General features: G+C 40.1%; 2 protein-coding genes across 2 annotated transcripts; both read right to left on the bottom strand.

The window, feature by feature from the left end:
* Nucleotides 1-14556: 14556 nt before the first annotated feature.
* LOC121991269 (oleosin-like) lies at nt 14557-15105 on the bottom strand. Its single transcript, XM_042545278.1, has one exon. The coding sequence runs from the start codon at nt 15103-15105 to the stop codon at nt 14557-14559; it is 549 nt and encodes a 182-aa protein (XP_042401212.1).
* Nucleotides 15106-15999: 894 nt separating this feature from the next.
* On the bottom strand, nt 16000-28292 carry LOC121993272. Its single transcript, XM_042548000.1, has 7 exons — nt 28076-28292; nt 27779-27950; nt 22489-22612; nt 21775-22133; nt 17302-18568; nt 16937-17136; nt 16000-16837 (listed from the first exon to the last, which is right to left on the bottom strand). Exons 1-7 carry the CDS (start codon nt 28159-28161, stop codon nt 16763-16765), a joined length of 2283 nt encoding a protein of 760 aa, XP_042403934.1. The 5' UTR covers nt 28162-28292; the 3' UTR covers nt 16000-16762.
* Between the last annotated feature and the right edge of the window lie 33978 nt (nt 28293-62270).

A 62270-nucleotide genomic window follows, 5' to 3' on the forward strand; every position in this document is an offset into this window, starting at 1 on the left:
AAAAGCATTCCATTCCTTGTAGAACCGCACCTATCAATTTCAATCTTTCGGCATATAACAAAGTATGCTTTGGTCAAGCATTTATCTTTCTTGTAATAGCATCTAGAAGTGGCCCCATAATTAGCAATTCTCAATTTTTCCACCGCCAATGGAATGCCCAAATATCGAAAGGGAAAAGAACCTTCTTGAAAATCCAAAAGATCAAGAATTTGGGCTATCACTCTTGCTTCTACACCGACCATGAAAATCTGTGTTTTTTGTGGATTTGCCTTTAGTTTTGAAGTCTTTTCAAAGAAATCCAAGCAATCTGCTAAGTGTTGTGTAGAAGATGTATCCGCTCAGCAAAACAACATAAGATCATCCACATAAATAAGGTGGGTGATACCCACCTCCTTGCACATTGGATGGAAGTGAAATGATGACAATCTAGAGGTGGTTTTGAGTTTCCTTGATAACACCTCAATACATAATCCAAACAATAAGGGAGAAACTGGATCCCCTTGCCTTAGTCCTCTTTGCCCACTGAAGAAACCATAAACTCCACCATTAAGAGAGATTGAGAAAGAGATCGTTGTGGCACATTCCTTGATCCAATTGTAATATCGTCGGGGAAAATCAAAACCAACGAGTGCCAACATAAGGCCCAATCCACCATGCCAAAAGCTTTTTTTAAATTAATTACTTTAATCATGCATCTAGAAGAAACCATTTTCCTTGCATACTTCCAGAGTAGCTCTTGGGTTAAATATATATTGTTACCTATGAAACGCCCCTTTATAAACGCTACTTGAGCCGGATCCAATAAGAAATCCATAACTTTCGATAACCGACCAGCAAGTATCTTCGAAATAATTTTATAGAATACATTGCAGCATGAAATTCCGCTACCCCCACCTCATGGTCTCCTTTTGGCACAAGTGAGATCAAGGAGTGGTTCCATTGCTTTAGTAGTTTGCCACTTTGAAAAAACTCTTGCACAGCTGTAATAAAATTGTTACCAATAATATCCCAAGATGAGGTAAAGAATTTTGAACTGTAGCCATCCGAACCTGGGCTTTTCCACACCCAATATCATGCAAAGCGGCTTTTATTTCTTCTAGCATCACCGGTTTGCTTATATTCTCAGTTTGTCCCAAGGTGAGCTTCCTTTCGGTGATCTCATTGCTGTCCAAAAATGTACACGCCTCTTTTTTCCCAAGTAAGTCATGAAAGTAGTCAACAAATTCCTCTGCAACATCACCTATACTTGTGGTTTGGTCCCTATTCCGTTTCTTGAGTGTGATAATTGCATTCCTCTTATTGTTCCTCTTCACCACATCATAAAAAAACTTTGTGCATTTATCCGCACTCTTCAAGTATACATTCTTGGTCCTTTATTGGTAGAATTATCTTTCCGCTTCGGCTAATAGATTTGCTTTCTTCCTTATGTGAATGTGCTCTATAGAAGTTGGGCCACCATCTAGAATTCCTCTTTGGACCTCCTCTAATTCTTCTTTTGCTCTCTTTACCTTCTCCGAGATGTGCCCAAAGTTATTCTTGTTTAGCTCCCTCAAGTACCTTTTCAAATGGAACATCTTTGCCTTAAGAACATATTGAGCATTTCCTTGTATAGGGGCTGCCCATGAGTCCTTCACAATCTTCTCAAAGTCTTCATTCAAAAGCCCACATGTTTCTAAATTTGAAAGCTCTATTTGGAGGCTGATCTTTGGGCAATGTATGCACAAGAGTACATGAATGGTCTGAGAGACAACTTGGTGTCGTGAACTTCGCATATGCATCAAAATATGTCATCAACCAAAAATAATTAACCAAAGCTCTATCTAGCTTGCAAGAAACGTTACCATTAAACCATGTAAAGTGACATCCAATGGAACGGAGATCCACCAACCCATAAGCTTGTGTAAAAATCTGTATATTTCTCATCTCATGATTTGTGACCGGAGAACCACCTTTCTTTTCATCAATAGAAGAGAATGAGTTAAAATCACCCATAACCATCCAAGCATCATTAATATTATCTCCCAAATCTGCAAGTACCTCCCATAACGGTCTTCTTGTGATAATTGAATGAAGTCCATAGACAAAAATTAGAAAGAAGCTCTTACTAGAGATGCGACATTGAATATGGCAATGTATATATTGATTCGTAGTCATAACAATATCCATATCAACCTTATGTAAATCCAAAATAATAGTATGCGGTCATGATTAGAAAAATTGAAGTTGTGTGCATGCCGCATACCTGAGAACCTCTTTTGCAATATAGGACTTAGTTGTTGGAGCAATCCCAATGGTCCGCGGGACCATAAGTTTTGGTGTTTGGACAAAGGGTTTAAGTTAGGTTCACCCTTGTATTTGATATGTGTATTTGAGTTGTGCAGGTTTGCAGGATACACATGTGACTCAGGTTGATGGCTTCGGGTCCGGTGAAGGATGGAGCATCCGAGGAACCATGGACAAAGCAGTGAGGACAAGGGCCGAGGGAAGCGACTTCGAGGCATACGCAAAGAATGGCATTGGGGATGAGCCGCGGGCTTGAATGCATCCAAGGGACGAGAACCAAAGGAAGTAGGCTTGAAGGCAAGAGGTCAAAACTGCAAATAAAGCGTCAAATGAGTCATAAGGGTGAGGGTACTAGTGCATGAGAGATTGTACTCGGAGTAAAATCCTAGTTTTAGGGTTTTACTGTAGCGACACTGTAGTAGCACTGTAGCGCTACTGTAGCAGTACTGTAGCAATCGACTGCATGTTTTAGCAGTCAACTGGTGCAGTCGACTGGCAGCGAACAGAATGTCTCTGTTCGCTCGGTTAGTGTGAAATCGAGCCGTTGGGATGTAACGGTCGAATTTCCACAGAGGGCAGTCGACTGCATGTTTTAGCAGTCGACTGGTAGGCGGGATTTTCCAACCCGTGGCCTATATAACCAAGCCTTGGAAGCTTGGTTGAGGTTGCCGAAATAGAGGTGGTTAATCTCTATTAGTAGTCTACTTGTGCCCTAGCTTGTAAAGAGTCCTTGGTGAGAGTTGTGGTGAAGTTTCTCCACCCACAAGGAGCTACGTGAGCTAGCCGGAGGTCTTCCGGGGAGTAATCCACCGACGGATAGGGATCGTCCACCTTACGGACAGCCGTGGAGTAGGAGCTTTATCTCCGAACCACGTAAATCGGCGTGTGTTGGTTTGCTTGCTCTTTCTTGTTCTTTGTATTTGTATTTAGCTTTCGTATTTGTGTTTGTATTATTTGTATTCCGCTGCGCAACTAACAAATACGTAGAAAGCGATCGATTTGGGGGTGTCGTCTATCCAACCCCCCTTCAAGCCGGCCGTCCGATCACCTAACAAGTGGTATCAGAGCGAGGACGCTCTCTATTGGACTAACCGCCAAGGAGGCAAAAAGATGACCGGCTTGATTGAACCTCCAAAGTTTGAAGGAGGAAGCCTTGGGGACATCACATATTGGATGATGAAGATGGAGATCTTCTTCAATACGGATTGGGACACCATGATGGTGGTAAAGGAGCCATTCAAAGTCCCAAAGGACAAGAAAGGAAAGAAGCTCCAAACACAACATTGGACGGAGGAGCAAACCTCACGATCGGAGGCAAACTCAAAGGTAATAGCAATTTTAATTGATTTATTGCCTCATAATGCGATAAGTGGTGTAGGTAAATATGAGAACGCCCATGAATTGTGGAGCAAAGTGAAGAAATTACCATGGGAGGAATTTTTGCCTACACAAGAAGAAGAAGAAAAATCCGAAGAAAGTGATGAAGTGGTCCAAGAGGAGAAGAAGGACCAATCGGATGTGGAGCCCAAGGAGATGGGCTTAGTAGCTCAAGAAGAGGAGGTGGAGCAAACGGAAGTTGAGTCACCCTCAACATCCGAGGAGGAGAAGGAAGATGAGGCATCATCTACATCCTCAAGAATTGAAGAAGATTCCAAGACAAGTGAAGAAGAAAAAGTCTTGGAAGTCAACATAGCAAGTACCTCCACCGAAGTGAAGTCAAAGAACAACATAATTTGCTTCGATTGCAATGAAAAAGGACACTATAAGAGTAGGTATCCAATGGGTAAGAAAGAGGTAATTCCTAAACCCATTCAAATTAATTTGAACACTAATGTGGGTTGTAGGAATAATGGTGCCAATAGGAAGAAATGACACATAGTGTGCTTCACGTGTAGTGAGCGGGGTCATTACCATACCAAATGCCCAAAGAAGAAAGAAATCAAGAAGTTGGCACATTTGAAGAAGGAGAAGAAGAAGTGGAGGAAGAATAGAGCCTCGTGTCAAGGGGGAGCTCCAAAGGTAAAGGGTAAGGTAAACCCTAATTTAAATTTGAAGTCAAATTTAAATTCCTCCATGCATGTTAGGAAAACTAATGTTAATCATTATATGCCCATACAAAATTTTGGTTTCAAATATCATGATAGGAGTAGGGTAACTGTAGATCAAAAACCCTAGGAGACCCATTCATGAAAAATCTAGAAATGGTAGACCTAAGGAGACCCAAGGCATTAATCCCAAGAAAGGGAGACATATGCCTAGAAAGGGTAGGTCTAGGAATGTCCAATTTGGACAAATTAACTCTAGGGTTAGGAATCTAGAGAAGGAGAATCAAGCCTTAAGGGGAAAGCTTGATAAGTTAGAACAATTCCTTAAGAGATTCAATGTTGGATCTAAGGAATTAAATATGGTGTTGGGTAGCCAAAGACCCAACCATGATAGATCGGGCTTGGGATACCGATCTAGTCCCTCCAAGGCTAATGAGAGATCATGTGCTAGGGTGGCAAATGATCATGGCAAGGGAGAGTTCTCCAAAGCTAAGGGAAAGTCTTATGCTAGGGTTGCATATGAATATAGCAAGGAGAAGCCAATAAATGGAAAGGGAAAGCCATTTAATGGTAAGGAGAAATTAACCAAGGACAAAGTGTCCAAGGTTAAGAAAGTTAAATTTATAGGCCAAGTGTCACTGGAGGTGCACCGGAATGGCCTAGCCATTGTGGATGAGTCACCTAGGGAGGTGGCTAAGGCTAAGAGCTCTAGGGGGAGCTCAAAGAGTCAATTTGGGACCCATGGCCAATGGATCTCAAGTGGGTTTTAATTGGTAGTCTAGGTTAGGTCATGGAATGTGCCAAGTGGTTTGGAGACGGACTTGAGTCTCAAACCTAGGGAATTGGCACACATGGGTTGTGTTTCATGCTTGAAAATATGACATTGGGGTCATATAGCATGATAATTGGTTTTGGATGTATAGATGCTATATAAACCAATGCTAGGGATGCATTGTGGGTTAGTATGGGCAAATACATCAAGAGGAAGCCGAAACTAGGACTTTAGGTCAAGGTTCAATTGAACTTTTTAGCTAGTTTTGTGTCAATCTTGGGATTGGTGATAGATATATTTTTATATATATTTTTCCCAAGTAGATATTGATATAATAGACCTCTCCACAAAATTTGGGTATTTTTGGAGGTTTGTGAAATTTCTGACGCATTTATGAAGTTGGCCAGAAAAGGCTGATTTTTTCATGAATAGTGTACCAGTCGACTGGTAACACTGTTCACGAGCACAGAATGTCTCTGTAAGCTCGTTTTCATGGGGGAAGTCAACTGGTACTTCTTGCAGTCGACTGATACCAGTCTGAAAGTGTTTTCAACACTGGATTTTGACCGGGTCAGCTCGTATAGATGTATGAAATCTATGGGGGATTAATACATGAGTTTAGAGTCAATTTGGATGACAAGTTGTCAACAATTAGGATATTGTTGGAGAACTTTTTGGATGTTAGGCAAAGGGGGAGAAGTAAGGTTTAGTTGGGAAAACCTGAAAGTACCTTTGCGTGGGGGGGAGCCTTGGGATAGGTTCTTAAAAAGCCCGTTGTAAAAATCCTAGTTCATTAGGTAGCGTAGGTGTAGGGGGAGCCTTGGGATAGGTTCAAATGCATGATGCATTGTTACGGTGGTTGCCAAGTGTGTAACCTTGGCAACGTAAGTCCATTCGGCAGTGTAAGTCCAAGTGTGTAGCCTTGGCAACGCAAGTCCATTCAGCGGTGTAAGTCCAAGTGTGTAGCCTTGGCAACGTAAGTCCATTTGTTTTAGCATGTTTATTTGCTATATGTTTTCCCTAACTTAAACGTATTGCCAAACACCAAAAAGGGGGAGATTGTTGGAGCAATCTCAATGGTCCGCGAGACCATGTGTTTTGGTGTTTGGGCAAAGAGTTTAAGTTAGGTTCACCCTTGTATTTGATATGTGTATTTGAGTTGTGCAGGTTTGCAGGATACACATGTGACTCAGGTTGATGGCTTCGGGTCCGGTGAAGGATGGAGCATCCGAGGGGCCGTGGACAAAGCAGTGAGGACAAGGGCAGAGGGAAGCGACTTCGAGGCATACGCGAAGGATGACATTGGGGACGAGCCGCGGGCTTGAATGCATCCGAGGGACGAGAACCAAAGGAAGTAGGCTTGAAGGCAAGAGGTCAAAACTGCAAATGAAGCGTCAAATGAGTCATAAGGGTGAGGGTACGAGTGCATGAGAGATTGTACTAGGAGTAAAATCCTAGTTTTAGGAGTTTACTGTAGCAGTACTGTAGCGCTACTGTAGCAGTACTGTAGCAGTCGACTGCATGTTTTAGCAGTCGACTGGCAGCGAACAGAATGTCTCTGTTCGCTCGGTTAGTGTGAAATCGAGTCGTTGGGATGTAACGGTCGAATTTCCACAGAGGGCAGTCGACTGGTAGGCGGGGTTTTCCAACCCGTGGCCTATATAACCAAGCCTTGGAAGCTTGGTTGAGGTTGCCGAAATAGAGGTGGTTAATCTCTATTAGTAGTCTACTTGTGCCCTAGCTTGTAAAGAGTCCTTGGTGAGAGTTGTGGTGAGGTTTCTCCACCCACAAAGAGCTACGTGAGCTAGCCGGAGGTCTTCCGGGGAGTAATCCACCGACGGATAGGGATCGTCCACCTTACGGACAGCCGTGGAGTAGGAGCTTTATCTCCGAACCACGTAAATCGGCGTGTGTTGGTTTGCTTGCTCTTTCTTGTTCTTTGTATTTGTATTTAGCTTTCGTATTTGTGTTTGTATTATTTGTATTCCGCTGCGCAACTAACAAATACGTAGAAAGCGATCGATTTGGGGGCGCCGTCTATCCAACCGCCCTTCAAGCCGGCCGTCTGATCACCCAACAAGTGGTATCAGAGCGAGGACGCTCTCTATTGGACTAACCGCCAAGGAGGCAAAAAGATGACCGGCTTGATTGAACCTCCAAAGTTTGAAGGAGGAAGCCTTGGGGACATTACCTATTGGATGATGAAGATGGAGATCTTCTTCAACACTGATTGGGACACCATGATGGTGGTAAAGGAGCCATTCAAAGTCCCAAAGGACAAGAAAGGAAAGAAGCTCCGAACACGACATTGGACGGAGGAGCAAACCTCACGATCGGAGGCAAACTCAAAGGTAATAGCAATTTTAATTGATTTATTGCCTCCTAATGCGATAAGTGGTGTAGGTAAATATGAGAACGCCCATGAATTGTGGAGCAAAGTGAAGAAATTACCATGGGAGGAATTTTTGCCTACACAAATAGAAGAAGAAAAATCCGAAGAAAGTGATGAAGTGGTCCAAGAGGAGAAGAAGGACCAATCGGATGTGGAGCCCAAGGAGATGGGCTTAGTAGCTCAAGAAGAGGAGGTGGAGCAAACGGAAGTTGAGTCACCCTCAACATCCGAGGAGGAGAAGGAAGATGAGGCATCATCTACATCCTCAAGAATTGAAGAAGATTCCAAGACAAGTGAAGAAGAAAAAGTCTTGGAAGTCAACATAGCAAGCACCTCCACCGAAGTGAAGTCAAAGAACAACATAATTTGCTTCGGTTGCAATGAAAAAGGACACTATAAGAGTAGGTGTCCAATGGGTAAGAAAGAGGTAACTCCTAAACCCATTCAAATTAATTTGAACACTAATGTGGGTTGTAGGAATAATGGTGCCAATAGGAAGAAATGGCACATAGTGTGCTTCACGTGTAGTGAGCGGGGTCATTACCACACCAAATGCCCAAAGAAGAAAGAAATCAAGAAGTTGGCGCATTTGAAGAAGGAGAAGAAGAAGTGGAGGAAGAATAGAGCCTCGTGTCAAGGGGGAGCTCCAAAGGTAAAGGGTAAGGTAAACCCTAATTTAAATTTGAAGTCAAATTTAAATTCCTCCATGCATATTAGGAAAAATAATGTTAATCATTATATACCCATACAAAATTTTGGTTTTAAATATCATGATAGGAGTAGGGTAACTGTAGATCAAAATCCTAGGAGACCCATTCATGAAAAATCTAGAAATGGTAGACCTAAGGAGACCCAAGGCATTAATCCCAAGAAAGGGAGACATATGCCTAGAAAGGGTAGGTCTAGGAATGTCCAATTTGGACAAATTAACTCTAGGGTTAGGAATCTAGAGAAGGAGAATCAAGCCTTAAGGGGAAAGCTTGATAAGTTAGAACAATTCCTTAAGAGATTCGATGTTGGATCTAAGGAATTAAATATGGTGTTGGGTAGCCAAAGACCCAACCATGATAGATCGGGCTTGGGATACCGATCTAGTCCCTCCAAGGCTAATGAGAGATCATGTGCTAGGGTGGCAAATGATCATGGCAAGGGAGAGTTCTCCAAAGCTAAGGGAAAGTCTTATGCTAGGGTTGCATATGACTATAGCAAGGAGAAGGCAATAAATGGCAAGGGAAAATCATTTAATGGTAAGGAGAAATTAACCAAGGACAAAGTGTCCAAGGTTAAGAAAGTTAAATTTGTAGGCCAAGTGTCACCGGAGGTGCACCGGAGTGGCCTAGCCATTGTGGATGAGTCACCTAGGGAGGTGGCTAAGGCTAAGAGCTCTAGGGGGAGCTCAAAGAGTCAATTTGGGACCCATGGCCAATGGATCTCAAGTGGGTTTTACTTGGGAGTCTAAGTTAGGTCATGGAATGTGCCAAGTGGTTTGGAGACGGACTTGAGTCTCAAACCTAGGGAATTGGCACACATGGGTTGTGTTTCATGTTTGAAAATATGACATTGGGGTCATATAGCATGATAATTGGTTTTGGATGTATAGATGCCATATAAACCAATGCTAGAGATGCATTGTGAGTTAGTATGGGTAAATACATCAAGAGGAAGCCGAAACTAGGACTTTAGGTCAAGGTTCAATTGAACTTTTTAGCTAGTTTTGTGTTTTGTGTCAATCTTGTGATTGGTGATAGATATATTTTTATATATATTTTTCCCAAGTAGATATTGATATAATAGACCTCTCCACAAAATTTGGGGATTTTTGGAGGTCTGTGGAATTTCTGGCGCATTTCTGAAGTTGTCAAGAAAGGGCTGATTTTTTTCATGAATAGTGTACCAGTCGACTGGTACAGTTACCAGTCGACTGGTAACACTGTTCACGAGCACAGAATGTCTCTATATGCTCGTTTTCATGGGGGCAGTCGACTGGTACTTCTTGTAATCGACTGATACCAGTCTGAAAGTGTTTTCACCGGGTCAACTCGTATAGATGTATGAAATCCATGGGGGATTAATACATGAGTTTAGGGTCAATTTGGATGACAAGTTGTCAACAATTAGGATATTGTTGGAGAACTTTTTGGATGTTAGGCAAAAGGGGAGAAGTAAGGTTTAGTTGGGAAAACCTGAAAGTACCTTTGCGAAGGGGGAGCCTTGGGATAAGTTCTTTAAAAGCCCGTTGTAAAAATCTTAGTTCATTAGGGAGCGTAGGTGTAGGGGGAGCCTTGGGATAGGTTCAAATGCATGATGCATTGTTACGGCGGTTGCCAAGTGTGTAACCTTGGCAACGTAAGTCCATTCGACAGTGTAAGTCCAAGTGTGTAGCATTGGCAACGCAAGTCCATTCAGCGATGTAAGTCCAAGTGTGTAGCCTTGGCAACGTAAGTCCATTTATTTTAGCATGTTTATTTGCTATATGTTTTCCCTAACTTAAACGTATTGCCAAACACCAAAAAGGGGGAGATTGTTGGAGCAATCCCAATGGTCCGCGAGACCATGTGTCTTGGTGTTTGGGCAAAGGATTTAAGTTAGGTTCACCCTTGTATTTGATATGTGTATTTGAGTTATGCAGGTTTGCAGGATACACATGTGAATCAGGTTGATGGCTTCGGGTCCGGTGAAGGATGGAGCATCCGAGGGACCGTGGACAAATCAGTGAGGACAAGGGCCGAGGGAAACGACTTCGAGGCATACGCGAAGGATGGCATTGGGGACGAGCCACGGGCTTGAATGCATCCGAGGGACGAGAACCAAAGGAAGTATGCTTGAAGGCAAGAGGTCAAAACTGCAAATGAAGCGTCAAATGAGTCATAAGGGTGAGGGTACGAGTGCATGAGAGATTGTACTCGGAGTAAAATCCTAGTTTTAGGATTTTACTATAGCAGCACTGTAGCGCTACTGTAGCAGTCGACTGCATGTTTTAGCAGTCGACTGGCAGCGAACAGAATGTCTCTGTTCGCTCGATTAGTGTGAAATCGAGCCGTTGGGATGTAACGGTCGAATTTTCACAGAGGGCAGTCGACTGCATGTTTTAGCAGTCGACTGGTAGGTGGGGTTTTCCAACCCGTGGCCTATATAACCAAGCCTTGGAAGCTTGGTTGAGGTTGCCGAAATAGAGGTGGTTAATCTCTATTAGTAGTCTACTTGTGCCCTAGCTTGTAAAGAGTCCTTGGTGAGAGTTGTGGTGAGGTTTCTCCACCCACAAGGAGCTACGTGAGCTAGCCGGAGGTCTTCCGGGGAGTAATCCACCGACGGATAGGGATCGTCCACCTTACGGACAGCCGTGGAGTAGGAGCTTTATCTCCGAACCACGTAAATCGGCGTGTGTTGGTTTGCTTGCTCTTTCTTGTTCTTTGTATTTGTATTTAGCTTTCGTATTTGTGTTTGTATTATTTGTATTCCGCTGCGCAACTAACAAATACGTAGAAAGCGATCGATTTGGGGGCGCCGTCTATCCAACCGCCCTTCAAGCCGACCGTCCGATCACCCAACATTAGTGACTCTTCCTTGAGTTTTGTTTCCATTAACGCCATAACTTGAATGTCGTTTTGCTGAAGGAGATATTGCACCCCTCCATGCTTTAGGGCTTTTGAAAGTCTCTAATATTCCAAGAGACAACCTTTATTTATGACCATTGCAGGTTGCTAGCACCCGTTGTCTTGTACCAATTGTAGGGTCGGGTGTACTACTTGTCGTATCCCCACTCGCAGATGATGTAGCAGTGGGCAATGAGGAAGATGTTGATACCTTCGATACCGTATGAATAGTCTCACTTGCTGCCCCATCTTCTTGTGATGCCTTGGAGGAAGAAGTAGAGGAGGAGGATGAGCTCCCTTCACTTGAAATTGTTAGCTGTTGGACCACTTTCGGTGGCTGCACTTGCTCGGTTTCTCTATGCACCTCTTCATTTGTTTCCACATCTTGAGGGGGTTGTTGTTGTGGCATTCGTTCCTCTCCTTGGTAGGCTTCATTCTCACAATTGGGAAGAATTATATCTACCGATATAGTGTTGTTCACAACGACAATTGCAAGCTCTTGTTGATCAACCGTCACCTCAACATTTGGTCCTTGTTGCGTTGTCACCATTGTTGTTTTGTACAATTTCTATATATTGTTCTTATCCTCTCGCGACCTCTAGTTGATTGAGATCTTGGTCTCCCATATCCTTGCATATTTGGATCAGTTTGGGGGTTGTTTCGTTGTTACCCAACCTGTGTACCCTTTCCCCGGTAATTCTCCGATCGATGACACAATTTGTTGCATGTTTTACAAAAATTCGGGACCATTTCATATATGATTTTCAAATCCACTTGAACACCAGCAGGTAGGGTGATGGGGACTTTATGAACACGTTCACCAATAGCCGGAATCTCCACCATAAGCCTTGCATACTCCAAGCTTTCCCTTGTCCTAGTCAAATTATCAGTGTACAACGGTTTGCCAACTTCCAATCCAATCTTGCTTACCATAAATTGGCTCCAATAATTTGGTGGGAGGCCATGAATTTGTATCCATGCGAGCACAAACCTTCAATCTTCATCGAACAGAAAACATTTGGGCATTATCTTCAAGAACATCGAAACACCGAAGGCAAAGTAAGGTCGTTCTTGGCGGTCGATCTTCTTCTTTATCAAACTTATACACTACTCAACCACTCTTGTGTAGGAAGAATTTGTGAGGTGTCTTCTATTGGGAACCAATGTATTAGACTCCATATTTACCCGGATGACGACCCATGAAGCATCCAACTAAACAAAACCCCATTGCATCCTCCACATTGTCTATGTCTTCAAAACGGAAGGCTAATCTTTCTCCTTTTGCTTCGTACTGATCTAGGTTCATAACAAGCTTAGTTTTGCGATTATTCTTGAAAAGTCCAGCCCAATCTTGCTTCTTTGGTGGTAGATCGGTCCTCTCATCATTCACAACATTCTTCCTTTGGTCCGGCATGGTGTTGGCGCCGAACCTTGACGTTCTTCCCTCTCCGGCAAGGTTTCCACCTCCTCCACCGGTGGTGGTGGTGGTGGAGGACTTCCTTGGGCATTTGGTGGCTGAGGGGAAGCCCTTGCACGCTGTGAGGTGGCCACCTCATCAAGTTCCTTAGCCACATCATCATGGTGGTCCAAATCAGCCATGTTCGGTTTGTCCACTTGTACACTTGTGTTTGCCACATAGGATGCTTCCTTTGCCACCTCATCTTCACTTGCCACCTCCCTAGGCCCCTTTTGACCAGAGTGTCTCTTGCGCTTCCCTTTTCCTTTAGCCATGAAGAGAGGAAACAAGATGCACTTTGGAAATGTTTCACCTCTCTAGTTGGCTAATGAGAGCTCTTGGCATTTGTTGTCTTTGACCAAACCTTAGGTGAGTTGGCAGCCTCCAAACCTCCCCCAACCACTTGGCAGCACAAGAGTGGAGGGGAGGGCCGGCCTTGGCCTGAGAAGATGGCCAGAGCCCCAATAGTTCGCCAAAAGTTAGTCGAAAGTGCAAAAAACTATCGTTTGACACTAGAATGAGGGAAAATCAACTATATGGTCACCTACCTTGTTGTTTAAGTCTCAAAACACTACAAGAAAGCCCTCCACAGGTCGTGGAAGGCACCCATAGCGAGAACGAGCCCTCGTCCTACCGGTGAGGAGGAAGAAAACCTCCCTCGGTCATGATGGGGTTGTCCACGCAAAGAAACCACCGGAGCACCAAGAATCCTAGAGAGAAGTTGGAGCTTCTCTCACTAAAACCTTCCACTGTGAGCGAGAAGTTCTCTCTCACGCGTGGATGCAAGCGGGTGCAAATTCAGGGTCCAAATTTGTACTGATCCAAGTTAACTTGTGTGGAGCACGACCTACACGTGTCAAATGCTAGACCGGTCAAGGTAAGATTTGCCCAAGCGAATAAACCAATATTTTACCACGTTTTTTTTACTATTCATGTGAAACGGATGAATTAATTTTAATTAATTCAATTCAATTGAATTGTCGACATTAATGACAATAAATGTTCATTAATTCATTCAATTGGAGTTGTCGATAATTAATGGTAATAAATTATCATCCAATTGGAAATGTCGATAATTAATGACAATAAATGACCATTAATCGTCATTTATTATGCCCAAATGTTGACCCCCTATATAAGGAACTCAGATCTTGAGTTGAAAAGATAGAGCGAGAGAAAGAGCAAGAAGCGAACCTTTGTCCATCCGTGTTCTCTCACAAAAACTTTCTCAGCTGTGTATTCGTTCGACTGAACTACTCGTGATAGCACTCAGATACATATTCAGTTTGTCGTGATGGACCCGTGCTCGGTGGTGATCACGGTTTTGTTGTTGTATCCTAGGAAACAAACGACCCGAGAGAACCTCAAAGAACAGCTGAAGGTGAGGCGAATCTGTTTCAGAAAACTGCGTTGAGCGCAAGTCTTGACATCTTACTTGATAAATTCCCTTCCTGACTCAACGATCGACTCCCAATTTTACTACACATCGGATCAACTCTACGACTCGAAACACAGGAAGCTTGGCAAAATCAATCCTACTGGTAACTTAAGATTATCCACTTAGTTCATCATAACATATAAGTTAGAATTAATTTTATATAATTTCAATCCAATTAACTTTATAAAACAGATTGCCGGACATATTTTATTTTACTCGATATGTGAGATGATTAATTTGCATCAGCGAGGTGTTTGCTTGGAGATGGCAGTGGAATTTTAGGCTTCGAGCATTGCACAATACTGTGTACTTCAGTAAAATAATTCTTGGAGGAAAATTTTATTTTAATTATTATTACTACATTTTCTAACATGGTCTAGAGTAGCAACGTGCGTTTGATAAGGAATTAAACTGTATATAAAACCTAAATTCTTCTTGTCTTATTGTAGTAATTAAAAATCTGCCTGCCGCCGCCGCCCCAAAACGTACTCTGTTTTAGTCTTCCAAGTGTTGAACGAAGCTGAACCGGCAGCGTCTTCATGATCGGAACAACACACTGATTCCCCTCCCCGATCGATCACGCCCCCGGCGCCGCGTCTTTCGGGCGGCTCTTCGAGTGGCCGCCGAACTCGCGGCCTCTGCGCGCGTAGTCCACTCGGTCGAAGCCCGCCGCGCGCCACCCCTTCGCGTACCGGTAGACCCAGGCGGCGCCGGCCACCCCCGCGGCCGCGAAAGCGCACGCCGGCACCGCCACGGAGGTCACCAAGAACGCGATGGCTACTGGCGGCGCCCAGATGGGGCTCGTGAGGAGCGCGGCGGGGCCGAGGAAGACGAGGGTGAGCGCGCCGGTGAGGAAGAGGAGGATTCCTCCGGAGGTGAGGAGGGCGAGGAGGCCGATGAGCTTCTGGGCGGAGGTGGGCGCGCGGTGGCGGAGTCCGCCCGGACACGGCCTCACGGCGGAGCCGGTGGCTGACGGTCGCGCGGGGCTCGACGCTGGTCCGGTGCCGGCCGTTGGCTCTTCCATGGAGAGTGGCGCGTTGAGGAGGAAGAGAAGAGACAGTGAGGAGGAAGATATAAAGGGCGAATGGGTGAAGGGGCGTGGTGACACGTAGTGAAGGAGTTGCATGCAAAGCGAGCCGTTCGAGCTAGCTCCGTTTGCAAAAGCTTGGTTTCAGGCAAAGGACTCGTTCTGTCCATTCTGTTTTTTTTTTTTTTTTAACCGATTCATTTTGACCGATCCGGTCCGAAATTTATCAGCATTTGGGGTGAAAATCCTAAAAAGAACCACGATCCTAAAAATATAGTTCATCCCTATATTTTATAAAAAGAGATAAACTATAGGGTCAATTTATAACTCTCTAATATATTAGTATACAGTGGATAGGTTGGACAGCCAATTAAATTATTTAGATGAACGAACAAGACTACAACAGTTTGGATAAATTTAATGGGGCAAATTGTAAGGAAAAAAAATCAGATAAATGTCCCTCTCTGCAAAAGAACTTTTACTATTAAGTGTAATTAGGGAGGTCAAAAATACACGCGATTTGATAATCTTATCTAAATCGATCTAAAAAACAATTAATTTTAAATTAGAGATTTTCAGATTCAGGTGGAATTTATATTGAAATTTCGGATTAATTTGTTTCAAATCGGACTCGGATTAGGTTCGAGTTGATTTAGATTCACTTAAATTTAAGATTTAATTTTTTTAAGATTAAATTAAATTTTATTTTTAAAATAAAATATTGTAGGTACATTTAGAGTTTTTTTATGATTAAATTAAATTATATTTTATTTACATAAATAACTCAATTGGTATAACAATAATAATAAAATATTGATATATAAGTGAAAATATTATAAAAATAATAATAAATAAATAAATTGGATGGATTATTGGAGTTCGGATTTAAGAATTTCAAATTAAATTTAGATTTTGTTCGAATGAGTTTTTTTTTTAGTAACCAATCTGCAACCCAATTCAAATCCATCCAATCCAAGCCAATTGACACTAGTAAATGTAAACTACCAAAAATTGATTTCACAAGTGCTAAAAATTACATAACGTTTAGTAATGATTCTCCAACGATGAATGTAGAGAATTTAAAAGTTATCTATGCTTTTCCCGATGTCATATTTCCATGCTTTCTTCGTGTGCAGAGAATCAAAATAGATTTTATACGTTAAACTACAATCCAGGTTGAAAAACAGAACAAATAACAAACGGATGCCCTTTCTAAATGGACTCAAACCGAACTGAATTAGATTAAACTGGTTCCCGTTCAAATTAAAATTGGAATCGATTTGGGTTCGCTGCAATGAACATGGAACACTCAGGGCAGACTATTCACAAAGTTCATTTCTACAACTGATAATTCAGCTCCAAGATCTGTCGTGAGTTCTCATTCCTTAGCAACCAAGGTGACCATTGTTGACCGGGAACAAACATTATTGTGGTGCAAAAGAGCTTGACCATACTCTCGGTATTTGCTCGCGCATAAAGAACATGACAATGCAGAACCTGCATTGCTATATCTACTTCACCATCTAATGGTTTATCATCCCAGGATTTGACCAACTCATTCAAGGTTTCTCGCACCTTTGGAGACCAAGTACCAAAAAAGATATTACATATATGACAGACTTCACATAGCCAAATGATATTGGAAGAGGTGGCCATAGCATAACGTAACCAGATAAAATTCGAAGTTATCAAGCTTAATGCACCTATCACCTTGGACTGAAGGGTCTATAAGCTAATGATCATTCTTCTTTTGCTATCAATGAGCACCCTTTGGTCTCTTTGGGCGTGGAGACATAAATAGTTTCCGCACAGAAACAACAGGATCATCCACCTGCAAAATGTAAGAGTATCATGAGTATTTAGTTGTCTTCAGAACCTACAAAATAGTGGAAACAATGTAGTAGCTGCAAAACATTCTCAATCTCCGTACATCATCAAGCAAAGTGGACGAGGTCTCTTCCCTTGAAGTTAACAGTTCCTTCTTGCGCAGAACTAAAGCTGCAAGTGTCAGTCTCCACCCAGGCATAGCTTCACCATCCTCCGGAGCCACCCAGGGGCAATAGGGCCGGTGCTGCCTGATTGGATCAAACTGGCTGGCCTGATAATACTGTATTCCAGTTGATCTCTTGCCTGACGGACACAAGAGGGGACCTTATAATTGTGTTTAGAAGAGTGGAAAAAAAATAGGTGAACAAGCTTTTCAAAAGAAATAATTAGGTATAGGTTGACAAAATATCAAACCTCAACACTGTAAAGAAAAAAGAATACAAAAATATTGTGATTTAAGGACCTTACCAAATTTGTCCTTTGCATCATCGTTTTTTTTAAATTCCACCAAATCCGACCTGTTAATGCTTTGGTTATTCATCTTTGTTTTAAGCATAGAATTATTTTCACCATTTCCAATATTTGCACAAGCACTTGCTATAGCAGCATCAGTAGCTGAAACAGATGCAGTTAAATCACCACTGTTTGGTACTAAATTGTGAGGTATTGATTCTGATGTTAAAATATCATTGTTAAACTTGGTGCCATTATCTTGTTCTTCCACCAATTCAATCTCGGAACAATTTTGGGTGTCAATAGCCTTCGTGCTTGCAGCTTCCCCAGCAATCTCCAATGTTTTATAAGATGCCTCTCTATCCACAGTGTCCTCTTTATTGCCTTGAGAAACCTCTAACACATTTTGAATGCCCACTTGATTTTTAAGATTACCATCATCAGTAACACCTTCCTCATTTGTAGAGTTATTTGCACCACTACTACTGCTTGCACCAGCTATCTCTCCTTTAAAACTGGTTATAGCATTATCCTCATTGTTTCCGCTCAAATTTTCATTTTCATTTCGTTTACGCTTTAACAATCCTGGACCATCTGGGATAATGAGGCCCTCGGTCATCTCATTCTCAGACCGTAATGGACAATCCTCTACCTGCAAGCACTCACTATTCGCTTGGTCCCTGAATGACTTTTCATGTTTGCTAGATATGAATTGGGTTCTCAAATGTCTGCTGATAATGGGAAAAGAAACACGCGGTTGGAAATTTTGTGTAGCTGGTGGAGGACCACCAGCAATTGTCAAATTCAAGCCCGGTGACCTTTCTTTCAATCCTGAACCATCATCCAGAGTATGGGAACCTCTACTAGTATCAAAAGTCTCCAATTTTGAATTGATTGTTCCTGAAGTATCTGCTTTAGAAGTTATCATGCTAGAAGTGATTGACTCATTTTGGTCACTGGAATCTGCAAGTACGGTGTAAAGTTCTAGAGGTCGTTGCACAGTTTCAATAGCCCATAATGCCACACAAGCACCACAAAATTTGCATTCCAAGACAGATGATGCTGGATCATAAGAATCCTGAGCGACATCCAGCGTAGCTGATTCAATTGACTCGATTCCCCTTGAATAAATCGCTAAGCCATCATTCTGTTCACCGTGCAACTGTAGTGATGACTTGGGCGTAGGTGCACTTTGTGTCAATGGATTGGATAGGTCTTGACAGTCAACAACATAGGGAAGAAGCCTAGGTTCCCAACCACACAAGCAGATAATTTTCCATACCTGTAGTTATATAAAGATTTTAATCTTCCAATGACGAACTATTGAACAAGTCTGACTAAAAATGAACTAAACATTCATAAATAAACTAGGTACTAAACTTGTTCATTTGGAATAATAAACAAGCAAAGTTCAACACTTTCAAAGGCTAGGTTAATAAACAAGCTAGATACCGGCATAAATAATCTTGACTTGTTAATGTTTATTAATAAGCTGTCAACAGATTCGGCATGCACATTGTTCTGCAATTTTTGTAAGCATGCTCATGTGGGATATGCCACATATAGATGGAAAAGTTTTAAGTGAATTCATGATGCACTAATTATCTTATTTATTCTGACTATCCTTTGTACTGCTTTAGCTTCTTCCATGCCGGACAGTGGCTTCATGTCTATTTTCACATGCTTAAATATACTAAAACATCACAAGCTTCAATATGCTAAAACATATATAAGTGTCATCTACTGATACAATGTTCAATTTATTCCAACTACAATAAAAATGTGAAATTTCTAAATAATTTGTACGCTAAAAAGTGGAACTGCATGTGAATGTGATAATCCCAATGGTGCCTTTGGTTAGGGCTGTAAACAAGCCGAGCCGAGCCGAGCCGAGCTTTGGTGTGTTCAAGCTTGTTTGATAATATAACCGAGCCGAGCCGAGCTTAAAATGAACCAAGCTTTTGAAATGAGTGTTCAAACTTGGCTTGGTTTATTTTTTATGAGCTTGAGCTTGTTTGAAGCTTGGCTTGAGCTTGGTTCGTTTAGATGTTATCAAGCTCTCAATTCAAGCTTGGCTTGAGCTTGGTTTGAGCTTGGTTCGTTTAGATGTTATCAAGCTCTCAATTCAAGCTTGGTTTGAGCTTGGCTTGAGCTTGGTTTGAGCTTGGTTCGTTTAGATGTTATCAAGCTCTCAATTCAAGCTTGTTTGATTGTTTGAAACTTTTAATTGTTTGATTGGTTATTAAGATTGATAATTTAAATTTATTTATTTATTTTATTGTATTGTATTGTTTATTTAGCATATTGAAAAGAATTTTATTAATAAATATTGTTCGTGAATATTGTTCACGAACGTTGTTCACGAACATTGTTCACGAACGTTAACGAGCTGAACACATATGTGTTCAAGCTTGTTTGTTTAGCTTAACGAGTTGTTCAAGCTTGTTTGTTTAATTAATCTAATGTATATTGAACGAACATAAACAAGCTCTTACCAAGCCGAACACCAAGCTTGTTCACGAACGCTTGGTTCATTTACAGCCCTATCTTTGGTTCACAAAATAGAATAGCTAAGGAATAAATAGTTTTCTAAGGAATAAAATAAGTAAGAAATAATTAAAAAATAAGTTTTCTATAGTTTGGTTCATGGATTGGAATGCACAAAAAAATAATTCTTATATTTGGTTGAAAGGAATGTTATAAAGAACACAAATAGTTTTCACAATAGTAAATAACTTCAAATAAATAATTTATTTGACTTATTTTCCTTGCAGAACCCAATTAGCTGTCTTGCACAAATTGGCCAACCCAAGCACACTACCTTACCCAATCACAGCTTGATCAGCCTGACCCAGTTTGCCTGGTCTGATCAGACAGTCTAACCCAACCGGCAGCCAAGCCCACCCCGCTTGATTGGAACACCAGACATGGTTGGCCATACTGGATTGACCAGCCTATCTGGTTTCACTGACTTGGCCAGATCACCAGGCTTCCCAAACCAACTTCTAAATCCAACCCACTCATCCAATTCAATCAATAAAAAATATCTATAATTCCACCCTTTTCCCAACCCAAATTTTCTTTCCCTAGCTTTTTAAACTTAGGATACCCACACTAAGTGATCAAGTGACTAATAAATGATGATACAAAAAATTAATAAATGAACCCTTCAAGCCTAGCCATATGATGAAGGCTTCAGACCACTGGTGGGCTACGCGGATTTAGCCTACATCACGTGTTGCACGCAATCATTTGTGTATGTGTCACTATATTGCTATCTATCGCTGGTGAGGACTTCAACCCAAGTATTAGATGGTACCAACTATACTCTGTAGTCAAGGCTCTAATAATTCACTTCTTATTGGATCTATTTAATAAAAAAAATGAAGTAAATAAATATGAAAGTATGTACATGTGTGGTCATTAGCAGGTGTTACAAAGTTTAAGAGTTGCTAACAGATGCGATAGATGTGATTGAAAACTAGTTTTATCAAATAATTGATTATGCTTACCTTCTTTCCATTCTGCATTTTATGCTTATATATCCTGATGTGATTCTTTTATGAAAAAGTTCCTCCCACTTATAGCATTTTCTTTTCCTATACAAAATATTCTTTACTTACACTTTGGCTCGTGTTTTGTTATATTTTGAAAAGTGAATAGAGATTGTTTATTTGCTTTATAGCCACTTGATACTTGTTTAACTCGTGTTATACTTGTCATTGATGTTGTGGATATCGTATTCTAGTAAGGGTGGAAGGGGGTCCTTTCTAATATGTGAAATAAACCAAAGGTCATGACAACGGGCAGGACTATACCAGAATTGGCACATTATGGTACAAAAAACATACTTAGGTCGATGGCAAAAAACCTAACACAGAGAAGGATACTTTCAACTTTGCCTTTTCAGTTTATCTTTCTTAGTAATTTTAGACATCCATTTTAGCAATTTTATCTTTGTTACACTAACTTTTTGTATGTGATGTTTGCTACAACCCAATACTTTGATTCATAAGTATGGTAGATAATATCATAGCCTTGTGAAATTCCCCTTATAGCATAAGGAACATATAATGATCACACATGACTACAGAAGCTCCACTTCATTTCGACTACTTATGTTAGCTAACTCTATACTTCTTTTGATTTCCTTATCCTTCACATTTTCTTTCAATCTATGAAATTTTATTGCAAAATATTCCTTTCTAAAAGATATCACTTACATACTATATTCCAATTGTAAATATGGTTGTCAATGCTATCTATTTCATATATTGTAGCAATGAGTGATATCAAAACTTTGTTTGGCAAGTATTCTGCCAACCACCATTGGCAGTAGTAGAACAGCCAATTAAAAGAGTGAAAATAAACCTCATGTTCCTATTAGTACAACCATTTGTACTAAGTAATATATGTTTGAAATATATCCACTACATAACAAGCTATTCTTATTTGGAGAAATTTCTGTAATTGTGTAAAGAAACAGACCTGGTAAAACAAATCATTTGCAGCAGTTCCCAAACCACTATCCATATCCTTGCATACTGAGCCATCAACAATCTTAAGAGTTTTGCTGAAGTTAATTGGATAGTGTGGTGGCTCTGAAAGAAAATTCTCTAATTGGGGATTTTTCATCTTCATGTAATCCATGGCTGAGGATGAAATCAGAGGAAGCGCTGAGAGCTTCAGGAGTGCACAAGAACGCATATTGTAACTCTCTATCAAACTTTGTGGAGGTGTTGGAGGAAACAGAGCTAGTGTTTCATCACATGCATTGTCGATCCAAGGACATAAAAGCTTATGCCTGTTATTAAGCTCCAAGCTGAATACAGCAGCAGCCTTTTCAACTACAATAACATGTATTTCATACACCAGGAAATGAATAGTAAAAAATAAGAGAACAATATTGACTATGCTACACAAACTTATGTCTAGTAGTATGAAATTTCAACGGTATTGGTTCACAAGACTCATCACATATGCAATAACCAAACAAGATGTATATAACAAAAAACCTACTTTTCTCAAAAACTAATAAAGCCAAAATCCAAACTCTTAATTCCACTATTTTGACATTATCTAATGGCAAAACTAAAACATTGACATTGTGTAACTTTGTTCAGCTTAATCACAATACAATATACACAACATATTAATATCTGCATCTCTAGATCTTTGAAATGTATAATATATTTAGCACACCTTGTTGCAATGACCATGACGAAGGAGTTGGGAATAGGAGTCGTGCTCCACATGATTCACAGGCTATGACCTCCATTTCCACATTTATCCAGCCTCTCCTTGCACAATTTACAGGATTAATAACCTGATACAAAAAGTTTCAAACTCTCAATAGGAAACCAATTAAAGAAGAAATGAAGGAGTACATACATATAAAGATTCAGGTTAGCACTGCTCAAATGTTAAATGCCATGAAAATGCAAAATTCATGAGCTGCTAGCATTTTTCGAAATGAAATGTTCATGAAGCTGATACCTACTTAATTTGGTCATGGTGTTATGAGTATAATTTTGAAGACAGATTATATATTTATTTAAATGTTCGAATGCAATCAAAAGAATGATTCTTCTCTTCAAAATGAAAGAAATGATCATGAGCATGATATTGGTTTATTTAACTGCACAGCTAGATAAAAGTCATTAGCTTCTTCTGTAATTTGAAGTTGATAATGATGATCCAAGTATTACAATAGTTTCAATTGCTGATTGTTATCAGTCAGCACGATCAACACTTATCATTTTTTATTGCAGACTGATAATGATATTACGTTGGCATGAGTGAATGTCACTACGTCATCTGTGTTGATCAGATTTAGTTTGACAAAATTTCAAGCTGTTCAATCCTTTTCATTCATGATTTGATGAGCTTTCAAGTAACTTGTTATATTTTCTTACGGAGTTAAATCATTTCAAAGTTGTTTTTTTTGTCTCTACTTTCTTTAGACTAACCAATCGATCAAAATGACTAATTTCTTGACAAAGATCACATTGGCTTTTGCTGATATCAATCCAACTCAGGCTATTTGTATCACTATCAGCTGCATTTTACAATTATGGATTATAGGATTAAGACATATTTGATGAGTTTTCAATCATTTCTAAGTTTTTTTTTTTAGTCTCTACTTTCTTAAACTAACCAATCGATCGAAATGACTAATTTCTCGACAAAGATAACATTGGCCTTTGCTGATATCAATCCAACTCAGGCTATTTGTATTGCTATCAACTGCATTTGAACTATGGATTATAGGATTAAGACTTATTTGATTTATCACAGCATACTTTGAAGAGTGTCAAAGAGTGACAAAATATACCAAGTGCCCACATGGCACAAAATGAAGACCATACCATCTAGATCGGAGACCTAAACTGCTACACAGTGTGATCCTTTAAATCTCGAACCTTGGTAAAATACATGAAAGGAAAAATAAATAAATAATGTGTAAAAAGAAAGGTAATAACTTCTAGCACTTTTCAGTTTTTTTTTAAAAAAAAAAACATAACCCAAAACTTCTTGATTGAGTCAGTAATCATATACAAGTATCATAATAAAGAGATGATAATATTCAAGAGATGGAACTATAGAAGTTTAACTCCAAAGATACAAGTAATATTCAAGAGAAGGAAATTTCCTTTTAAATGTTTGAAATCCAATCATAAGAAAGCACCCAAATCTACAAGTTTCTAGCACTTTTCAAAATGAAAAAGAAGGTTGATAAACATAATAACTTCTTGATTTAGTTAATTACATGACTTTGGCCTCTTTTGCAAGGAATCACTTCTAAGTTTGCAGATGAGATTTGTTTTCTGAATGTATGAAATACACACACCAGTCACTAACTAATATCAGTAATAAATCCAACGTACAGCCCAAGAATTTGGTATTTGGATATATCAATTTTACCAGTGATTTGTGCAGAGCTATATCTTTAGACTTTGATCATCATTCAAACTTTTTTATAACTTAAACGATAATCTATTTTGATACCCATTCTAATCACTCCATTAATCATAATCGTTTGACTGATCTACTTAGAAATAGGAACTAAAATCTTAATCACTTGAAACGCAATGCCAGTCAGATAGGCTACATCAAATCAGTAGGAAAAGAATTGAATGAGAGGGAATAAAACATTACAAATAATAAAAACTAACAAATTACAGAGATAATGTATGTGTATTCAATATCATGATACAAAATTTTCATATATAGATTTTAAAAATATCTTTGTTTATATCGAATGTTTACTTTTTTTCTTATGTTGTAATTACCAATTAATGCAATGTTACCTTCACTGCACTTTGTATAACTAGATACTAAAGATTTTTTTTTTTTCTGTTTTAGATTTATTTACATTATGATTTTAAAATTTGTAAATATCATTGGGCACCTATATTGTTTAAAGGTATTTTTTTATTAAGGAACTCTTTACTGACTTTCAGCATTTTATAAAAAAAATAAATGAATCATCAAACGTATGGTTATTTTATGGATGGATAGAATTATTTCAATACATTTGCATTATGTTTGTATAAATATGTAGCAGTTAGCCTTTCTATAAGTCATATTCTGGCAAGTTATTATTCTAATATGAATTGCTTATCTGATATTATTTTTTAATCTTCTTTACTATTTTGAGTTTTACTATAGTAGATTGTATACTATACTGCTGTTACATCTATGGATCATTAATTTGTTATTACTTGACATAATCAGTAACAACTGCACTGTAATTAAATACATCTCTCCTTTATTAGTAGAGTACATGTGTGGTTCACTAATTAGAAAGGACATTAATCATCCCACTCATTTCCTCCAGAGATCACACGAGATATTTACATGACTTAATTATGATATAATGTTTAATACCACCTTGTCTTATTAATTATCAATTTTAGCACTTAGTCTTGATTTTGCCTGATTTAATCCGATTTAATTTGGATAATTGATTCACTTAGACTTTTTGTGATTGTGAAAGATGTTTGATTTTCATCATTGCTTGTCATTCTTAACAATCAAAATAAGCAATCTATTAATAAATCACACCTATGACAAATGATTAACAGAAAAAGTAAATAAGACTGTTTCAATGGTATGTATCGCTTATGCAACACAAATAAAAAAATTCTACTTAACCTAATAATCACATTCCTCACTTTTCCGTCTAGGCAGACAGTGATTGATTAGTTAGTATCACAAATAGAAGCAAAAGAGTCGGTTCTGAGATTGTTCATTGCTATAGACCATTATCTGTGGGAACTTTTGCAGAGGAGCATGACCTACAACAATTTAATTTTGTTCCAATATAATTTTTATTTAATAATTATCGTGTAATTTCATAGCATGCAAAGTATTTCTTAGGAAACAGTGGGTTTTATGTATGATAGTTCTCTTGCCAGCAATGGTATAGAGGGCCTATTTGGACTAGTGATTTCCTTGTCTCCTGGACAAAGTTTGCAAGAGTTGTATTTGACAAGACTAAGAGTTATATGATCAATAGTACTATAATCCAGAGAACAGATATTAAATTGGTCATCATTCCTGAAATTAGAGGGACTGAAAACACAAACATTATTGGCACTCACATGATTTAGTTAATGAGCATAAACTAGAGATAAGGGTTTCATTTCTTCTTTGTTGAATTCCTCAGCATTTCCCTGTCCTACACTTTAACTTCTGAGTATCATGGCTACCAACATGATCTTGGTTTACTGACCTTTAAATCCTCCATTTTGGCTAAGCACATATGTTTTCCTATGAAGTTTAAAACAATTTTCTTTGGTGTGGCAAGGCTTTTCAGTAGGTACACCAAAGGGCATCTTCACCAAGGAACATGGTAGTCTCATCTAACTCATGATCAGAATAGGATTGCTTGTGATATTGATTCTTATCACCACTTTTCTTATTCATCATGGTTGAGCTTTCTATCAAATTAGGCTCTAACACCATACTCCTACTTGTAAGCACAGACTACTATGAACACCTCATCAAGGGAAGAAAGCTTTTCATTCCCAAGAATTTGAACCATGACCTTGATCAAAAATTGAATTGGACTCTGTAAAAAATCACATCTTCCCTCACAAAATTGACTAGTGTTTGAGTATCTTTGCTATGTTCCATCTTCAAATTTTTATAGTGATCCATCTCCAACGAATTGTTATTTATTTTGATTACATCGCTCGGTATTTGAATTCTTTGTCTTTAGGTCATCAATCACACAATAATGTTTATCTTTCACGTATGATTGCTCAACTATTTTGCACACTTCTCATGTGGGAGAGAAGCATTTCCAAATGGATTTAACTCTAAAGCCATGATAAAATTATCTATCAGCATCTCATGCTTGATAATTTACATCTGTGGAATCTAGTATTGGTAGAATAAGATGGCTAAGTTTCTCTTTCCCTTCAAGAAGGAAATTAAGCCTTGTAATTCTCTGCCATGGTTAGATTAAGGAGTGGCAAAAATAGGTTAGGTTCAATCAATAGAGATATTGTTAGAAGTTCCTGACATGATTAGTAGTGCAATGAATAAATAAATTCAAGGATGAAAGCTCAGATAGAGATTGCACATGTAGGCCAACACTAAGATAGAAGAGAACTAGTTCCTTACTTGATTGTAACGGAATAAAGAAAAATTAAGTGAAGATTTTGAGGATGAAAACTTGGATAGAAATTGCACAAGTCCAGCAAAACACTGAGATAAAAGAGAGCTAATGATTAATAAAGTCTCAGTTACATCAATAGAAGGATACAAAAAGGATAAAGCTATATATACTTGAAGGAAAAAGTCAGATCCCAGTAACATGGAGCACTGATAACATGTGGAAGAAACTCTTACTATTTCCAGTACTCCATGTACAAGGGTACAGGGATTTGATCTCCATTATATGGTCAAGTCCCCGAAAAATAAGGAAACGAGTACAAAAGTAAATAATGTAAGATTAAAGAAATAGAGAGCAAAGAAGGAGAATAAAAGGATGGAAATAAGAGAGATTTCCTATCTGCAAGAATTCTTTTAGCTAACATAGACATTCCAGGAAACATCGCATAAAATATTCCAAAGACTCCAAGAGCTATGCTTCATTAATTTGGATGGAAGATAAATGAAATAAATTAAGAAACTTTTACTTGAGGGAAATGAGGGGAAGGAAGAAAGTGAAAGGATAAGTTCCGGCCTATTTCCGACATCTCACTTCCAAATAATCGGATGGAAATTGAAGAAAATACGAATTTGACTTGTATACTTTCCAAATTGCTAAAATTATTGTTCTAACCCATTTCCAATTCCAACTAAACATTAGTGAAAAGCATGAAATCTCGCTTCTTTTTATTTTTATTTTCCATAACTTCTAATCATTTCCTTTCTTTCTACTTCCTTTTCCCCAAGCAAAGACAACAAAACTTCTCAAGGAAAAGAAAAAAAAAGAAGAAGAAATTGTTTCCATAGGATAAAGCTAAAAATCGCAAACCTTGGGCTTTCCAAACCAGGTCATGGCCTTGAAGGTAGCCAATCTCTTCATGAGATCCTCTCGATCCCAGGGCCGACAAGATGGAGCCTCCGCGATCGACCCCAATGACGACGACGGAACCCTGACTCCCCTGCCGAAGCTCCCACTGGAACCTGATTCCGTTCTATTCCCACTGTTCCGCACGCTAATTCTCATCAGAATCATCTAAAGCTAAAATCCTCCGCCAAAGCAAAGAAAAAACAGGAGAGGAACAGGATCCATTGTATTTATCTCCTAGGGTTTGAGGAGAAAATGAACCTGGCGAGCGCGGGTCTGAGCTTGGGCGAGTGGGAGAGCTTTTCCATGACCCTTTGGAGCCGCTTCTCTGGATCACCCGCCGCCATGCTGATGATGCTCGTGCTCGGCGTGAGATGGGTCGGGACGTCGAGGTGAGGGAGGGAGGGAGGAAGTGTGCACTTGCTGTTGTGATACGGCCCTGGGATAATTGGTTGTTAGGGATGGCTCGGATTCCATATTCTTCAGCTAGATATCGGATATTTATTTACACATTTAAACTCATGGAAAAATCTAATATTTCCTATACTAATAATTTTTTATTCTTTAAATATTATTAATATATATATATATAATAAAAAAAATTAAACATTTATATAACCTAATTCTAATCCTAACAAAAATAATTACTAGACTTTAGAAAAAAAAAATTATATATATTATTTAATTAGATAGTTAGGTCCAATATATATTAATAATATTTTCATATCCTTAGCTCCGATATTAAAATCATTATCAGATTGAGAAAAAATTATCGTCCCTCCTGATAGGAGCCACACAAGAAACAGATTTAATATTATGGGAGGCTATTTTCATAATAAATATTAAAATACATATATTATTATTATTTTTATAATCTAAGATTAAATTCTAAAATAAACTATCTTCTTTTCTAATTTATCGACAAATTAGAAGCGCATTTTATATTATAAATTATTATTGAGCTCATAGGAAATGTTAGGGTCATAAATGAGTCAAGTTGTGTCGTTTGTGGTAAGTTTATTTGATAAAATAATCAAATCAAATCAAGTTAAGTTATTGAAATAATTACTCAAACTTAATTTGATTTTTTTTTTTTACAAGTTTAACTTAAACTTGATTCATTTAGATGTTATCGAACTTTCAGTTAAGTTTGTTTGATTATTATTTTTTCTTTACAATTTCAAATTTGTTTAATTGATTATTAAGTTTAATAATATAAGTTTATTTGTTTATTTTAAATATTTATTTATTTATTTATCATATTAATAAAAATTAACATTGTTTATGAATAATTCATCATCTTTATTTATAAATAATAATGAATTGAACATGTATATTTTAAGTTTACTTATTTAATTTAACGAGTTGTTCAAACTTATTATTTAATTCAGTTTGTATATAAATAAATTCGTACTAACTTCATCATCAAATTTATTTATGAACATTTTGTTCATCTGCAATGCTAGGAAACGTCATAATATGGAGGTTAAATGAATCTTTGAAAGAGATAGGGTGTCACTAAGCAATTTTCTTTGTTATTTCACTGGAGGTTTCTCTTGGTTCCATTTCATCCTCAAGCATTTGTTAATTTCATAAAGCATTCATACTATTTTTTTTATCCAAAATATATAATTTAGAATAAAAAATTACTTTATTAAATTTAAATATTTACTTTTCACTACCACATCTATCTTTTCTAATTTTTGTTCGTCTATAATATTTAGGGAATAAAATATATTTTTTAAAAATAAAAAATACTATTCATAAATATAAAATTTAAGGAATAGATAGAATAGCTAATGTAAAATTTTTTAACTATCCTATCTAAAATTTAGGATCAAATCTATGTAAATAGAATAACTAATATGGATAATCTTATATAATTTGATCCGGTGGTTAGGTGGGACCCGCTCGGCAGGAGGTCAAAGCGGTCAATGTCCTTGACAGGCATCCGATTAGGCGAATTACCTTCACGATCAGCAGGAAGAGTAGCCGGTCCGACACTTCGATAGCTCGGTCAAACACCGAGCTTCCGACGCTCGTGAAGCTCAAAGCAGGTAGAGACAAAGGCCGAGCGGACATCTCGCTCGGCTAAGCGACGAACGCAGCCTCGACACGGCAGGCAGGGCTTCCTCGCTCGACAGGGTGGAGCCGGACAGCAGCTCATTGGTCGAGCGGGAGCTTGGCCCTGCCGTTGCATCACCCGGACGGCAGATTGGCCGAGCGGCTCTCCCGTTCGGCCCAATAACAGACAAAGGGAGCAGTTGGCAATATCTTCCTAGGGACCAATGTCGTCGATAGGCGGCATAATGGGCGGCATGGCCAGGCAGAGGATCGTACGGGGGAAGCTTCCACTGTCACGTCAGGGATATGCTCGGGCTGTTAAGGTATGACATTAGGCACGCTTTCCTGATACGTCTATTCCAAGTATGCTTTGAGAAGCGTGTGCATTTTTGGAAGCATGTGCGCTTTGGGAAGCATGCATGCACCTCCTGGTAGCTCTATATAAGGAGCCCCAGAGCTTCATCGAAGGTATGCTTTTACTACTGTTGCTACAGTTACGCTGCTCCTTTCTTCTCTACTTCATTTACTCATCGCCGGTAGCTGACTTGAGCGTCGGAGGGCCATCACCAGGAAATCCCTCCTCGGCCCGACACTAACGACTCTGTGGTTGTAGACTTAGCTCATCGGGAGTCTACGTCATCTTCAGTCGACATCCAGTCAACGTGAGCATCATCTTCCCAGCGCCCGTCTACTCACACTCGGACAGGATCAAATTTGACGTCGTCTGTGAGAGCGCACCTGAATCCGAGCGGAGAAGATAGAGGAAGATGGACGTCTCCACACCGTGACGCTCACTCCAGAAGAGCTCGACGCGCTCATTCAAGTATGAGCGGCGAAATTAGTCGAACAGCAGTAACAAAAGGCGCTGGCCAATCGGCTGGCACAGCAAGCAACATCGGCCTCGGGAGGCCGAGCGACGCATGAAGACTGGCTGGAGCAACTCTATATGGGGGCAGAACAAGATGCCAACCGACACTCCTGGAGAAGCTCCGCCAACGCTCATTCCATTTCACCGGGCATTATTTTATACGCCCTCAGAAATTGCTCAGGCCAACCAAGATAGGGGTTCCTCAGATGAGGCCCCCGCTCGGGACGAAAGAAAAGGCAAAGCGCCCCGAGCTGATTCGTCGCCCGAGCGGATCAACCGATAGTTCTCCGAAGCCATTTTGCAAGATCCGTTGCCGAGGCACTACGCTCCCTTGGCGATCGGGGAGTATAACAGGTCGACTGACCCAGACAAACACCTCGGTAAGTTTGATAACGCCGCCACTCTTCATCAGCGTACAGATGGAGTCAAGTGCCGAGTCTTCCTCACTACATTATCCGGCTTGGCACAACGTTGGTTTCGGAGATTGCCGAACAGGTCGATTCAGAGTTTCAAGGACTTCCAAACGACCTTCCTCCATCACTTCGCGAGCAGCAGGCGCTATCAGAAGACTAGCGTCAATATGTTCTCTATGAAGCAAGAGCCGAGAGAGGCTCTGCGGGCATACATTCAACACTTCAACCAAGCAGACATGGGCATCCCCTCCGTCTCGTCTGAAACCATGATGCATGCCTTCACCCAAGGGCTCGTCGATGGAGATTTCTTCCGATCGCTCGTCAGGAAGCCGCCTCGCGACTACGACCATATGCTGAAGAAGGCTAACGAGTATATCAATGTAGAGGAAGCCCAGGCGGCCAGAAGGAAGGAGGCGATGTCCAAACCATCGGCGCCAACCGAGCGACGACCGCCGTCCAGCCATCAGTCACCAAGAGGACCACGGGCCGAGGGAGTGCGGCCACACCAGGAAGTAAGACAACATGCCATCCAGCATGTTGCAGCAGAATGGACGAGACCCAAGGGGAAGGTATGGACCCCTTTATTCTGCTCGTTCCATTAGTCTGCGACGCACAACACCCGTGACTACCGAGGATTCAACCCGGTCGCCCAACCAGCGCCTAGGAATTATCGTCACCGGTCCCCTTCTCCTGATCGGCGACACAAGTATCATCATGCCGATCGTCGAGAGGATACAAGGCGATCCCCGAGGCGGTCTCACCGGAGCACGGAGCCGGTGAGAACCAGACGTGAGCAAAACAGGCCGATCGCTCGGGAGGAAGAGAACAAGAGTAACGCCGCTCGAGGGGAGATCAACATCATAACTGGCAGGCCGACTGGCGGAGATTCCAACCGAGCCAGGAAGTCACACGCTCGGCGGTTGGAAATCCATGTGGTAGGTTGCACCCGGGAGCAGGCCAGCGGACCCGAGATCAGCTTCGACCCCCGTGATCTCGAAGGAGTTGAAGAGTCGCACAACGACGCACTCATTATTCGAGCGGTAATCGTCAATTACACTATTCATTGTATATTCGTTGACACAGGCAGCTCAGTCAACATCATTTTCAAGAGGGCGTTCGACCAACTCCAAATTGACAGAGGCGAACTGTTGCCAATGACGACCCCTCTATACGAGTTCAACGGCAATGAAGTCTTGCCAATCGGTCAGATCAAGATGGTCATCTCACTCGGGGAGGAACCACTCCGGAGGACAAGGGGCACCAACTTCATCGTAGTAGATGCCCCCTCAGCCTACAATGTCATTTTGGGCCGCTCGACCCTCAATGAATTCTGAGCAGTCGTTTCAACCTTCTGCCAGAAGATTAAGTTCCCGGTAGAAGATCGAGTTGGAGAAGTAAAGGGGGATCAGCTGGCTGCTCGGAGATGCTATGTCGAAATGGTCAAGACCGAGGCCAAGACCGCTCGGAAGACACCCTGGATGGAGGTAAACACCATAACCGAGAAGCCCCCTACTTTGATTTATGAAGAAAAGGAGGAAGTACAGATACATCCGAGCCGAGCGGAGGCGACGACTTTCATAGCGTTTGACTTGGAGGCCTAACAGAAGGCCGAGCTGATCAGACGCCTTCAGTAGAATCATGACGTGTTCGCCTGGTCTACCCATGAGTTGCCCGGCATTTCCCTGAATGTCACACAACATGAGCTCCACGTCCGACCGAACGCTCGGCCGGTGAAGCAGACAAAGAGGGACTTCAGCACCGAGCAAAACTTGATCATCCGGGCAGAGATTGAGAAACTGTTAGAGGCCGACCATATACGTGAGGTGCAATTTCTGAGCTGGCTCGCCAATGTGGTGTTGGTCTCCAAGTTAGGCAACAAGTGGAGGGTCTGCATCGACTTAGGATCTTAACAAGGCATGCTCGAAGGACTTTTATCCCTTGCCCAGGATCGATCAGATGGTAGACTCCACGGCAGGGTGCGAACTGATATACATGTTGGACGCCTATCAGAGGTATCATCAAGTGTTGCTCGCCCGTGAAGACCAAGAGAAATTCAGCTTTATCACCGCCGACGGCACGTATTGCTACAACGTAATGTCGTTCGGATTGAAGAATGCGGAAGTCACCTACCAGCGGCTGATGAACAAAGTCTTCCGGCGGTAGATCGGCAGCAACATGGAGGTATATGCCGATGACATATTAATTAAATCCCTCCGATCCGTCGATCTCTATGCAGACATCAAGGAGACCTGCCAAACCCTTCGGACGTACAGAATAAAGTTAAATCCTCAGAAGTGTCTGTTCAGCGCTAAAAGCGAGTGCTTCCTGGGGTATATCATCACTGAACGGGGCATTGAGGCGAACCCCAGCAAGGTAAAAGCACTCCAAGATATGCCACCACCAAGAAACTTGAAGGAAGCACAACGCCTTACCGGGCGGATAATAGCATTGTCACGATTCATCTCCAAGTCGTCCGACTGGAGCCTTCCCTTCTTCAAAATTCTGCGCCGAGCCACCAAGTTTTAGTGGGACGAGGAGTCTGACTGAGCTTTCGAGGAACTTAAAGTATATCTAAACTCACTACCTGTACTAGCTAAGCCTACTGCCAGTGAACCGCTCCAGATTTATTTATCTTCAACCAAGCACGATGTCGGCTCGGCATTGGTTCGACGGAACGACAAAGAACAACCAGTGTACTTCTTGAGTCATATATTAAAGGATGCTGAATCTCGCTACACCAGTCTTGAGAAGCTAGCATTTGCATTGGTACTCGCCGCTCGGAGGTTTCGTCCTTATTTCCTCGCTCACACTATCATGGTGATGACCAGCAACCCTCTGGGAAGAGTCCTGCTTAACCCAGAGGCATCCGGTCGGCTGATTAAATGGACAATAGAGCTCAGCGAGTTCGATATCCAATATCATCCCTGAACGGCCATCAAAGCACAAGACTTAGCCGACTTTGTCACGGTGGTGCAAAACCCTGAGCCCGATGCAGTATGGAAAATATATGTGGATGGGTCGTCCACACGACAGGGTAGTGGGATCGGTATACTACTTATCTCCCCACAAGAAGAGCGGGTGTAGTTGTCAGTTCGGCTAGAGTACTGGGCAACTGACAACGAAGCTGAGTACGAGGCTCTTATAGTCGGCTTACAAGTCGCTCGGCACGTCGGCGCGGGCAGAGTTCTTATCTACTCTGATTCTCAATTAGCCGCTCAGTAGCTGGTTGGAGCATTCGAGATTAGTAACGCGCGGATCAAGTTGTACGCCGAAGCCTTCGAAAAGCCGAAGGCAAACTTTTAAGAGGTAATCATCCAGAAGATCCCCCGAGCGGAGAATCATGCAGCGAACGAGCTGGCTAAACTGGCGAGCTCGCTCTCGCCGATCGTCATTACTCAACCGATCGAGCAAGTATCCTTGGTGGTGCACGTCGAATGGATGGAGGGGCTCACTTCCCCCAGCGATTGGAGAACGACCATAATATAGTTTCTACGATTGGGAGCTATGCCTTCTAATCAGGAGGAAGCTCGTTTATTGAGGAGGAGAGTCGGTCGCTTCACCCTAATCAGGAACCAGCTCTACAAGAAGGCCTTCTCTAGGCCATTGCTGAAATACGTCGGATCGGAGGACGCCAAGTATATACTACGAGAAGTACACCAAGGTTCCTATGGAGGACATCCGGGCGGTCGGTCGCTAGCAAGGAAGATTCTGTTGGCCGGGTACTTTTGGCCAATCCTACAAGAAGATGTCGCTCGGACAGTGACTAACTGCTTATTCTACCAGAAGTACCACCACCTCTCCCACCGGCCGACTGAAGAAATGAAGGCTTCCACTGTGTCGTGCTCGTTCGACCAGTGGGGTATGAATATTGTGGGACCCCCTTCCCCATGGCGATCGGACAACGAAAGTTTTTGCTCGTCGCAGTAGACTACTTCTCCAAGTGGGTTGAAGCTGAGCCGCTGTCCAAAATAATCGAGCAGATGGTCCAAAAGTTCATCTGGCAGCATATCATCTGTTGGTTCGGCATTCCGCATCGACTCGTCTCTGACAATGGCAAACAATTCGCTGGATGAAAAGTCAAAGAATGGTGCGAGGGATATGGCATCCAACAAGCCTTCACCTCCGTAGCATACCCTCAAAGCAACGGACAGGCTGAGGTCATCAATCGAGAGATCTTGCGAATTTTATGAGTTCGGCTCGACCACATCGGAGGGAGCTGGGTGGACGAGCTCCCCGACGTGTTATGGGCAATCTGAACGACCCCTAAGGAAGGCACGGGCGTAACCCCGTTCCACCTCGTATATGGCGGTGAGGCGGTCGTCCCGGTCGAGGTGGGAGTTGAGTCTAATCGAATACAACACTATGGCGAAGACAACGCCGAGCGGAGGCTTCTGGAGCTGGACTTCGTGGATGAGATGTGTGACAAAGCAGTCGTTCGGCTGATGGCTTATAGGCAGAGGATGAGGTAGAACTACAATCGATGAGTGATCCCGAGGTCATTCCAGGTCGGCGACCTCGTGTGGAAGAAGGTGAAGTCGGTCGACGATGTTACTAAATTAGAAGCTCCATGGGTCGGACCATTCAAAGACATGGAGAAGCTTCGCTCAGACGCCTACTACATATAGAAGATGAAGACGAATGACAACTAGAACGTCCTTGGAGCGCGAACCACCTCCAGCCGTACCGAGCTGGATGAAAGGTGCGCCAATGTAATCGAAATGTACTTTCCGTTCTTCCTATGCCCTTTGATTGTAGGATTGAAATGAAAAATGAAAGGTTACCCAAATAATCGTCGAGCGGCGACGTTAAATCCATGTCTCCATCGACGGTCGAGCGGTGACCTTAAACCCCAGTCTTCACCAAATAGTCAAGCGACGACGTTAAACTCATATCTCCATCGACGGTCAAGCAGTGACCTTAAATCCCGGTCTTCACCAAATCATCAAGCGGCGACGTTAAACCCATGTCTCCATCGACGGTCGAGCGACGACATTAAACTCATGTCTCCATCGACAGTCGAGTGGCGACCTTAAACCCTAGTCTTCACCAAATAGTTGAGCGGCGACGTTAAACCCATGTCTCCATCGACGATCGAGCGGCGATCTTAAACTCTGGCACGGACATTAAGTCCCAGAATCGAGCAGCGACTATAAACCCCGGAGGTATGATCCTAGCGAATATTTCAATAACGAAAGTACGAGCGTAACAGGCGATCGGAACTATACAGCCAAATACTTAGCAAACAGATGACATAGCAAACAAATGGCATATGAAGAAAAAACGCAAAAGGATCATTGATAATAGGTCACTGCCGAATGGCATGAGTACTAGGGCTGTGCAAAAAAATCGAGAAATCGAAAATCGGACTGGAACCGGTAGCTTACCAGTTCCGGTTTATCGGTTAACCGGTTTTAACCGGTCGGTTCCCGGTTTGGAATTTTTTTTTATCGGTTTAACCGATAAACAGGTAAAATCGGGAATCGACTGATTTTTTTTATAAGAAATTTTATTTAAATTTTAGTTAAAGTCGTACAAAACTACAAATTGAACCGCTGCCATTTATGATCACATATTTCGGTGAAACAAGACCGTAAGCCAAGCTAAAAAAATAAAGCCATTTCATATAAATATAGAAAGAGAAAGAAACTATAGATTTATTTTAAATTTTTTATTTTATTTTCAGAACATCCATATTTATTATTGAAACATAGTCGTGACTTGTGAGTGCTGATGTGCAAAGTTGACCTTCTATTTAATTAATTGCTTTCGCGGGGATACCAAAATGTTCGTATTCTTTAAAATTTGGTAACCGTTGATTTATCAGGATCAAAATCAGGCACTCCCCACCGCAGCACTTTGGTTTTCTGGATCCTTCATTCCTTCTAGCCACGTCGACCACCTCGCGCTCGCATTCTGCGTGCGGTCTTGTTTCGCAACTTATCAAGCCCAATAATCTTTACCGGTTTTCGGTTGGAACCGGTTAACCGACCGGAACCGATTCAACTGAAACCGGTAGAACTGGTAAGAATATCGGTCGGTTAACCGGTTTTACATAAACCATGATAAATCAGAATTAACCGGAACCGATAAACCGGTTAACCGACCGGTTGAACAAGCCTAATGAGTACATTCAAAACCTTACAAAAATATTCTCTACTGACCCCTCGCTCACTCGATGTATTCGAAGGCATCGTCGGGGATGGATTCAAGGAGTTGGACACAGTTCACGTCTTTATTAGACAGGGCTTCGGAGACATGACCATTTGCCTTCAGTTGGCCGAGCGTCGCATCGATCGCCAGCTCAAACGATCGGATCATCCGATCAGTCACCTTCCCCAGAAATTGGTCCGAGCGAAGGTATTGCTACTTCAGGACCGCGAAATTGTTGGTGCAACCTTAGGTCAAGGTTGACCCGACTCGAGGTGACTTGACTCGAGTTGTATTTTGATGTTTGACTTAGGGAGATTGTTGGTGCAACCTTAGGTCAAGGTTGACCTGGTTGACCCGACTCGAGGTGACTTGACTCGAGTTGTATTTTGATGTTTGACTTAGGAAGATTGTTGGTGCAACCTTAGGTCAAGGTTGACCTAGTTGAGTTGCATGTTGATGTTTGACACTCGTGAGAGAGTTCTATTCTTGATGTGAGACAAGAATAGATGGTTGGGAGATTATTGGTCCAACCCTAGGTCAAGGATTGACCTGGTTGACCTGAAAAGTCCAAGTATGGAGACTTGTCACTGGGAAAGTCCAAGCAGGGAGCTTGGCACGCGAAAAGTCCAAGTATGGAGACTTGGCACTGGAAAAGTCCAAATTGGGATGTTAGGCAGTGTGGAAAGTCCTGGTGAGTGAAGCCAGGCAGTGGGAAAGTCCTAACTGGGATGTTAGGCAGTGTGGAAAGTCCTGGTGAGTGAAGCCAGGCAGTGGGAAAGTCCTAACTAGGATGTTAGGCAGTGTGGAAAGTCCTGGTGAGTGAAGCCAGGCAGTGAGAAAGTCCTAATTGGGATGTTAGGCAGTGTGAAAACCCTAGTGAGTGAAGCTATGTGAAAGTCCTGGTGAGTGAAGCCGGGCAAGGGAAAATCCAGATGGATCGAGGGTGATCGGACATCTGGTGATGGGAAGTCCAAGTAGGTCATAGGAGTGACCGGATACTTGGTACGGAGAGAAAAGTCTAAGTGGGTCAAAGGGATTGACCGGACACTTAGCGGGAAGTCCTAGGTCAAGGAGTGACCGGATGCTAGGCGCAATGTACCAACAGTCAAGATTGACCGGATGTTGGTTTGGACTTGGTTTGGCGAAAACCATGATCGGATCGATCCGTGATCGATCCGGATACTAAGAATATTCGATCGGTCGGTGATCCGATCGCAACACATCGCAGCATATCAGTGTGTTAACCGATCGGTCCGGTGACCGATCGAGCGTGCCGAACGGAGCGAGGCGCAAGAGGGGCTGATCGGTCCGGGGACCGATCAGCATTGCTGATCGGTCCCCGACCGATCAGGAGGTTCCTGATCGGTCCATGGACCGACGGACAGAAGCGAAGGAGGAGGGAATGGATCGGTCCGTGGACCGATCCACATGAACCCTGATCGGTCCACGGACCGATTCAGGAACAGCCTGAACGCAACGGCTAGATTTCTTCTGTGTTTCTTCGTTTTCTTCGCAGATTATAAAAGGAGGGCTGCTGCTGCGAGCCTTCTTCTTCTTTTTCTTCCTTCTTCCTGTTCTTGGAGCTGCTGCTGTGCTCTTGAGCTTTGTTGAGTTCCGAAGCTTCGTGTGAGCTTCTTCGACTGGGTTCCTGCTATTGTAGGCGTCTCGTGAAGTTGCTGCTTCAACCAGTCGACGAGAAGGGAAGCGTGTTTGTTTTTACATTCATATTGTCTTGTGCTTCTTTGTATTTTGTGTACTTCTATCTTGCTGTTGCAAGAGTTATTGTGGCGAGGTTTCTCCACCCACAAGGAGTATATATTAGCCGGTTCTCCGGGGACTCATCCACCGACGGATTGATAGGCTTCGTCCACCTTACGGACACGCCGAGGAGTAGGAGTTTCATCTCCGAACCTCGTTACATCGCTGCGTCTAAGGTTTGATTTCTCCATTTACATTTCTATTGTTATTTTTCCGCTGCGCTAACCTGATTTGTAGAAAGAAACGAGCGATTTGGGGCGGCTATTCACACCCCCCTCTCTAGCCGAGTACGAAGGATCCTAACAGAAACGACCTGGCTCGACCTCCTGATAGGTAGTCAGAGCAGCATGGGAGGCTGCCAGTTCATCTTCAAGGCGCTTCACTCGATCTTGAAGCTCCGCCTCTTTGGCCGAGCGGCTATCCCGCTCGGTAACCAAGAAGTCCTCTGCCTTCTTCAGTTTCTCGGCCAACTACCGAGCATCTTGATTTTTCTGCTCCAGGTCGGCTATGGCTCGTTGTTTCCTTTTGGTAGCCAGCTCGAGTTTATGATAGTAAGTCTTCAATTGCGCCTCGATCTGGCCCATCCTACTGGCCTGCTCGGCCGACTTCTGCTGCTCCTCCGCGAGGAGCTGTTAGGCCTTCTTCAGGTCGACCTGCAGATGGGCGGTCGTTGGCCCCTGGGAGGAGGCTTCTCCAGAAATTTTGAACTTCTTCAGCTCGTCCTCCACTTGTGCCAGCCGCTGGCACATGGAAATATTCCCCACCCAATACTATAAGCAAATATTAGTGCCGAGCGAAGGTAACTTATGAATCGATTATTGAAAATACTAACCCCGGTGGACATCTCCAGATGGCTATTAGCAAGCGCGCCCGGGGGTTTCATGGCCTTTCGGGCCCTCGCCTCTTCCCAAATGCGAGCAAGCCGACCATGAAAATAGACTTGATGTTCGGGAGAGCTGGGCTGGTCACCTGGCGCAAGAAAGTCCTCCGTCGGCAGGCAAAGAGTGGCGGTGACGGATCGCCGCCCGCTCGGCGCCAAGTGAGAAAAAGCGCTCAGTCTCAAAGAGTTGGCAGGGGGAACTAGAAGGACAGCGGAGCGGGTTATCTTCCGCCTAGCTAGTGGCAAGGAAGCGATCGGCTCTGGTAACTCAGCCATAGACAGAGTCCGATCGGAAGAGGTAGCCTCCACTGTTGCGGGAGTTGGGGATGGGGCGCCTCCCCCTGCAGAGGCTTGGACTGCCGAGGTAGCGGAACAGGAAGGTGCGTCCGTTCGGCGTCTCTTGCGGGAAAGCGACACTTCATCGCCCGAGGACCCCGAACCCTCAGCAAGGATGACAGGTGGCGCTGCTCGGACCAATCCTGGGTCAGTCATCCCTCCCGCGCTGGGAGTCCGCTCGGCGGTCTCGTCGCCCGGAGTTGTTGTTTCCCCAGTTGTGCCCTCCTGCGAATCGACAGGGGGTAGGCCGAGCTGTTCCATCTCCTTGGCCGCAGTTGCTTTAATCTCGGTCTGCTTGGCCTTCATAATGTCGGCTGCTTGAGCGCGCATCATGATGTCGGCTGCAAAAGGAAAACAAAATCAGTTAGACTCAAAGGAAGAAGGTTTGAGAAATTTCATACCTAGGCTGCTCGGGAGCTTCGTTCGGATCGGACTTAGCCCGAACGCTTACATCACACCCTTTGGCAACAACTTGTGAATGTTGAACTTCATGCCAGCCAGCATATTAGCAGCGTGGAGGTAATCCGACCGGGTCTTGTATTTCTTCATATCAGGTTGAGTAGGGAGCTTGACCTGTCACTTGGTTCGGAAGCAGGGTCGCTCGGGGAGTCTCAAGAAGAAGAAGTACTCCTTCCAGTGCTTGTTGGAGGTAGACATTTTGCCGAAGAAGCCTAGACTGATCCGAGATTGGAAAAGGTATGTGCCCAGCTCGGACTGCTTGGGGTAGTAGAAGTAGTGGAAGACCTGAGGAGTCAGTGGAATGTTGTGCACTTGGAACAACACTACCACGCCGCACAGCAGGCGGAAGGAGTAGGGGGTGAGCTGGGCGAGTGGGACGCGGAAGTAGTTACAAACCTCGGTTATGAAGGGGTGAATGGGAAACCGAAGACCGACCACGAATTGGTCTTGGAAGAAGCAAACCGTGCCGTTTGGTGGGTCGTTGGGCCGGTCGGATGGGAGGCTAAAACTATTTCATGGTCGGGCGGGAGGTCAAAAGCATTTATTAGATGCGCGGCGTCACCCACATCGAACCAAGTCTCTATGATAGTGTACAAGAGACCGGGAGCGGGGTCGGACGGCTGCGAGGAGCTCGCCATTGTCGGGAAACAAAAAGGCAGAGAGTACGAAGGGAAAGATGGCCAGAAAATACAAAAGGTTGGAAAACACGGTGGCGAAAAAAGAAGCAGTGGAAAAGCAGCAAAAAAGAGGGAGGGGGAACTGTTAGAGTGTATACTAAAAGTCTAGTTTTTTGTATAAACATTTATTTTGAAATAAAAATCTCATTGGTCAAATATCTACATTTATATGCTAAGTGTAGTTATTCATTTAATTTATATTGAAAATAACATGGTGTGTGGTGTCACACAGAAAATCATGTTATCAGTTCCTTATAAATTATAAATAGTTGCTCACAACTAAGATAGAATGGGACAAACCATTGGAATGTTGTAGTGTAATTTGGTATTAGTTTATTTTGACTATAAAATTATACTAGTACACTCTAAGTGTATTGAGCAGTACCATTTGAGGTTGTTCTTTTTATACTGATTGTTAAAAAGAACAAGACCTCTGTTATTATGGAAGTGTGTACTCTTAATCATGATATAATAACAAGCACGTATACTTAATATTTATTTCTTTAATTTATCAAAGGGTGAGATTTAGTTTGTTAAATCAATAGGCCCGATAAGTTGGGAAATGATATTATTTATATCGTGTGTTGTTGATTATAGAATAAAATTGTGTACTAGCAATCTAGGTTGATGATGTCCCCTTGAGGAGCTTATAAGGATTGCCATGTAAATCCTGCAGGTGGACTTAGTCCGACATGACAATAAGGTTGAGTGGTACTACTTTTAGAGCTAAGATATTAATTAAGTGAATTGTCAGTAACTCATTTAATTAGTGGGCATTCGATATCTTAAACACAGGGAGACTAACACACTCATGATAAGAAGGAGTCCATATTGTAATATGGGATTGGTGCGGTAGTGCAATAATAACTCTTTAGTGGAATGAGATATTATTGATGAACTTGAGTTGGGTGTTCGGAGTGAACACGGGAAGCTCAAGCTCATCGAGAGACCAAAACTAATTCCTCCTCTTGGTCCCTGTTGTAGCCTCTTATTTATAAAGCCTTATATCCACTTAAAGCCAAGCTTCTTACTTATCTTGTTGTGGCCGGCCAAGTCAAGCTTGGAGCCCAAGCTAGGGCCGGCCAAGCCAAAGAGAGGAGCCAAGTTGTGGCCGACCAAGCTTGGAGCCCAAGCTAGGTGGCCGGTCACATTAAAATAAAATAGTGTTTTAATTTTAAAATCTTTCCTTTTGTGGAAGTCATGGTTTTAAAAGAGAGTTTTTAAATTTTAAAATCTTTCCTTTTATAGTTTTCTACAAAGGATTAAGAGAAATGTTTGATATCTTTCCTTATTTGTAGTTAAAAGAAAGGTTTTAATTTTTTATAACACTTTCCTTTTTTGTAATAATCCACATGTTTTAAAAGAGAGATTTTAATTTGTAAAATTTTCCTTTTATAAACCAATAAGGCATTTAAAAAAGAAATTTTTCTATTAAAATTTCTTACCGGAAACAAATAAGGAAGTTTTAATTTTATGTTTAAAAATTTCCTTGTTTGGAGCACAAGTAGGTGGCCGGCCATGACAAGTATTAAAAGAAGTTTTAATTTTTTGTTTTAAAATTTTTCTTTTTAGTCATTGGCAAGGAATATAAGGAAGTTTTAATTATGTTTAAAACTTTCATTTTTTGCCAAGACCAAGGATTATAAAAGAGATGGAGGGGTACCTCATGAGTTAACACATCTTCTATTCCTCTCTTTCAATCCTTGGTGGCTGGCCCTTGTCCTTTTCTTTTCTCCTTTTGTTTTCTTCCTTGGAGGTCGGTGACATCAATTGTGGTAATCTCTTGGTGGTTGGTTGCTTGAAGGAGAAGAAGAAGAGAAGGAAGCTCTCTTGTCTAAATTCCCTTGGAGGTTAGTTGGTAGCCGGATCTTGGAAGCCTTGGAAAAAGCTTGAGTGGATTTCATCTTGGAAGATCCTCGCCCACACGACGTCCAAGAGAAGGAGAGGAATACAACAGAAGATCAAGAGGTCTATAAGCTACAAAAGGTATAACTAGTTATTAGTTTCCACATCATAACTAGTTCATCTTTTGTATAGATCTTGAAAAAACAAACACAAGAGGTTATCGGTTTTAGGTTATCGTTTTTGTTACAGATTTTATTTTTCGATTTCATGTTTCGATAATGTACTTCTATTGAGGTCTCTATAGTTAAACCTAGTTTACTGTAAAAAGTTAAATATCAGATTTCTTTGTGAGACTTTGTCTAGGAAGTGGTGGATAATCTCATACCCAAAAAGGCCTAGTGTCTCGTCATATTTAACCTGGAAGCTGATCTTTGAAATAGATATTTTATAACTTCTGTAATATGATTTAACTTAGGAAGATCACATCGGTTAAACTTGGAGTAAAAATGTTAAGTATCGTTTCCAATCCAAGTTTAACTTCTGAAGGACAATTTGGATTAATAATGTTAAACATCGTTTGCAATCCAAATTTAACTTCAGTAGAGCACATGGGTAGCTAGGATAGTTCTATGCTTGTACAAATTTTTATACAGGGGAACTAGGACGGTATTCCGAATAGCAACCAACATGAACGCTTACAAGGAGGAGAGGATCGCCGCAGGAAGTCGAGGATCGCGGGAGCACCGGACACAAACAGAATGTCGAAACGCTGGATGCGAGCAAAATCGTCGGAGCAAAACCGTCAGAAAGCACGAAGAAAGCGTAGAAGGGAAGGCGACGCTGAGGCTTTATAAAGATGGGTGCGGCCGACCGGAGCCGTCCGATCTAGGGCACGAGAAACAAAGCGCGCATCTGGCCATTGAATTGGAACTGCCAAATGTCACATCTGCAACTGTCACCTCGGACGTGCGGCAGCTGCGGTGGCGACACATGGCGGCCTCCCATAGGGTAGCATTTAATGTGCGTGGGTGCGTGCTTGACCTTAATGGGGATGATTTGCACGAATTCCGAGGAGATTGGGGAGACGTCAGCATTGACCGCCCGACTCGCGCCCCTCTGAGAACAATGAGGAAAAAATCCAAGTACGGAGGCTTAAAGCGCCGATCGGCCAAGAAAGACCAACCCTACGTGGGTCGATCGGGTTCCAACCAGCCCATGGGTTGCGACCAGTTGGTCACCAGACTACTTGTCTAGTCAGCCGGACTCGCCACCTCGTTCGACTAGACTTAAGGGGGAGGCACGTGATCCGATGGTTAGGAGGGACCCACTCGGTAGGAGGTCAAAGCGGTCAACATCCTCGACAGGCATCCGATTAGGAGAATTACCTTCCTGATCAGCAGGAAGAGTAGCTGGTCTGACACTTCGACAGCTCGGTCAGACACCGAGCTTCCGACGCTCGTGAAGCCCAAAGCAGGCAGAGACAAAGGTCGAGCGGTCGTCCCGCTCGATCAAGCGACGAACGCAGCCTCAACACGACAGGCAGGGCTTCCTTGCTCGACAGGGTGAAGCCGGACAGCAGCTCATTGGCCGAGCAGGAGCTCGGCCCTGCCGTTGCATCACCCAGATGGCAGACTGGCCGAGCGGCTCTCCCGTTCGGCCCAATAACAGACAAAGGGAGCAGTTGACAATATCTTCCTAGGGACCAATGTCGTCGACAGGCGGCATGATGGGCGGCATGGCCAGGTAGAGGATCGTACGGGGGAAGCTTCCACTGTCACGTCAGGGATATGCTCGGGTTGTTAAGGTATGACATTAGGCACACTTTCCTGACACGTCTATTCCAGGTATGCTTTAAGAAGCGTGCATACCTTGGGAAGCGTGCACGCGCCTCCTGGTAGCTCTATATAAGGAGCCCCAGAGCTCCATCGGAGGTATGCTTTTACTATTGTTGCTACAGTTGCGCTGCTCCTTTCTTCTCTACTTCATTTACTCATCGCCGGTAGCTGAGTTGAGCGTCGGAGGGCCATTGTCGGGGAACCCCTCCTCGGCCCGACACTAACGACTCTGTGGTTGCAGGCTTAGCTCATCGAGAGTCCACGTCATCTTCAGTCGACATCCAGTCAATGTGAGCATCATCTTCCCAGCGTCCGTCTACTCACACTCGAACAACATCATCTTACCTAAGTGCCCCTAATATTTTAAGTATAAAAAGTCTAAAATGAGTATAACTTTTCTTAAATTCAGTGCATTAAACTAGAATCTAGTATATTTTTTTTATTAAATTGAGTACGATTCTTTTTCCACCTCAATTGGATGGAAAATATACTAGATTTTCATTAAATGATACTCAATTTGATAGAAAATATACTAGATTTTTTTTAAATGGTGCTTAATTTAGGAGGAATTATATTAAGAAAGAAAAAATCGTGCTCAATTTAATAGCTGGAAGTCTAGAGGGACTTTAGCATGCCACTGAGTTTTAGTCAGATACTTGATTCAGGGTTTCTCCGAGTTAGGCCTTGAGGAGCAGGGACAGATAGAGCAGGGTATCCTTGTTACCATAGTTGCTTAGTCATCGATCAGGACGAGGATCCGAGAGTTCTAGGCCGATGATCAGCGCCTACAGTCCATCGACAGCCAGATAGCTTCTGGGTAGCAGACAGAGTTCACCCAAGATGACGAGGGTATTATTTATTTCTGAGGCAGATTATGTGTACCTCAATCTCATCTAGTTATTGAGGAGTTACTTCAGGAGGCTCATCGCTCCTGATTTGCTATCCACCCAAGCGGAACCCACATTTATCGATATTTATGGCATTCATATTGGTGGAACGGCATGAAGAAAGACATCGCAGAGTTTGTAGCTAGATGTCTAATCTGTCAGCAGGTGAAGGCTGAGCATCAGAGACCTGCTGGATTACTTCAGAAGATTCCTATTCCGAAGTGGAAATGGGAGCATATCACTATGGATTTTATGGTGGGATTGCCCAGGACACAATGAGATCATGACATGATTTGGGTAATCGTTGACCGATTAACCAAGTCCACACACTTCTTAGTGATTCGGAAGACCGATTCTCTAGACTGATTGACAGAGCTGTATTGTCGGGAGATCATCAGGTTGCATGTTGTTCCTTTGAGCGTTATATCAAATAGAGACCCACGGTTCATATCTCGGTTCTGGCAGAGTCTGCAGCAGGCCTTGGGTACACAGCTCCGTTTTAGTACAGCTTTCCATCCGCAGACAGATGGATAGTCAGAGTGGACCATTCAGACATTAGAGGACTTGTTGAGATCTTGCGTTATGGATTTCGGAGGCAGCTGGGAGGACCACCTGCCATTAGTAGAGTTCGCTTGCAACAACAACTATCATTTGGCTATCCAGATGACACCGTTTGAAGCGTTGTATGGTAGACCTTGTCAGACACCCACCCTCTGGGAGGAAGTTGGGAAGGCTCAGCTGCTAGGACCTCAGAGGGCTCAGTTGGAGGCAGAGTTGGTTCGTACTATCAGACGAAGGATGTCTGAGGTGCAGGATCGCCAGAAGAGTTATGATGATCGGAAATGAAGACCCCTGGAGTTCTCTACTGACGACCATGTATTTCTAAGAGTCTCACCCACGAAAGAGGTGAAGAGATTTGGCCTCCGAGGTAAGCTAGCTCCACGATACATTGGGTCTTTCTAGATATTAGAGAGGATTGGAGTGGTAGCTTACCATCTGGCGCTACCACCGTCTCTGTCAGACATTCACGATGTATTCCGTGTGTCCATGCTGAGGAGATATGTACCTGACCTAACACATGTTCTGTCAGATATATCAGTTCTCATTCATCCTGACGTTATCTACGAGTTCCGATATGGATTCTAGACCACAGAGAGCATCAGCTGTGGAACAAGACTATTCGGTTGGTTAAAGTCGGATGGCGGTATCATTCTGACGAGGAGGCTACCTAAGAGCTCGAGGATACGATTCGAGCTCGATACCCCCATATTTTTACTTGAGGTATGTGGATTAGATTTTTCGTTTAGCATTTATATTGCTTATTTATTGATAGTACTTGTCGATGGTAAATAATGTAAATTTGAGGATCAGATTTTTATTAGTGGGGGAGAATGTAAAATACCTTAACAAAATAATAATCATAATAAGGTTTAATGGACGAATAACCTTACCGAAATTTTTAGAAATTTTCTAGAAATTTTTCAGAACTCATATAATGTATTTTATGAGGATGAGTTTATTGGGCTTGGATGAAGCCAATTTGGAATACTCATTTAAGTAAGAGTTGATTAAGGAATAAACTTAAGGTTTAATTAAATAAACCCTAAGTATAAATGTGAGCTACTGTGCACTAATCCCTGCCGAACCCTTGCTCCCGACGCCGTCACCCCTTCTCTTCCTCTCATCAGCCCGAGCAGCGCCAACTCCCTTCTCTGCGCCGCATACTCCCAATTCCTCTCTTCACTGTGTCCTAGCCACTTCTCTTCCTCTCCTCCTGATCCCCTTCCTCTACCTCTCCCTCTCCCTCTCGCGGCGTGGAGCACCCTCTCCTCTCCCTATCTTTGACGCCGTTGACTAACGAGGGGCCACTCCGATCGTCACTACCTTTGCTCGAACCCCCCTTTCTCTTTTCTGATCTCTCTGTGCACCGCTACCGACCACCACAGACCCACGACCGGTTGTCGCTGCCTGAAGTCACCCCTATCTTCTCTATCATGATTTGTCCAGTGCCACCGTAGTTGATTGCGTGTGGCCAACTAGGCTTTGCCACTGTAGCCGCTCCGATTCGCCGAACACTACCACCCCTCTTCTGATCTCATCGTCGGCCGATCTCGAGGTGCCGCCGATGCCGGAAAGGGGAATTGAAGCACTAGGGGATGGAGCTACCCAACCTGCGACTTGAGGACCGAATCAGAGCAGTGGTTGAAGGCTTAGCGGTGACATAATCCTAACAATCTATCCACTGTCGCGCCATTTTCCCTTCACTAGATTTGAATTGTAGCCACCAGGCTCTTTTCTCTATCCACGAGAGGTTACGGTGAGCATCCCTACCTCTGTTCTTTTCCCCGTCTGATTTTCGACCCTAGTACTCATCCGATGTGCATATTGATTTATAATCCAATCTATGGAACTACAACCCTGTAGAATTCCAGCCAGTAAGTGCTGATTGGGGATACTTGACATAGGGAGTAATAGCTTCGCCTAACTTTGGCTGTACCCTCTAGCAACACCATCTTCTATTGAGAGTCAACAAAGGCATTGCTGATTTGGGTGAGTTTTTGTGTTGGTTCATATGCCAATCTAATCTAATTTTGAATGTGGATTGTTTAGGGTTACCTAATCCAATATAGTTACGAAATGGATTGAGTTAAACCTAATTGGATTTGAGGTTCTTGGCTAGCTAATTGATGCATAATGGAATTGGCTAAACTGTATAATTTATTACAGGATGGTGATTCGAGATGAGTACTTCGATGTGGGGATTGTTTACCTCGATTTACAATTAAGGCGGGTACCTTTGACTTATCTTTTTTGATATTGTCATTCTGATATGCGTAATATGTTATAGCTAGTAGTAATGATTATGTTTATATTTGTTTGGTATGTCACTACTTGATACCTGTAGTATGCCCATATTATTATCTGTTATGCATTTATATTTATGCCTCTTGATTCTTGCCATGTGTATTTATGTTCATAGAAGTAGTGACATATAATGTATTACCGGGTATAAGCCTAGCTACTAGATATACGTGGCATGTATACCTAGATTTATTATCTGGCATGTGTATCTAGTTTTATTATCTGGCATATATACCTAGATCCTTGTTATGGACTCAAATTTTCTTTTGGTACATATTATATGGAGGTTGATATTTTCAGGAGTTACATGCTTTAGTGTCATACACCATTTTGCATGATTGTATGCTGAGTGATTGCACTGATTGTCGGCTCCTTTATAGTTGAGCACATCGCCAGTACTGTGATCTGCACACACAACCACTCATGGGTTAGTGGTACATCAGGTAGGGTGTGTGTAGTTTGCTCTGTCAGGGCTCCACTTGTCGGCTTATGGGTAGTGTGACTGTAGCGTGGTAGCGGGTAGGGATCTCTCCTCTTGACTATGACATAGAAAGATGAGAGCTTAGGCTCCCCCACTATATTTGGGGTAGGAGGATAAGTGTATTTCGACAGCATCCTGTCCACTCGGTCACTCAGGAATAGTGATGACATAGTGCACAGTTGTCATAGTCCTACCTACTTGACCTCACCATCGCATGTGAGGTGGCTGACTGGAGTCAGGAGTGACCATGTCATTTGCATCATATGTATGAATTACATTTATTGCTTGTGATTGTTACATTTTGGTGGTTGCATGATTGACATGCATACATGAGACATGAGGTATTTGGTCTGACGACCCTTGTATCCGGATAGGAGGTCCTGGTGAGTACAGCTTCTTCTGTTGTTCAGTTTTACATTTCCTGTTATCATTCAGAAGATTGTACTGCATGATTATTGTTGATAGCTATATCTTACTATGCATGTCTGCTCGATACCCGCTGAGTTCTTGAACTCACTTCGTTGATTATATTCCTATTTCAAGTTGAAGCCGTTAGGAGGTTCCAGTTGCTAGTGTTAGAGTGTATACTAAAAGCCTAGTTTTTTGTATAAACATTCATTTAGAAATAAAGAATCACATTGGTCAATTGTCTACATTTATGCTAAGTGTAGTTGTTCAATTAATTTATATTGTAGATAATATGGTGTGTGGTGTCACACACGGAAGATAATGTTATCAATTCCTTATAAATTATAAATAGTAGCTCACGACTGAGATAGAAAGGAACAAACCATTAGAATAGTCGTAGTGTAATTAGGTATTAGTTTATCTTGACTGATAAATTACACTAGTACACTCTGAGTGTATTGAGCAGGACCATTTAAGGTAAGTTCTTTTTATACTGACTTAATAAAAAAACAAGACCTTAGTTATTATGGAAGTGTGTGCTCTTAATCCTAATATAATAACAAGCACATATATTTAGTATTTATTTCTTTGACTTATCAAAGGGTGAGATTTAGCTCGATAAATCAATAGGCCCGATAAGTTGGGAAATGATATTACTTATAGTGTGTGTTATTGATTATAGAAGGAAACTGTGTCATAATAATCTAGGTTGATAATGTCCCCAAGAGGAGCTCATAAGGATTGTCATGTTAAACCCTGCAGGTGGACTTAGTTGGACACGACAATAAGGTTGAGTGGTACTACTCTTGGACTAAGATATTAATTAAAGTGAGTTGTCAGTAATTCAATTAATTAGTGGGCATCCGATTGTTGGTGCAGTTAGCACTAACGATTTAACCCAGGTTTTGATGAATGACAAATAGGTTAAGTTAGTTTTGTTGTTGTCTGACACTTTGATCTAGTGTGCAGGAGAAGTCCAGACAGGTTGACGGGCTGACCGGATGTCTGGCACGAAGTCCAGCTAGGTCGACGGGCTGACCGGATAGCTAGCGAGAAGTCCAAGCGGGTCGATGGGCTGACCGGACGCTTGGCGAGAAGTCCAGCTAGGTCGACGGGTTGACTGGATAGCTGGCGAGAAGTCCAAGCGGGTCGACGGGCTGACCGGACGCTTGGCGAGAAGTCCAGACGGGTCGACGGGCTGACCGGACGTCTGGCAGGTAAGTGAGGTAAGTCACTGGAGGGGAGTGACTGCGAGGACGCGTTCCCGGGAAGGGAACATTAGGCGTCGATCCGGCTTAGATCCATTTCGGATGTCTAAGTCGAGATCGTGACTAGATTCCGGTCTCGGAAAGACGGAATCTAAGTCATACTCTTTGCTATTACTTTGTTGAACTTTAATTGTGCTAACAATCTATTTTACAGGATATATATTTGCCTCCGGACTAACGTTTGTCGTGCAGGACGGATTCTGCGAGAAAACAGGGTCCGGGCGCCCGGAAGGAATCCAGGCGCCCGGGGCGGCCGGAGGCAAACTTTATCCCGATTGCGAGATCGCCACGTGGAGCATCTCGGTTTGAGCTTACGTCACATTCCGTGTGCGGAAGGATCCAGCGCTCGAACAGATATAAAAGAAGCCCATGGAGCTTGAATGCAATTCATCCGAGAACTCTTCATCGCCGGTCTTGCCGCCGACGTTCAGTGCGACGCCAACAACGCTCCGACAAAGTGCTCCTTCCGTTTTGATTTAATTTCCTTGTCGGTATTGCTTTATTTTCACTAGCATTTCCTGTATTTATTCTGTAATCATATTTCGACTTGTTAGTGATTGCCCAACGAAAGTGGTCAAGGACCACGGGCCTTCGAGTAGGAGTCGTCACAGGCTCCGAACGAAGTAAAAAAACATCTGTGTCTATTTTACTTTTCCGCTGCGTTTATACTCTAAAATTTCTAATCGATATTCACCCCCCTCTATCGAATCTAACGGTCCTACAAGTGGTATCAGAGCGAGTACTGCTCTGATTTGGTGCAACCACCAATCAGGCAAAGGGGGGACTTTTTGAAAGAAAAATTAAATATCGTTTGTCTTTAAAATAAAACCTTACGCTTTTCGTTTTTTTCCCTCCAAAACGATTTTTGAAAAATACATCGCCATCTTTTCACCATTGTTTAGTATTTAAAAAATATTACATTTTCAAAATTTTGAAATAATATTTTTTCAAATATTTTATTAATATTTTAATAATATTTTATTATTTTTTCCGAAAATAGTGAAATATTATTTTTTCCAGCACTGCTAATCCAAGACCAAGTCTTGGGATTTTTTTTGTTTCTCTGTGTGCAAGAACAATGACTCTTCAAGAAGGACGGAACCCCCACGAACCACCACCATACGATCAAGATTTCAACTATTGGAAGCGATTAATGGAATGCTTCTTAGGAAGCGTAAACTTTGATTATTGGCTGATATTGAGAAAACCTTCTCAGAACTCAGAACTAAATACAAATGTAAGTAAAATCATTTGTAATGTTTTACCTAACAATGTTTTATGCAGAGTAAAAAAGTACAAAGATGCACATGAGCTTTGGACCCAATTGATCAAACTTCACGAGGAGCCGATGGAGCTTGAGGATCAAGTAAAAATCGAATCTGAACTCGGGTTAGATCCAATCGAAAAGCCTACTGAATTAGAGGTTAGTGATATTTACCAAAATACCCCTGCTAATAGTAGTTTAGAAAATATGAGCATTGATCTGGTTATTTCTGAAAATATATGTGAAAACAATGTAGTTGACAATAATTACAAAAATACCCCTAAGATATTATCTGATAAAACAAATCCAATTAATTTAAAAAATTCAAACTTGAACCTAAACAAATCTGAAAACTCAAATGATAGAGAGGACAAGGTGAATATTGATCTAGATAAAATTAATAAATTATTTAATAATCTAGACAATATTAATCTAGAAAATCCTATCCAAACCCAAGATAATTTAATTAATAAAAAATTAAATTTTAATGATAAGAATAATCTAATAAATTCCACTAATTATATCAACTTAAAAAATAAAGAAAATATAAGAATAAAATCAAACACTTTGATAAAATCAAAACTAAATTTAACAAAATTAAAATTAAATGTCAAGAATAACATATTAAATAAAGATAATCTGAAAAATTCAAAATTAACAATTAATAAAAGGTTAAAAGATAAACCTTTAAGGAAATATAATTCAAACAATTTAATTAATTCAAATTTAAAAATGAATAAAAACTTAAACTTTAAAAATAGGCTATTAAATAAAAATAATTCAATCAACCTAATAAAAGTGAAAATGAAAGAAAATTTTAAATACATTCTCTTAAAAAAAGATAATTTGACTAATTTAATTAATTCAAAATTAAAAACTTGAATCTAAATTACAAATTAAACATTAAATTTTAACCAAAACTTAACTATAATAAACCCAGAACTAAAAACTAAATTTATGGCCAATAATTCAGGGGGAGGCTCCAGAATAGCTGGCACCTCCAAAACTAACCTACCCGACAGGGTAAACCTAACCAACCTACCCGAAAAGGGTAACCCCAACCAACCTACCCGACAGGGTAATTAGGAATAGTTAAAGAGGGTTCAAGTTTAACTTGAATAATGGTACTGGTGAAGTTTTTTGATGATAGTACGTTGGGGAAGCTTGGGCATCGCATGTCTAGAAAGATATGACTTCAATCTGGTGCATTTGGCCAAGTGGAACCGACCGAAGCTACCTTTAAATGGATCCTAACTAGTTAGACCAAGGTTTAGTACTAAGCTCCGTGGATAGGACTATTCGGAAAACCTCGAAAGGTTGGTTACTTCTAATGACGTCCAAGTGACTCACCAAGCTTAGAAGTTTATCCGAAGAATGCCTATTTGTTGAGACCAAAGCTAAACCTGAATCTAACACAAGTTAAACCAAACTCTGTAATAAAATATAATTCATCTCACAAAATTATAGTATTCCCTGATTGATAATCTAGATCGGGTGAGATGAATAAGGATTAAATTAATTTTCAAACTAAATTAAAATTAATTAAAATTAGAATTAGAATTTCAAATTACTTAAAATTAAATTTTGAATTTCAAATTAAATTAAAATTAAAATTAAAATTAAAATTAAAATTAAAATTAAAATTTCAAATTAAAATTCAAATTTGAATTTCAAATTAAAATTAAAATTTCAAATTAAATTTCGAATTTAAAATTAAATTAAAATTAAATTAAATTAAAATTAAAATTTTTTTACTTAAAAATTTATTTTAAAAATTAAAGTTAATTTTTTTAATTTAAAAAATATTTGAAAAATTCTTTAAAAACTATTTTAAAAATTCTTTAAAAATTATTTGAAAAATTCTTTAAAAACTATTTTAAAATTCTTTAAAAATAATTTTAAAATTCTTGAAAAATTATTTTAAAATTCTTTAAAAACTATATTTTAAAATTCTTTAAAAATTATTTGAAAAATTCTTTAAAAACTATTTTTAAAATTCTTTAAAAATTATTTGAAAAATTCTTTAAAAACTATTTTAAAAATTCTTTTAAAACTATTTTTTAAAATTATTTAAAAATTATTTTAAAAATTCTTTAAAAATAATTTTAAAAATTCTTTAAAAATAATTTTAAAAATTCTTTAAAAATAATTTTAAAAATTCTTTAAAAACTATTTTTTAAAATTCTTTAAAAACTATTTTTAAAATTCTATAAAAATTATTTGAAAAATTCTTTAAAAACAATTTTAAAAATTCTTTTAAAACTATTTTTTAAAATTATTTTAAAAATTCTTTAAAAACTATTTTTAAAATTCTTTAAAAATTCCTTAAAAACTATTTTTTAAAATTCTTTAAAAACTATTTTTAAAATTCTTTAAAAATTATTTTAAAAATTCTTTAAAAACTATTTTTAAAATTCTTTAAAAATTATTTGAAAAATTCTTTAAAAACTATTTTTAAAGTTCTTTAAAAATTATTTTAAAAATTCTTTAAAAACTATTTTTAAAATTCTTTAAAAATTATTTGAAAAATTCTTTAAAAACTATTTTTAAAAATTATTTGCAAAATTCTTTAAAAACTAATTTTTAAAATTCTTTAAAAAAAAAAACTATTTTTAAAAATTCTTTAAAAACTATTTTTAAAATTGTTTAAAAACTATTTTTTAAAATTCTTTAAAAACTATTTTTTTTAAAAAAAAATTCTTTAAAAACAATTTTTTTAAATTCTTTTAAAACATTTTAAAAATTATTTTTAAAACTCTTTTAAAAATAAATTTAAAAACTTTAAAATATTCTTTTAAAAATTCTTTAAAAACATTTAAAAAATTATTTTAAAAACTCTTTTAAAAATCATTTTTTAAACTTTAAAAAATTCTTTTAAAAATTATTTTAAAACATTTTAAAAATTATTTTAAAAACTCTTTTAAAAATTATTTTAAAAACTCTTTTAAAAATCATTTTAAAAAACTTTAAAAAATTCTTTTAAAAATTATTTTAAAACATTTTAAAAATTATTTTAAAAACTCTTTTAAAAACTTTAAAAAAATTCTTTTAAAAAATTCTTTTAAAACCTTTTAAAAATTATTGTTATTTTAAAAATTATTTTAACTTAAAAATTATTTTAACTTAAAATTATTTTAATATAAAAATTATATTTTCAAAATTATTTTAACTTAAAAATTATTTCAAAAATTATTTTTTTTAAAAAAAAACTTTTAAAAATCATTTAAAAAATATTTTAAAAATCATTTTAAAACTATCTAAAAATTTTGTATCATTTTGAAAAATTCTTCTTATTTTTTCACTATAATGAAATTTTGTTAACTTAAAAATAGTAATAATAAATTATTTCTATAGATTATTTTCACTTTAAAAATTATTATTTTGACTTTAAACTCATTTTTAATCTTAAACATCATTTTAACCTTAAAATTAATTTTTAATTTGACTTAACTAAAAATTAAATCTTAAATTAGAACTTAATATTGAAATTACAATTAAAATTAAAATTTTTAACTTAAACTTAAAATTAAACTTAAACTTAAATTAACCACTAATATTAATTTAAATCTAAAATCAAAACTGAATCAAACATATGTTAATTGACATAAAACATATTATAAAAATCATTTTAAATTCCTTTTAAATGCTGTTTTAGAAATCCCTTTAAATTTTTTTTAATAATAATAATAATTATAACTAACACTTTCATTGACCAACTCAATCAAGTAATATGAAATTTAAATTATTTCACTAAGTATTAAATTATTAAATCAAGTAAAAACTAATCAATAAATTATTGATAATTCTTAACTGTTATTGAATTAATAAAATCTTATCTTATTTAACCTTAAACTAAAGTTAAGCACCTGAATCTAAAATTAATTAATAATTGATTAATAAAATTCAAATAAACAGTTATACCAAGGATACAGAGATAATAATATATGTATTACTAAATTAGACAAATGTGTTAGGGCTTTGAAATTTAACATAACCAAACCTTAGTATTAAAGGGGAGATATTAAATTAAAAGGAATATCAAATTCAGGGGAGGTTTATTTTTTAATTATCTCCTTAAGCGTTATTTTTTAATCTTCTCTTTAAAATCTCTCTAGAAAATTCTACCTCATTTAAAAAAAAAAATTTACTTTGAATATTTTTAGCAAATATTTTCAAAATTTTAAGTATCAAGTTCAAGGGGAGAAATTAATTAAAATTTTGTGTGTTTTTTTACATATATTTTAAAACTAACTTATTTTTAAAACACCAGTTTTCAAAAAGTTCAATTTAACTAAGTTTAATCCCACCTAATTTTTAAACCTGATTTTAAAAGTTGAATATTGCAAATTTAAACTTATTCAGTTTTTTAATATATGCTTGAAAATTCAACTTTCCAAACTTAGCTTTTATCAAATTAGCCTTAAAAATTTATTTTGGCAAAAATTTTACTTCTTGAAAAATTATTCTTACTTGTTTAATTTTTGCTTTGTTTTGAAAAATCAAAGTTGAAAATTTACCTTTTTGAAAAGTAAATGTTACTTAAACATGAAAAGTAAATTTGAAAAACCTGATTTGAAAATTTTTACACGCTTGAAAAGTTAAACTTGATTAACTTTAAATTTATACTTTTCAAAATTCAACTTGTCTCCCCCAAGTCAACTTGACTATTTTTTTAAACTTGGTGTTAAAAATTGTAGTTTTATCTTTCAATTTTGAACCAAACTTAGATATGTTTCAAAATCTGATTACTTTTTACAGTAACTCTACACTATGATTGTTTACCCTTGCTTATTTTTGATGAATGCCAAAGGGGGAGGGTTAGGTGGCTAAGTTAGCTAAACCAATTTGAAAAATACAAACTAACTTTAAAACCACATAAATGCATGTTGTTTCTTGCATATGTTTTCACTAACTTAACCAGGTTGTCATTCCATCAAAAAGGGGGAGATTGTTGGTGCAGTTAGCACTAACGATTTAACCCAGGTTTTGATGAATGACAAATAGGTTAAGTTAGTTTTGTTGTTGTCTGACACTTTGATCTAGTGTGCAGGAGAAGTCCAGACAGGTTGACGGGCTGACCGGATGTCTGGCACGAAGTCCAGCTAGGTCGACGGGCTGACCGGATAGCTGGCGAGAAGTCCAAGCGGGTCGATGGGCTGACCGGACGCTTGGCGAGAAGTCCAGCTAGGTCGACGGGTTGACTGGATAGCTGGCGAGAAGTCCAGATGGGTCGACTGACTGACCGGACGTCTGGCGAGGAAGTCGAGGTCAGTACTGGACGGCCGGGTAAGTGAGGTAAGTCCCGGAGGGGAGGGACTGCGAGGTCCCGGGAAGGGAACATTAGGCGTCGATCCGGCTTAGATCCATTTCGGATGTCTAAGTCGAGATCGTGACTAGATTCCGGAAGACTAATCTAAGTCATACTCTTTGCTATTACTGTTGAACTTTAATTGTGCTAACAATCTATTTTACAGATATATATTTGCCTCCGACTAACGTTTGTCGTGCAGGATCTGGTCAAGAAACAGGTCCGGGCGCCGGAAGGGTTCAGGGATCCAGGCGCCCGGAGGCAAACTTTATCCCGATTGCGATCGCCACGTGGAGCATCTCGGTTTGAGCAACTACGTCACATTCCAGGTTGAAAGGATCCTGAATCAATAAAAAGGATTGAGGGGTTGAATGCAATTCATCTGAGAACTCTTCTACTGCTGGTCTTGCTGCTCGACGTTCAGTGCGACACCAACAACGCTCCGACAAAGTGCTCCTTCCGTTTTGATTTAATTTCCTTGTCGGTATTGCTTTATTTTCACTAGCATTTCCTGTACTTATTCTGTAATCATATTTCGACTTGTTAGTGATTGCCCAACGAAAGTGGTCAAGGACCACGGGCCTTCGAGTAGGAGTCGTCACAGGCTCCGAACGAAGTAAAAAAACATCTGTGTCTATTTTACTTTTCCGCTGCGTTTATACTCTAAAATTTCTAATCGATATTCACCCCCCCCTCTATCGAATCTAACGGTCCTACATCCGATATCTTAAACACAGGGAGATTAACACACTCATGATAAGAAGGAGCCTAAAATGTAATTTGGGATTGGTGCGGTAGTTCAATAATAATTCTTTAGTAGAATAAATTATTATTGATAAAATTAAGTTGGGTGTTCGGGGCGAACACGGGAAGCTTAATTTCATCGGGAGACCAAAACCAATTCCTCCTCTCGGTCCATATCGTAGCATCTTATTTATAAAGTATTATACCCACCTATACTCACCTTTATACCTATCCTAAGGTGACCGGCCAAGCAAGCTTGGAACCCAAGCTTGGGTCGGCCAAGCAAATAGGATGAGCCAAGTTGTGTGGCCGGCCCTAGCTTGAATCCAAGCTTGGTGTGGTCGACCACATTAAATTAAAAAGGATTTTATTTTTTAAATCTTTCTTATGTGGAAGCCATGGTTTTAAAAGAGAGTTTAAAATTTAAATATTTCCTTTTATAGCTTTCTACAAAAGATTAAGATAAAGGTTTGATATCTTTCCTTATTTGTAGTTAAAAGGAAGATTTTAATTTTTGATAAAACTTTCCTTTTATGAAACCATCCTCATGGTTTTAAAAAAGAGTTTAAAATTTAAATCTTTCTTTTTATAGCTTTCTACAAAAGATTAAGAAAAGATTTGATATCTTTCCTTATTTGTACATTGAAAGGAAGATTTTAATTTTTGATAAAACTTTCCTTTTATGAAACATGTTTATGATTTTAAAAGAGAGTTTTAAAATTAAATCTTTCCTATTATAGTTTCTACAAAAGATTAAGAAAAGATTTGATATCTTTCCTTATTTGTAGATTGAGAGGAAGATTTTAATTTTAAAGATAACTTTTTTTTTTGAAAATCATCCACATGTTTTAATAGAGAGATTTTAATTTATAAAAGTTTCTTTTTTATAACCAACCATGAAGGAAAAATTAATAGAGAAATTTTTATTTTAAAAATTTCCATAAACAAATTAGGAAGTTTTAATTCTTGTGATTAAAACTTTCCTTGCTTGGAGAATTAGAGGTGGTCGGCCACTTTAATAAAAGAAAAGGAAATTATTTTTTATCAATTAAAATTTTCTTTTCATGACAAAGAAAATAAGGAAGTTTTTATTAAAACTTTCCTTATTTGCTAAGACCAAGGATTATAAAAGAGAGGGAGGGGGTGCCTTCACAAAGAGAACTCTCTTCGATTCCTCTCCTCTCTTCCTTGGTGTGGTCGGCCCTCTTATTCTCCCTTTTCCTTTTTCTTTCTTCTCCTTGGACGAACCTCATCATCTCTTGGAGCTTGGAAGGTGGCCGGATCTTGCTAGGAGAAGAAGGAGGATAAGGATGCTTTGTTTCTAGCATCCCTTTAAGCTTGGTGGTGGTGGCCGAGACTTGCTATCTCTTGGAGAAATTTGCTTGGCCGAAACTTGGAAGAAGGAAGAAGAAGGGCTTGGGTGGTTCTCATCTCGGTAGATCATCGCCCACACGACGTCCGAGATAAGAAGAGGAATACGATAGAAGACCAAGAGGTTGTTGCTTACAAAGAAAGGTATAACTAGTAATTCTATTCCGCATTATGCTAGTTTTCTTTGTATAGGTTTGAAATACCAAACACAAGAGGCTAGAAATTCTAGATATTCGGATTTGTTTCGAGTTTGTGTTTCTTTATTTTTCGATCTTGTGATTCGATTGTTCTTTTTGGTTAAACCTAGAGTTATATATGGAAATTAAATATTGAATTTCGTTAAGAGACTTTGTCGAGGCAGTGGTGGATGTTCCCATACCCAAGAAGGCCAAGTGTCTCACCATGTTTAACCTAGGAGCCGATTTCTGAAATTAATATTTAATTGAATTTGTAACATAGGCGGAATTGGATCTATAATGTTAAATATCATTTGCAATCCAAGTCTAAACCTCTAACAACAGATAAGTTAAATTTGGAATCAATAATGTTAAGTTCTGTTTGCGATTCCGAATTTAATTTTAAAGAACACAATAGGTTGTTAGGAAAGGTTTAGGACTTGTACAAAATTTTTGTACAGGGGAACCGATACGATCTTATTAGGACCAACCAACAGCTAGTCCCCACTTCATGTCGTAATGGTTTTCTATTTTTGGTCTTTTGTTTCTTGTTATGTGATATACATACTTGTGATGTGTGTTTTTGGCACTCATGGATCTTATATCAAGATTTTTGGTATGTTGCTCATGTTTTCCACTGCAATAGTTTTCCGTTGTGGATTGTGTTTTCCTCGTTGTAGTGGAGTAGGGTTGATATATATATATATATATATATATATATATATATATATATATATATATATATATATATATATATATATAACTACGTGGAATGTTTATTTAAATTATTGCTTATATTCTGGCCGTGTTGGCCGAGGATTGAGAGACCCTAACGGTTGTGTATTTATGGATTTAGATTATCACCGATACAGGGGAGATGCTGTCGGATTTTTCTCTGGCAGAGACTCCTCTGGGGCGTGACAATTTATTTGGTATCAGACCCAAGTTTTGCGAGTTAACCTGTTGAGATGTTATTGGCGTTGACAGAGAAGAGACTTGGGCACCCTTGCGTATGTGCCTAGGAAAACAGACCCCCACGTGGGATTGAAGGACGGCGGTGACAAAACCGGTGGTACTTAAGCTCTGCGTACACTCAGACAAGCACATGGAACATTAGAGACCAGAAACCAAGAAAAAAGTCCCCCAGTGCAGGCCCTCCGATACTCAAGTCAGGTACTTTTCCCCAGAAGAACAGTGTACGAAGGAAAAAGACTTGTAGAAGACAAGTGTGAATGCACGCGTTCCTGCTCAAGGGAGAGGACTTCTCTTTTTATATGACCATGCATACCTTTGGAGCCTGACCGATGTTAGAGAATGTCGGGTGTCAGGGTCTGTCGGGTGATGGAGGACGTGTGACACCCTCCTATGGACTGAAAGAAGGTTCCATTCGTAGATGACAACAGACTATTGAAATATTCCCTGACATATAGTAGCTATTTTCTGACAGACGGTTATGATTCCCTCACATTGTTGTCGCCTAGTGTCTTCTGTCCTGCCCGGCTTAGTTACGGGCAACTTGGGATGACTGTTAGGATGTGGCGCCTGGCTCCAGTCTTGATGAGGGAGACAAACTACGACTAGGGTCCCCCCTTTACGCTTGGAGTACTGGAAGGTCGACCAGGAGCTATCTTACTGAAAGTACTAGGCCTGTTTATGAAGATTGGGTTGAGGGAACCAGACCAGTAGAGGAAGGCCAGACCTTACTCTAGGTTACATTTTATGTCTCTGATCTGGGATCCTAATCTGTAAGCACTCGACCGAGAATTATGCGGCTGATGACGTCAGTTGGTCCAACTCCTTCTTTCCCAAACTACTGATTGCCACGTTCCCTTGACTTTTGATTGTCACGTCGATCCCCTTGATTTCTAACTATTATATCTCCTTGACTCTCGACTGTCTGACTCTACCGGACCTAGGGATGACAATTTCACCTGAATCCGATGGGTAATCCGACATCCGACCCGAATGGAGGAGGATATGGAGGGAATTTTTATACCCGATTATAGTAAATGGGTATTCGGGTATGAGTATTTCGGGTATGGGTTTGGAGGCGGATGTGATAAAATCCTACTCATACCCTACCCGATACCTGATATATATATAGCCTCATTTTTTATTGAGAAAAAAAAACTTTAGCCCACTTTCCATTTTTTTAAAAAATACTTGGTTTGTCTCTTTATCCGGTCATCAACACGTATCTTATCTTTTTTTCCACGAGAAATGTTCACCCGATTGAAGGAGCACGAGACTTGGAAGATCTGACAAGTACATTGAAATATTTTTTTTTTTAAAATGAAAATGGTAGGGAGTAATAGGATGATGAGTAGGATATGGATACCCAAAAATCCGACGGGTATGGGGATGAGTATGAAAGTTAAATATCCGATGAGTATGGGGATATG

The sequence above is a fragment of the Zingiber officinale genome, chromosome 6B (assembly GCF_018446385.1).
Source record: "Zingiber officinale cultivar Zhangliang chromosome 6B, Zo_v1.1, whole genome shotgun sequence".
Classification (NCBI taxonomy): Eukaryota; Viridiplantae; Streptophyta; class Magnoliopsida; order Zingiberales; family Zingiberaceae; genus Zingiber; species Zingiber officinale.

Excerpts from the sequence above, each read along its gene's own strand:
- LOC121993272 (XM_042548000.1), bottom strand. The coding sequence starts at position 28,161 with ATGGCGGCGGGTGATCCAGAGAAGCGGCTCCAAAGGGTCATGGAAAAG. Across the intron at positions 27,951-28,075 it reads CTCAGACCCGCGCTCGCCAG|TGGGAATAGAACGGAATCAG; the intron begins GTTCATTTTCTC and ends CGTGCGGAACAG. Across the intron at positions 22,613-27,778 it reads CCTGGTTTGGAAAGCCCAAG|GTTATTAATCCTGTAAATTG; the intron begins GTTTGCGATTTT and ends TTTTTGTATCAG.
- LOC121991269 (XM_042545278.1), bottom strand. The coding sequence starts at position 15,105 with ATGCAACTCCTTCACTACGTGTCACCACGCCCCTTCACCCATTCGCCC.